Source organism: Pygoscelis adeliae, unplaced genomic scaffold, assembly GCF_000699105.1.
Source record: "Pygoscelis adeliae isolate BGI_AS28 unplaced genomic scaffold, ASM69910v1 Scaffold218, whole genome shotgun sequence".
Classification (NCBI taxonomy): Eukaryota; Metazoa; Chordata; class Aves; order Sphenisciformes; family Spheniscidae; genus Pygoscelis; species Pygoscelis adeliae.
The window spans coordinates 1,835,317-1,907,405 of NW_008825433.1; the positions used below are offsets into that span (position 1 = coordinate 1,835,317).

General features: G+C 42.3%; 2 protein-coding genes across 5 annotated transcripts in view; one reads left to right on the plus strand and one right to left on the minus strand.

The window, feature by feature from the left end:
- Positions 1–3,205: 3,205 nt before the first annotated feature.
- Positions 3,206–40,622, plus strand: VIT (vitrin). The gene is made up of 18 exons (XM_009331034.1): positions 3,206–3,236; positions 5,117–5,182; positions 6,202–6,358; positions 8,336–8,469; positions 12,661–12,738; positions 15,607–15,675; positions 17,483–17,689; positions 18,345–18,395; positions 22,565–22,603; positions 22,703–22,759; positions 23,404–23,466; positions 28,155–28,202; positions 33,771–33,833; positions 36,087–36,234; positions 36,436–36,539; positions 37,044–37,270; positions 39,323–39,836; positions 40,444–40,622. The coding sequence occupies exons 1-18, from the start codon at positions 3,206–3,208 to the stop codon at positions 40,620–40,622; spliced, it is 2,235 nt and encodes a 744-aa protein (XP_009329309.1).
- A 10,600-nt stretch (positions 40,623–51,222) lies between these two features.
- STRN (striatin, calmodulin binding protein) overlaps positions 51,223–72,089 on the minus strand; it is a 55,967-nt gene continuing 35,100 nt past the window's right edge. For all 4 annotated transcript variants that reach the window (XM_009331036.1, XM_009331035.1, XM_009331037.1 and 1 more), the window contains 9 exons: positions 69,282–69,418; positions 64,521–64,696; positions 63,438–63,485; positions 62,646–62,767; positions 61,666–61,833; positions 59,362–59,502; positions 56,908–57,015; positions 55,477–55,563; positions 51,223–55,390 (listed from right to left, as the gene is read on the minus strand). In XM_009331036.1, the coding sequence (XP_009329311.1) occupies positions 55,221–55,390; positions 55,477–55,563; positions 56,908–57,015; positions 59,362–59,502; positions 61,666–61,833; positions 62,646–62,767; positions 63,438–63,485; positions 64,521–64,696; positions 69,282–69,418 (1,157 nt within the window). In that variant the 3' untranslated portion in view covers positions 51,223–55,220. The remainder of the gene's footprint in view (positions 55,391–55,476; positions 55,564–56,907; positions 57,016–59,361; positions 59,503–61,665; positions 61,834–62,645; positions 62,768–63,437; positions 63,486–64,520; positions 64,697–69,281; positions 69,419–72,089) is intronic.

The window sequence follows — 72,089 nt, forward strand, 5'->3', positions numbered from 1 at the left end:
CCCAAACCTCCCAGTGGATCTACACAGACTAAAAAGCCTGTCGTATGCATGGATTGGAGCCCTGCTTTCCTTTTCCTTCCCAGAGAAACAAAACCCCCCCCTGTTTTATTGAGGCTGTTGCTCCCTTTACCAGTTTCAAGTAGCAGGTGCCATGCTAGTGCACAGTATAGGAGATCTCATACGGCTTAAATCAGGTGACTTCCTAGGCCCCACATACAATGAATGCACCCAGACGTCCCACAACAGAAAGCTTGGAGCTTCTAAGCCAGGCATTTAATGGTCGGCAGTGTAAATCCTCCTGTGCTTTCCCCCATGTGACAGCCCAAGATCTGAAGGCCAGGGCCAGGCCCCCCTTGAGAGTGTTGCCACCAGAGCTGTGTCACAGGATGTCTATGCATTTTTCCTGGCATGCCAGTGCCTAATGTAGAAATTAATATAGTGGCAAAAATAAGTTTCTTTACTATTATAATTTATTTCCATCAGGATAGTAGTATAAACTGCACCAGCAAACGTACAGTCCACAATAAAATGCTTTTGTATGTAGCTGTGACAACAAAGCCGTTAAGTAAATCTAACAGCCTTGTCTAAATGCTTCTGTCAACTCTCTTATTGATAAAATACCTGTTATTGCAGGTTAAGGGGTCTGCTGAACTCATTTGCCCCCGACAGGCTTTACGTATGAACTCCTTTTAGATTTCTTGGCCTCTTTCTGCAGGAAAGTCATAACATTTTAGGAAAAAAAGCCCACTTTCTGTTGCCTTGAAAAGCAATGCCACCAGCAGACTAGGTAGAGATTGCAATTGCGGCCAAGCCCTGGGTCGTGCCACCCAAGAGGACTGGCATGGCTCCTGGGGCAGCTGGCCTTGGCTTGGGGACAGCAGGGCTTGGGGATGGCAGGGCCTTCAGAAAGCAACGAGAAGTCTTGCGCAGCACTGGTGGTACAGGTGGTTATACATTTAGTGAGACAGGAAAAGTTAAGTAGTGTTGGACTCTCTCCACAAAGCCACAGCAACCCACCCATGAAGCTAGCTTTTACATGAATCCTTTACCATCTCAGACCTTTTCTACTCTAATTAAACTGGAGATGAAAACACCTCAGCACCGAGCCAAGTACTGTCAGGACAAATTCTCACAGCTCTCTTTGACTTTAAATAAAGATGCCGCTGCTGAATTTATTCGCTGCAGATTCTGGGAATGCTCATATTAAGATGCCCTTTCCAAAGCCTAAGTCAGTGCCAGTATAGTCTTTAATGGTGCATAGTGGTTCTGCAAATGACTTGCAACTCTTATTCTGCCTCTTCATTTTCTGGCATTGACCTGAAGTGAGAACTCATTGCAGGGGGGCAATTTTTTTGATACCTCTGACGTGGTGATGGGTGGAGACATATAAGTGAAGAGAAAAGCATCTGAGCTAAGTTCCTCTGAACTCTCTTCTACGGCTTGTTACTATTTCCTTTAACAGCTTCACAGTGGCAACACACTGCAGTAAATGCTTAAAATGGATTTTTCTTCCAGGAGATGGGCAAGGTTTTTTCACAGAAACTAACAGTGACAGCAGAATACTACCACAACTGCTCTTGCTGCTATTGCTTTTACAGTCTGGGGTCACCCCAGCTGCACTGTCCATCATTTTGCAGAGACACAAGAAAGTCTTGAGACACAGAAAGTGTTGAGCCACTTTCCACACCCCCAGGATTCAGTTCGGCGTCTTCTGAGCAACCTCTGTTGCTTTCAGCTTTAGCAGCCTAGCAGGAGGACTGTTTTAGGAACATCATTAAGGAAAGACATAGTACTATTAGAAAGTGATACTGTTAGTATGTCCTGGCATTTGAAGTTCTCTGACCGTAGCACAGAAGCAAAAATCAGAGGTGCAGCTGGTCCATGTAAAAAGGGGTATAAATTATATAGGCCTAGAACTGGCTGAACTCAGTTTAGTCTAGCATACCATTTTAGTCATCTTCACTCAAGAAGCATGTGGCTTGCTTGAAAAAGAAGAGCAATTAAAATAAAAAATGTGGAAACATCGTATATGAAGACAGATTGCAGATTTTTTTTCTCTCTCTCCTGTATCTGCCTTGTCAATCTAAATTTCTTCCTGGCATGGCCAAAGCCCTGGTTTTGACTACAGGAATTGCTATGTGAAATCTGCCACTGCCATTTTTCCAGGAGGCAGATATCTTGCTTTTCCTGATCATTTGCAGCTTTAACATTCCATGTATTTTCTTCCTTGATAGCAAGCTAATTTTTATTTTAGTGCAAATCTTTCCATTTGTAAGCATGTAATCAGTTTCTTTGAAGACCAAGTTTATTTTGATCCTTGAGTTTTTCCTGTACAACACACAAATATTCTCTCCCTCTCAGACTTTTTACTCTGATATTTATCTTGTAGTATTTTAATGACTGAGATTAATTATAAGCGCCCAACCCAGGATTCCCTCAACAGTCACCAAATAACTGCAAAAGCAGCACAGGAGGTGACACTCAGGAGAAGCTGAGAGGGGTTACCTCTCATAAATTTGTGTTCTTGTAGCCTGGCCAAGAGCTTCAGGGATGGCAGGGGTCAGGAACCACATATGCAGTCCCAGAAAAAAACATTGTCCAGATGTTCTGACAAAGTCCTCTTAATCTCAGGTGTTCGCGCACGCATGCGCACGCACACACACACCCCCCTCAGAAAAGGAAAGAAATCAGTAATTTGGCTCACAAACAATGGCACGATTGGAAGATACTTTACGTGAGGTCCTTCAGGCGTGAACAGACTTATGTTCCCGTATCTTTATGTGGTTTGATGTGCAGACAATATGATTCTGTGATTATGTCTCGGAAGAGTAGTGAATGAACTTGAATAGCTGTCAGAGTATGTCCATACCCATCATGCCCTCTCCTGCCACTGGCTTCAGAAATAACTATGTGGAATGAAATCTTGGTTTCCTGAGGCAAAAGGCAAATCTTGGACAGAAGTAAAAAATTAGTCCATGGGAGTGCCACAGCCCAAACACCATCTCCTCTGGGGACATCAGCTGCTCTACAAAGCATGAGAAAAGGATGCAGCATGTGAGGACTGTGAAAGGTTGAAGAAGAGTGCGCAGTCCCTCTTCCCCCACCATTCCAGTGTCATCTTTGATACCTCCGAATACAGCCTGACATACCCTTCTTTTCCTTTTCAGTGCTCCTTAGTGACACATCCGGATTTTGCTTACTCACCATGAGGACCACAGTCATTGCAACCTTCTTTGGTAAGTACAGTTGATGTGCTGCAATTAGTAGTTTGTGGGTTTGTACTCTCCTGTCCTGGCTGACCAGTGGCTGCTGGCTTCTTCTCTTCCCTTTGGACTCCATGACTGACAAAGCTCTCAATGGAAGGTAGAGTAAGCCTTGGCACAGCTTTTCAGAAACGGGCTACCCAAACTTCTTGACTTTGGCATAGAAACAGTAGTAATTACTTGCAGAGATCTGTAAGTACATGACCAGCTGCATGCAGTCCATATCAGATGGCACAACTGGCCCTGAAAAATGTCTGCAGTGTAAAGATTCCCTGCAAAGAAAAATCAGCTGTTTCTTATGTGGGAGCATCCCTTCCCAGTTTTTCTCTGTGTTCTTGCTCTTTCCATGAAGAATGTGCCAAAGGAACTATAAATGTGTCTTATTTTCTTTCCCCTGGCAGTCAGACAGGATCTTGCTTTTTGGGAACATGTAGAGACTCCAGAATTTGCAATTGATCTTACATGAACACTCCGGTTGATCGAGCATGATTTCTTAGCGTACTTTACTTACATGTCTCCCTTTGATGGAGATCCAACCACCACGTAGCCTAACAGTGCTGTATGACTCTAATGGTGATATTCCCAGGCAATATTCCCTCTAGCTGAGATCCTCAAGTCTGGCAGGATAGCCATTCTTCATTCAAATTCATAGCTATCTATGTAGCTCATCTGTCTTTACTAAGAGACGAAATTACTTTCTCCACATTAAATCATGCTCTAACATTGCATATAGTTGGGACTTTGCACTTTATTTTCTACTGGTTCGCTCCTTTTTTTTCTAACTACAGTTTTGCCTTGGTTACACAACTGCACCAGGGACAAAAGGCCCCAATACTGCCTCTATACACTGTCACTTCAGACACTGTGAGACTGATTTTTCTTTTGAGCAACTTCTAGGAGTGATTAAGTCTGCAAACTCTGCAACCAGTCTAGGGGTTGAAGAGCATAAAAGAAAGAAGGAAGACTGCTGTTGCATATTCTAGTAAGATTAACTTAATAAACAATGAGAGGATCAGCCAGCACATCATAGAGAGTTTCAATTCCCTCTGAAAGCTCAGAGAAGGGAAAGGTGAATAGGAAAGTCAAGATATTTGTAGTGAAGTTATTAATTACCCATAATATAGTGCTTATAAAATAAGCACAGAGAATGAAGAGTTTTTGTTTGTCATGCACTTAGCAAGTAAACCTAACAAGGTAAGCTGCATGCATATATTGTGATGTATGTTTTAACATAACAGTGTATGTCTCTTTTACTATTACACTTTTCAAACCATAATTCTACTTACTGAAGAAAATCAGTGCCCTTGCTGGGACAGGATACTGGGACATGCCACGCTAGAACCTCATACGATCCGTAATGCTGCCCAGTATCCCATACCCGCTACCACCAGTGAGTGAAATGCCACAACGCACAATTAGAGGATAACCTCCCCACTGGGCTATTAAGAAGGATCTTTCTCTAACTTCCCAGTTGCTTTATGCACAGAGCATATTGTTTCACTGACATCTCTATCACACCGATTACAAAGAGTTTCCACCGCTTGTGGAAATACTGGAGCTTTTCGTGGTTTTCTGGACCACATGGACTCAATGGCATCTTTTGATAGTGAGTTCCACAGATGAATGTGTGAGCTGAACTGATCTTTAATCCCGTTCAAAAAACTGCCCCCCAGTAGATGCCACCTTGACTGTGAAGTTAACCAACAAGTAGAAACCTAGCTGTGGCTGAGAACATTCCCATTTCATTTTTTCAACCTGTCGATTCAAATTTGGGAAATCTCATGCACAGAAGCTTGTGGTGACTGATGTTGATTGTCCCCCTTTTTCCTGATACTATGTTTTCTTTGTTTTAGGTGTGTTTCTTATATGTACATATGCAGCTAAGGAAGCCACAAAGAAGACTAAAAAGGCTAAGCTATGTAAGTGGTCCCAGTAGTATTCTTGGCTGCTTTACAGCAGGCATGTCTGATGCATAAAAAAAGTGCAAAGTGAGGTTGTATTTTGGTAACTCTTCACAATTGTCTGTAGAGTCAATGGGAGCGTATGTTAACTAACAGATTCTTTTACTGAAATTAAATCACTAAGTAAAGTGTGTGCTACTGAATGTGTGTAAAGGGGAAATTGTGTACTTCACTACTAAAATGTGTCTTCATAGGTCATTAGGTACCACACAAGGATCTAAGCAAGCACTAAGGTTTTCACAGAGAGAGAGACATAAATATGTGAAATGGACCTGCTGTAACACAAAGCATATGTAGCTGATTAGCATGAGACAAGTGGTGCATGTCCTATGCACTAGGATGTATAATTTTCAGCTCCTGTAAGAGCATTTCTGTCCACAGATTATTTTGCTCATTTAGTTGACAAACAAGCCTGCTGTGAGGTTGTGAACTCACACTTAAACCCCTTGTTCAAAGTAAATTGTACCCAGCAAATAGTTTTAAAAATTAAGGACAAGATAATGGGCTGTGGCTGCAGCCTGGTGTTATAGATGGCACGGAGCTACATGAGCACAGCGGGAGGCTTGGGAAGCATCCTGCCTCGTGTGTGCACAGTCCTTCCCAGTCCTGACTCACAGCCACCTCTTCCCCTACCCCCTCCTTCCCACACGTTAACCACAGCCTGGGTGACTACATTTCTTTCTCTCTCCAGCAAAGTGTCATAACGGGTATTTCCTTCAGAGATGCAAACATTGAAGGTCAGAAATATCCTCAAGCTTCTTTATTCCACCCTTAGTTACAGCCACATCCCTCGGTCTAGGGGTTGTTTTGTGTTATATTGTAGATGCAGAACACATAGACATGTCTTGTATCACAAAACCATTGATACAAAGGCATAAGAGGAGGGCATCCCTGTCACTCAGCTATTCATTGATTCATGACAAGATCACTCAGCTATGAAAACATTGTTTGACTTTACCAAGATTTTGCACTCACAGATGTACCCCAGATCGATTGTGATGTCAAGGCGGGGAAGATAATCAATCCAGAATTCATTGCAAAATGCCCTCCTGGATGTCAAGATGTAAAATACCGTGTTTATGGCACAGACATTTATGCTTCCTTCTCCAGTGTGTGCAATGCTGCAATTCACAGGTGAGTGAGTTTAAATGAGCAAGGCACTCAGACAAAACCATCATTTCAGTGTATCATTTCAGTGTAGGGAGCTCTCGCCTTTTCAAACCCTTTGAAGTTCCCACTGCCTTGTAGGTTTGATTACAGGCTGTTGTTCTAGTAGAAAACCTGTGAGAAAGACCATGTGCAATGCAATGGATCCAATCTTATAAAGTGCTGTCAGTCCTGTATTCCTACTGAAATCAGTCGTGTTTGAAGACATTTCTCAACCCTTGGAGAAGTGCCTTGAGGTTTGCAGATCTCTCATTCATGCATAGCAAATTACTATTATACTATTATTATTCAAGTGGAAGATAGGGATGGAGCTGCTGCCACTAATAAAGCTTCAGTGAAAAATAGGCATATCACCAGTGATGAACACATACAACTCTCATACTTCTGGGATTGGTTTTGCTTCTCCAGATTTGAATTTAACTGTCCTTGACGTCAAAGGCTGAGTAATGTGCTTTCCTGCCACAGAAAAGGACACTGGACAAGAAAATGTGTAATACAAATTTTATAGCACAAATTTTGCTGCATTAGCCATGCAAAAATGTGTATAAAATTTTAATGGAGAAAAACTTCACAACCAAAACACACCATAATTGTAGGCAGGATGCAGAGGCAGGATGCATTCAGCTGAAAATGCAGTAAGAACTTGTGAAGCCTGATTGACAACTGACTTCACTTGGAGTTATTCGAGCTATTGCAGTGCTTCCAGTTCTGTGAAATAGGTGGAAGCTTGAGTAAAGTTGAATAGTTAAGGATTTGGGACTTTATACCTTGCCTCTGCACTGCGCAGAGCACAGGCTGACGTGCCTGTGTGCATAGGGCTGCCACCTCCTGACTGCAGCTCTGTCTGCTCAGCCCCTTGCTGGGTAGATGACTGCCAGGTGACTGGCTTTCAAATGACAAATTCTTCCTTCAGATGCTAGTGCACGATGGAATTTGTCTCTGCACATAGAGCTTGTCCTAAAGGGAAGTTACAAAATACTGATAGAGACTGCAATTTCCCCCGTAGTTCAAATGCTGGCTGCCCGTATTGTGGCAGTGAGGGTTTCAATTTTCCTCGTTTGCCAGCTGGGTTTCTCTTTGTTAGCTTCTATGTTGCATTTCCGCAGACAGTGAATTTCCTTTCCTTACAGTTATTTTACCAGTAGCTTCTTGCGATCATCAGAGAAAGCTACAGCTCTAACATATTCTTCACCATTGTTTGCTGCCCATTACTTACGTTCCTGCAGTGTCATTATTGCCAGTCCTACCACCCCTCTGGAGTCGCAGTCGTTTTCCTGTTTTGCCTGCTTTCCTAATGATGCCACAGCAGGTTGCATACACTGAAGGTTTTCTGTTTGTCTTGAGATACGTTACATCATATGTCAAACACCATTTAATGTGCACTGCACACGGAGCCTGCCAGGTTTTCAACAGTTTCCAGCAATACTGTGTTCAGTTTACTTCAGGCTGAGGTCAGAACCAGGCTTAGTTTTTTGCAGATAACACATACTGGAACTCAAAGAAAACATTAATTTTTTACAAAAGAAAAAGCCAAGCGAGTGGGAGGTTTGCCTCACATTTGTATTTCTGTCACATGGTTGGCCCAAAAACTCCTCTGAGCACCTCTCCCTGTATCTTCAGTCATTCAATCAATCAAGCTTGCAGGAATTTTAATGAACATAGTGGCTTGTTTTTGTGTGCAACTAGGTCAAACTTAAACACAGGACCAGTAGATCAGTGGGAAGAGCAGACAGATCCCGACAGCACTTTGTAACAAGCTGCTCTTCTCTATGTGGAAGAAGCACAAATATTTCTTAGCAGCAGACTTAGTAGTAGCATCGCAGCTCCACTACACCCCCTGGTTTAAAGGTAAAAGTGAATGCTTCATACCTCTTGCATTGTTGAACAGTTTCTAAGGTTTGGGGGGGAATTTCCACCTTCAGACACCATGTTTTCCCCTTGCAGTGGCATAATTGACAACACAGGCGGGAAGATCCTCGTCCAGAAAGTCGCCGGCCACTCCAGTTACCGCGGGAGCTTCTCCAATGGGGTCCGCTCCCTGTCACTGCCACGCTGGAGGGAGTCCTTCCTCGTGTCAGGTACCGTGGTGGAGCGTCAGAGCCGCCTGCCCTCCCCAGCTGCTCCCCGCTGCCCAACCCAGCTGGGCACCAACGGGCAGAGGGGGAAGCAGCCTTCTCATTTCAAAGACCTGTTTAGTCACTGCAAGTCCACCCCACCCGGCTTTAGCATGAATAATGCATTTGAGACAGTTTTTATTCTGGGCTTTCTGTATAGCCTGCAAAGAGACATACACCCTGCCAGCGGTGTGCTCGGTTCAGGCCAGTGTGGGTCTGAGCCACTGTGGGAGGTGACAGGTGGTCTGGATTGACTCTTTGAAGGCACCTTAACTCCTGCTATCGATGCATAAAATCCAAGCCTTGGTACTGACGGGGAGGTCTTCCTGTTGCACTTGCTCTCCACCCTGGTAGTAGTGCTGCTAAGGGAACTAAAGGGCCTTTTGGCCATTTGAAGCATCCTCAGCCTGCACCTGAGTTCACGTCTTCTGAAGCAGCTTCTGACTTCTGTCAACCCATCTCAAGCCACATACAGCCATACTGTATTTATGCAAATCCTATATTAACCAATTCCATTGGTGCATCCCAAGTATGTTATGAATTCTCCCCAACTCTGTTAACCAAACAGTTTTGGTATCTACTCAATGCCGGCAAATCCATCTAAATTTAATGCTCATTCCTTTTTTCTCCCCATAGTATATACAGCAGCTCACTTCCATTCACTGACAAAATTCACAGATTTTTTTTTTAAATTAGATCCCCTATACACCAGCTTCAGATTATCTTGAACCTAACTTGCACTCATTCTACCTGTGTGAAAGGAGGGTCTAATTTACATTGCTTTACATACAATTTCTAAATCTAACTTCTTGCTGCGTCCATACAGTGGGTCAGTTCTTGCTGGTCCATACTTTTGGAGGTTTAGGATAGGTACGACCAATTGATGTTAGTTAACTATACCATTCCTGGAAAAAATTGACAGTTCAAGCAACTGAACAGCCACTAAAAATGTGGAAATTTGTGGACAGCAAAGGAGGTCCCAGAAACTGACCAAAACCCACTGTCACCTGGAGTTTGCATTAATATATTTGGATGCACTTTTTACAGCATTCTGCCATGGGTACACCACATTATGAGAAGGATTTTTTTTGGATGAGTAGGAACTTCCTGGAATAGCTGAATTGCTACTTGTACTTGTTGCTGTTTTTTCCCCAACAAACAGCACATTGTAATTCTGGTACATAAATGGGAAATAAGATTTTTTTACCTCAGCAGCTGCTCAGTTGTTATCCCATAAAACTGTAGGAATTTTTGATTTATAGTAACAAATCTTTATTCTTAATTAATGAGGCACTATAAAAGAAGATACAAGAGAAAGTTACGAGCACATGTAAGAAGGGATGATGAGGAATCTGGGTATGTGTAGGCATGATGAGAATTATCCCTCAGAATTGTCCCTCATGCACTTAATTTTACACACGCTGAGTGCTCTCACTGATGTCAGTGGAACTACTGAGTTTATAAACTAGCTTAAGCGTAAATCTAACATAATATATATCATATCATATTTCATATATAAATATGAAGAAAACTCTCACTATAACTACTGAAAATGTGGGAATTTTAGAATTCTAGAGAGAAATTTAGAAGACTAAAACCCCAGGAAGGCTGTGCTATTCATCTCAGCAGCCTGAGGCTGAATGCAGACAGATCTCACTCTCAAAAAGAGATGAGTTGGGTTTTTTTTACAATTATGAGTCACAAAAAGACAGAGCTGCATAAAGCATTCCCTGATAAAAATACAAAGTCACCTAAGGCATTAATTCCAGGACAGCTTTAGAGCTTGAATTGAATTCCCTATTCTCCAGCCAAATTCCCTTTCAGCAGACCAGACCCGTATGCGCTACGGTACCCTGGAAATGTGCCAACAGTTTCTTCCTAGTTAGGATATTGTCACCAAGAGTTTGCGATGTTTAAATTGTGAATGAGCATCTGCACAAAAGAGCACAGAAGAGGAATCTTCTGGGGACCCAGGCGATGAAGTGGCATGATTTAGGGGCAGAGGGGGACGAGGCCTGTCCTCTGGGATTAAAGCAGCCAGCACACCAGGAGGTATGCAAATGCGCTGGTATTCACTTTCAAGCAGTGAAATGCCTTGGCACTCACTTGAATGACTCCATTCAGTTTAGTGGGAGTTTTGCAGCTAGTGGGTTAAGAAAATAGAGTCCTAAACCTCTGGGTTTCCTAGTCACAAATAAGCGTGAGACGGTGAGCAGCCACTACCCCGTAGCTTGTACTTCAAGGGCCAGAAGTTGAGGTTTTCAGTCCGCATGTAAACCCATTTTTAAGTATGTTAAGCAAACTCCGACCTAGATGCAATGTTTTCCGGACAGTGGAAAAGACATATTACCATTGCTCCAGAGAGCAAGGCCACATTCAGGTCAGGCTTCAGACCTACCTCTTGATCACACATGGGATGTAAGTTGCTGTTGATCAAAAAACCCGGAGTCCAGGAGCAGTCAGCCCCTGTGCCAGCTAGTTTATTTGCACAGCAGCGGGCTTCAGGTTTGTATTAGAAATCAGATTAGCACAGAAATATTCTAAATTAAAATCAGATTACTATGCTATTGCTGCATCTGTGTTAACAACCACTCATACCTGACAACTCTGCCTCTGTTGGCGATAAAGAAATGCATTTAGAAATCATCTGCAATCCTTAACTTTTCCGTCTTTCTACCAAATTGGTAGAAGAGCTCCGTAGTCCTGCTTGGCTCCTGATCCTGGTTTTGGCTTGGAGGGAAGTGAAAGCGAAGACCTGCTGCCCCTCACTTAGGCCAGCTTCTGTAAGAGACCCAAGGGCAAGGAGGAAGCTCTTTCCAGCTTTCCTTGCATGCTAACTTGCCAGCTCTGATCTTTGGCACATCTGTGTTGACTTCAGTGGAGCTGCTCTCAGTTTATACCACTGTAAATGAGAAATGGATTAGATCCTTAAATCATTACTTCATTAGTATCTAAAACTAACTTCATCTAGGGTTTTTTAATGACATCTGAAATTTCAGAAAGGAATAAAACAAAGGAGAAAGAAACATGAAAATGGACAAAGGACAGCACTTCTCCAGCTCCATGGCCATCCCTGCTCATAGAGGACCAGGTCATCTGGCATATACCCTTCTTTGTGTGCCATCACAGGGGAAATAGCCCCCCGTTCCCAGGAGTGGCTCAGTCTGTAGCAGCTAATTCTGTTCAGTGCTGTTGGTTTCTGGATTAATCACCCAGGATGACAACTGGTGTGCTTGCAGTGCCATATACACCTTCTAAAAGAATCCACCGAAGGAATAAAGGAAAGCAAACCTAGCACCACCATCATGACTCAGGTTTTGCAGGAGGTGGACATAGGTCTCACCTGAGGTGGTCCAGACACATGACACACCACAACATCTTGTAGAGACAGTCACCAGGATCCAGAAGTCCTACATCCACCAACTCATAGAGACCAGAGCAGTCTTCCCTACAAAATATATGGGAATATAAAAACTGCCCCAAGAGATGGATTTGCATGGCCACATGTACCAATAGAGATGGCATGTGATGCGGCACTAAAAAGATTTGTGGTTCAAAGCTTAACTGGGAAACATACCTCATTGTTTTAAGACAGGACCCTCATTTTAGATCTAAATATAGGTAGCACGTGTTCCCACACACAAGCACAACCTTCTTGCACTGTTATTACTGCAAAAGACTGTTGCCAGAAATGGCATGTTGCAAAAGTGAGGTCAGAGAAGAATGCTGTGTGCATGACGGAATGAATCCCACATCAAACATGCTTTCTAACTCAAGTGCATAGTCGGGCACTGGAAAAGGCTGCCTAGGGAGGCTGTGGGTTTAAGAACAGGTTATACAGATGTCCTTCAGGAATGGTCCCCTTATGCTTAACACCATTTGAGAGCAAAGGAATGAACTAACTGACCTCTTCAAATCCTTCCCAGGACTGCGTTTTCATGCTTTCTAACTTTTTTTTTATGATGCTGGATTTAGGAGTTGGTATTTTTAGCGGCACGGGTTTGAGATTCTGCCATCAGATGAAAGAAATCTTCAAGAAAATGAGTTGGGCAGTAAAGAAGTGGAGTCTGATTCTGAACGCACATGTTAGATGGGAGTTTGGTTGCAAGAAAATTTAGAAATTTTTTGTGATGCTTTTTAATGATTTTTTTTCAGAGGGCAAGCCAAGAAAAGGTGTGACATATCCATCAACTCTTGAATATTCTTCTTCAAAAAGCACAGCTGTTAAATCAGGCAAGTAATTATGACTGACTCTCCCTTACATCCATTCACAACTATCTGTTGTAGCTTCTCAGTTGTGTAAGACAAAGATATAATTATTCCAAGTCAGAAGTTAATGCATCCCTTAGTATCTCATCCAAATCCCTCATGGTATTTTTTATGTTAAGCATATGGAAATTATCCCAGGCAATTTCTATTTTTTTGGTCATACCATGTTTCACAGACTTCTGTTCCCAAGTAGCTTCCCCCTTGCTTTAAATCCGTTAGTGAGTATGATGTTGTCCTGATTATATGACAGCATTTGAGGTTTTACATGTTGACTTTCTCCTAATGTTATCTTTTGGGATATTCAACGTTGAGAGTATAATAATGAATAATAATATAATACTAATGACACAGATGGCAATGCACTGCGGCTTTAGCTAAGGATGACATTTTAAGGAACTACTCTGTATAACCATTTTAGTCAGCATCCTACTCTGTAAGACTCAACTCAGTTTAAATAATTTAGTCGTTTTCAGAGGTCTTTGATCAAGTCTTACACTAGGTGGTAGTTGATATTCAAGAGTATGTGAAGTGCCTCCATCACTGAAATGGCACTTTTGTTTGTGCCCCCTGTAACAACTGTGTAATGTTCAGACTCTTCCTTGCGGGTGTGAACAAAAACGAAATTAATGTCTCATACTACTACACACTTCCCTAACACAGCTCTTTTGCTGTTTGCTGAGCCTGAGCCTTCCTGAGCTTATCCTCTGTGAGCTGTGGTATAACAAAATGTGCTGCATCTTCTCCGTGAACTCAAATGCCTGTCAGTGGGTGCATCCCTCCAAGGCCACACAGAGGTTACATGGAGTCCTGCTCTTCTCCTGCCCATTATTGTTTGGTCTGTGGAAGCAAAGCACAGAGCTCTTTCCTCATCTTTAGACTTTTACTTGCACAAAGACACATTTTCATCTGAACACTGTAGTTGTTCAGACAGAATATACATCACTCAAAGCCATGCCTTTAGTTTGCAATACCTTTGTGTTTACAATTAAACAGGTACAGATTTTTGTATGTGTCTTGACCAGGTATGCAGAAATTACTGACCCAAATATACACTGCTAGAAAGGAGGCAGTACCTTAGAAATCTTGGCTTTTTCTAGGAAACAATCACTAACACCACATCTCATCATTCCCAAATGTACCCACACATGAAGTATCAGCCTAAATGTCTCACACCAGACCAGGGACAATCGCAGCCAGGGTAGAGCTCAGCAGGCTGCAAGCAAAGATTTCTTCCACCACTGCTAAAACCCACATTACATGAGAATCAGTACAGGAATGGGGAGCGTTATCAAGTCACGTCTCAGACACGCAAACAACCAGGAGACTCTTCCTGCAGCAAACCAAAGACGCAAGTGGTTTCCTTCACTTTGTTCTTGAATCAAACAGTGTGAATGAAAATGTTAGGATCCTAGCAACAAAGACTGTGCATTCATGCAGAGAAAAGCCAGGGCGATCAAAGGAGCAAATAATAACTGTTACATCAAACTCAGTGATTGAGGACACCACTGCCTTGCTTTGCCCTGCCCTGTCCCACAGGTAGCAAAGAGATCTGATGGTCTCAATCCATCTTCCCTGAGCCCCACTTGGCCCCATCAGCCCTCCTTAGCCCTGCCACCTCAGCCCAGCAATCTCAGCTGTACTCAGCTAGAAACAGCTTGTTCTCAAGATAAAAACCTCTGTAATATGATGCTGGGGCCATCTTGTGATAAAGGATTTCCTACTTATTTCTTAATTTTAAAAAAGCTACCTTTTTCTTCTGTTTTAAACTGTAGGGACCACATTGCACGCTTGGATACTTAAACCCATTATCTGTAGGAGGTAAAGGCAGTCCTTTGAGGATTACACTCACTTGCTGCCGGATTAGCAAAAAATCTTGCTTCACACCTGATCAGCTGTCAGAGATGCAGTTTTGGTCCTCATCCCAGGGGCATCTGGGATAGTGCCTGACATTTCTTTAAATGCTGCTGGTGGTTACAGTGCTTCCCAAATGCTGGGCACAGCAAGAAAAACCTTCCCAAAATTGTAACTATTCACAGCTGGTAAAAACAATCAAAAGCTGTTGTTTTTAAAAATAATAAAAATTTTTAGGAAACCATTAACCCGGGAGTAATTTATCAAATAGGTCAATGCTGCCAAAATAGCTAGAGAACAGAAAAATATGGAAGATCAAAATCCTCCAGTACTCAGTCAGACATAAAAGCAGAGGCAGATTCTTTTGCAGGGTCGCAGTAAACGAACTGTAATAAATGTTCCAAGTACTTTGATGGATTTGGGTCTTAGAAGAAAAAAAGGTCCAAAAAAATCTCCCTTCTCCTTCTAAGCCAGTCCGTGGCATTCAGGATTTGGCCCCATTATGATCTGACAATGTCAGGCAACAAAGAACTACATCTGAATGTGAATTAGTGACTGAAATATTGCATGTTAGCTGGTATTCCCTGAAGACTCTACACACACCATGACCCTGATTCTCAGGACACGCTGCTACTCAGAAGAAAAATCAACAACATGATTCATTAATCTGATGAGTATTGGTTTATTAGTGGTAAAAACCCATATTTATTGCTCACTTCAGAAATTCTATTGACATTGGCAGGAGCTTTTGGGCAGTAAAAATGCCTAAATTTGGCACCAAAAATATGGGGTGACTACTCTCTAGAGGAACCCAGCCGTCACTTTTTCTCACTTGGTGAGAAAGCTCTGATTAGACTGACTGACCTACCTAATGCCAGGTGACGGGATGCCTTCCTTTGGGGACTTATAATCTCTAAATAGGAGACTTAAAATTATTTTCTTCCAGAGCTGCATTTCCTAATGTGCTTAATTTTTCTTCAGAGCCTAAAAAGCCAGAGCAAGACCTAAAAGCTACGAAGAGTGCAGATACCGCTAATGCATCAGAACAAGGTAAGGGTTGGGGATCTCGATGCTCTTTTACAGTATGCCTTCCAGTCTAAACTGCCTGCCGATGCTTATAGGAAGCAGTTTGACACTGGTAACACTTACAGCTTTACCTCCCCTGTCCAACCTCCTCTCTACAGCCTCTTTCCCACCGAATCAATCCCATTACATGAGCACCTGCGACGGTGCTTGAAGGGCATGTGTCAACTCAGAGAGGAGAGGACACCCTCTCAGTTTAATTTCTGCCTGAGCTTTGGGCGAGTTCAGGTGCCATGAACTTCACAAGGCTGCGTTACAGCTCTTGGCAATTTCCTGTGCAGGGCACATGCCCTGCAAACCCTTTGAAGATACTGTGAGGTAGATGGACACCCTGCCTGCGAGAGCACTGGGAATGGCTAGCCCTCGAGAGCCCTCCTCTTGTGTTAAAGGCTCTGCCAGAAACACAGCTAACATGCACCAAGGCAACATCTTTTCTCTGCTCTTACTATGCTGTTTCCTTGGGTTTTCTGCTAATACTGTTAGCTCCCAGCTTCATTGCTCCTTGCAGCCTAGGGTATAAATCCGGCTGATGTGCCTCCTCCCAACTCCAGCAGCACCAGATGACAGGGGAAAGACTCACTGTGCCCTCTGTCTTCTTACTTTTAGCACAGCAGCATGGAGCAGGGCACCATTCAGCCCAAAGAGAGCCATTCATACGGATTTTTTCAGCTGAGTTGTTTTGTTTTTCTTCTGAACTCTCTTTCAGCATTATCCCATTAAAACTGTCTTGAGATCTGAGTTTTTCACTGGCTAGCTTTAGGTGGTAATTAATCCACCAGACAGTTTCATGATGATGCTTTCCAAAAGGAGAACATCCAGCAACAAAATACAAGCTTGTGCTGTGCAGCAATGAATAGACTGCACAACATTCCCTTTCAGTGTGCACAGCATGTCAGGCCATCCCCAGGGCTATGGGCAGGGAGGATAGGAACAAGACTGAGGTGAACGTGGAATATATCTTAGGGCAGTTTTTTGTAGATAGATGGTGAAGGTTCTTTTTCAAGACAATGACTTGAAAGAGCTGTAAGCATGTTAACAATTTCGTATAAGGATATTTAGGATGCAAATTTTGCAACTAGAATTGTCTCTGTTCTCACAACAGATGATACATTTTAAAAGTAGTAGTAACTGTGAGATGAGCCGAAGTTAGATGAAATCGGCACCTCCCAGGTTGTGCTCTCCCCAGCTCCCCTCAGCCAAAGCCCTAACACCCCCTGCTCCCTGAATCACTGTTACCTGAAAGTTTTCTTTCTGCCAAAAGCATTTCAGTGCTGTGGTGGACAACACATATTTTATTCTGGTCTGTGACTCAGAATGGCCATCTTTTCTTTCCAGATGTCAGCTGATTTCCATTTATATGGACTTTCTAACTGCTTAATTCCACTGAGAAAAGATGATGACAAAATGGAAACTGCAACTGGCTGGCTGAACCATTTCATAGGTCTGAGACATCTGTCAGGTTGATAGGTGTTCCTGGCCAAAGCGGAGAAAGTATAGGGGAAACACTAAGGCTACAATAGGCTGTTGTCAGCACCCTCTGGAAAGCGGTGTGATACTGTGTCACACAGGCACTTGTGCTACACAGCCACACAGCATTGGAGGCACTAATGGCTCCACAGATGAGGATGTTTGTAGACACCCTGAGGAGAACACCAGTGGCTGGGTTGCCTTAAACAGTGAGCGCTATTAATGGTGCTTTCATGCATGTCACACATTCAGCTGCAGTGATTGTGTCACACATCCACCTGCAGTGACCGTGTCAATGTTCCTACAGGGGATGCAGTCCGCAAAGAGTATCAGACATCTCCAGTACCAACACCAGCTACACAAATGGCCACCACAACCCCAACACCAACGACCATGATGACGGATCCTTCCACCACAACACCAAAGCCAACGACAACACCTGCAACAACCAGAACCACAACAGTTGCAGCTGCAGCCAAGACTCGAGCCGGGCTGCATAGGGTCAGAGATATAGGTCAGTAGCATGGCTCTTTGAATTGCTTTCCTCCTGACCTACAGCTTTCCTAAAATGTAAGGAACAAGACATGCAGCTGACTATACCATGATTTAGTAAATCATTAATTCAGCAATTTAATGTAGAAATACTAGGAGTGGATAAAGAAACTAATTCCAGCAGATGGGCTGGAGTTAGAGTTGTTGTATAGCCTTCAAGATACATACAAAATCAGTGGGTCTCACATAAACGCAAATGTGTGTAGATGCTCCAAGATGAGAGTTCATCTGCAGTAAGCAGTACAGCTGTGGATGGTCTTTCTACTGGCATATAAATTGATTCATGGGGGAAGTAAGCTCTCCATCCCCAAATGCTGTCATGATTTTCAGGTATAGGAGTCAACAAATCATTCTTTGATTCATGTGTCTGGACTGAGAGTTCAACAAATAAGTCAAGACTCATTTTAGAATTAATTTTGTGATAACTTTCAATAAATGAAAGTTGCAATATATTTTTTGTAACAGCTTTTGAATTTTAAAGATTAAAGCACTGTGAAGGAATTCTCTCGTAATTTTTGCACACCTGGTTTTCCTTAACCTTTTCTTCTCTGTTTATTCTTATTCATTAATTGGGGGTTTTGGTTCAATAGCTGAAAATAAAAATCTCTTATTTTTAGGTTCTAGCAGTATCGACCCAGCATATTCATCTGTGGTAGCTGCAGCATCAAGTAAGTATGGTGAAGAAGTATGTGCCACAAGGCACGCAGTACAGTGTATTTTAAGGCAGCAATGATTCAGTAACCTTTCAAGCCTCAGCAAATTCAGTGACTGCATCCAAGTCTGGATTTAAACAGAAAAACAGACGCTTGGCCTGAATGTCAGAGATGCTGGTCACCCACAGCTCTGGGGAAGCCTTTCTAGTGAATATCTGTGCATTTCAACCTTGACAAATGCTGGGTTTTGCAACACTTGAGACAAAGTTTGTGCTGTTTGAATCATGTTTTCCTATTGCTTACTTCTGTCTTACCCTCTCAAAGGGAGACTTGATTTAGTTGTAAGACACATGATGCAGAGGGCTGCACAGCCATCTAAACTTAGGGCTGAGAGACCTGAAATGCCAACTGATGTTAAACCAATGCTCTTTCGAAAACCTCAGGCTGGGGTTCTGAGTCTGGCATAAATGTGATGTTGTTCCTGGCATGCCACTTGCGTTGTAGACAGCAGAGTGGCGGCTGCTCAGAGCTCTGCATCTCGATGCAGAAGCCTGCTCCCATTCCAGCCCACAGCCTGCAATGCAAGTATTTAAAGGTGTCTTCCCGTACAATGTGTAATTGCTCAGCTGTGTGGTCAAGTAAAGGAGAATATTTTCAACTGTTTTTAAGTTTCTGAGCATGGGGATATGATTGCTTTTGAGTGAAAAGGGAGCAGGGCCATCATTAGGTTTTATGCTCTGTCGCTATTTCTGAGTGCCTTGAACTCAGCTTTGCTCTCACATACGTAACTGCAGCCATCCCTGATGCCAAGTAATTCAGAGCCAAGCACATGGCAGGGCAGGTATCTTTTGGGCAATTCAGGTCTTGAGGGAAAGCATCATTAAGTCAAATTTAGCTGCGAGCCCAGAATAAGGGCAGGGGCTGGAGGGGTTAATCTTTCCAAGTCAAATGTGCAGGTGTGTGTATGGCAGGATTTACAGAAGTGCCAACACAATTCAAAGGGGTTTAAATTCAGTGAGTATCTGCATCATTCGGTACCTAATGTGCCTGTAAGCCTGGTCCTGCTTGTTGCTCTCTTTTCTCTTTCCTATTCCCACAGGCTGAGCACGGAAGAGGCTATTACTGTCTTTACTAGCAATCAGGAAACCCTGTTTGAGGTTCCCCAGTCAGCGAGAGATGCATGTTGAGAGTAAAGTTCTGGCAACACTGAAATCAGTGGGAAGGTTGTATTTGTCTTTGATAAGACCAAATCTTTAGTCAAAAAATGGAAAAAAAAAAAAACAACAAAACACTACTCACTTTTTCAAGTCTTTCAAAAGTCACTTCATCACAATTTGGATCCATGTTTCTTCACAATTTTCTTTACTGAAGTTCTAAACACAAATTAACTCCCAAAAGTTTAAAGTAATCAGACTTAGGGACAGGTTATTGTGAGCTGGAAGAGTGGCGGAGACCTACTTCTGATTTCACACACATCATTTCTAGGACTATGTCCAGCATGTCTGTAATCGGTATCTGGCTTCCTGAATTCTCCTGATCTCTTCTTGATTCTAAAAAAGGAGAACTGGCTAAAAAAAAAAAATACAGAAAGTACAAATACAGTTTTGAAGCAATGACCAGTTTATCAGTTTTCTCTGTCTGAGGAGCCTTTAGGACTCACTCCCGTTATTCAGGCCAGAGTTTCTGATGATGCCATTGGCCTTAACCAGAGTTTGGCTTGACCGGACAGAATCAAATGTTCTCCTGTCCATCTTGGCTCACAAGGACTCGCAGATCTACCTCTCACAGGGCATTGGTAGTTTGCCTGCAAAAGGCACCTCAAAAGTAAATAACCTTGAAATGGAGCACAGTCAGAATGAGCATGGCTGTGGCTGCTGTTAGATCCAGCATTTCCATTTCTAGCCACTAGCACTGGTGAAAGTTCACAGGGGCAAAAGAAAAGCAGGACTTGCCGCTTAGAGCATTAGAGCAGGGGCAAAACTCCTCTGTCCTAGCTCTTGCTCTTCTTTCCTCTTTATCTTCTGTTTGTCAAAGGTACAGAAACAGGAAAAATATCTGAGACTCTCCTCCATCGCAGGACCCCCGCTTTAAAGACTTGATGTGGCAAAACTGCTAAATGAAAAACCACTGATGCGACTAGCATGACATTTGACAGCTTATTCCTATCTGCCCTACTGGCGAGTGTAGCACCTCGCCAGTGCAGTATACAGTAAAGGACGATCCTGAGGGGGAAGCAGCAATGGCAGCAGGCTTTCAAAGTGGATGCAAACTCTCTCCTGCTCTGGGCACAACCTTAATTTCAGCCACGCTCTGGTACAATGACGGCTTCTGCCTCTTTCCAACAGCAGTTAGCCAGGCACGCTCCCAAGGGCCACAAACCCACTTGCCCTCTCCCACCCCAGCTCTTCAAGCAATCCTCTTGCACAGCTGCTTGGACCCTGGATGAGGATTGGGAATAAATCCAGTGCTCCTGTGAACACTGCAGTCATAAGCCGTGTTGCGATCCTCAGTGCCATGCTGAGGCACTGAGCTGGCAACCAAGCATCAGGCAGCGAGTGCCTGGGCATCCAACCACCACCACCACCCCTCCACCACCACTGTGTTTGCCCCAGCCAGCAAAGGCATGGCACAAACCGGCTTGCTGGGGGGTGGTGGTAACACGCCTTTGGGGGGTACAGCTAGAGGGAACAGTCCCAAGGCCCAGCACAGTCAAAAGGAGCATAGAGAGAAATCCAGGTTGCTAACATGGGTGTGGAGGGTAGGGTTAATTCATTTAAAAAGTGGCATAAAATACTTCTGATACTGAGCTAATCTCTCTCTTACCCTCTTGTACTCTCTGTCTACGGACCTTGTAAAGAGTGTTATATACACATTTGGGCTCAGTTGTGGCAAACCCGAAACAAGGCAAGCTCTCAGGCTGAGTTAATTTTCTTCCACCTCTTTGGCACGTACCGATCTGCGTGGAAAGCATGCCCTGCACAACCACATACAACACTGCTGCACAGACAGGCTTTACGCTCCACGGCCCGAAAACCCAGCCTGGGCTACCCGTGGTCCATCCGGAGCCAGAGCTACAAGCTTACAGAGTTTAAAAGCCTTGCCAGTTTTGGCAGATGAGCCTGCTATTTCCTTAAACAGGATCTCTTTGGCTTCTGGAGTTTACAATGTCTCTCAGGAGAGCTCCTAGAAATCCCATCAAAGGGCTCCCAGTGGCCTGTGAGTGTTCGAATTTGGGTCAAACGCAAGCTATTTGCTGTCACCTAATTTTGCAATATCAAGTTCCCAAGGAGCAGCAATTCCTGTTTTCTGAGACAACCATTAAAATGGTCTCGTTTATGATATCTTATTGATGAAAATATCCCAGGGGCCCCTGTCCAGTGTTCACAGGAGTCAGCTAGAACATTCCCCCTGATTTCTCCAGGCTTTGGAATTAATCTTTCTGGGAAAACTAATGAATACAGGCTTGTTAAAGAATAGGTTTGTTAACAAGCTTGTTAAGAATAATTAATGAAATGAAAGGCATGATTAAAGACATGGTTTTCGTCTGCAAATGCTTTGAGCCTTTAGTATTTTTGAACAATGTGAATTTAATAACCCAATCACCTTAAAAAAAAAGCCTTTTGTGTAGACGGTGGTAAAGACATTGCAGACACATGAATTCTCCCACATTATTTTTGTCATCGTCTCATTATTTAAGGCCTGCCTGCTTGCTTGTGTCCGCTCACTCTCTGCAGAAAGGGTAGTATCTGGTGTGGGAGGTCATTTGGGGTTTGGGGCTTTTTTTAACCTCCCTTACACAACCAGCACAATTGGATGGTACTGAAATAGAAATAAACATAGCTAACCAGTGTGAGTGAGAGAAGGAAAGTTATAAGGGAAAGCAAATCACAGCAGTAACTACAAGCCTTTTAAATGCAGACCAGAGACCTGTAAAAGTAATATTCATAGCTGTAGGGAATGCTAACTAGATTAATCTATATGACAGACAAAGCAAGGTAACCCTTTTTTTAAGCTGGCTCAAAATATACAGAGTTAACATCTGAGAAAGTATATTAATGAAAATTCTCTATATATGAACCATTAACTCTGATAGCTATAAAATGAGACTCAGTGAAAAACCCAGGCAGCAGTAGTCCTGAACCAAACGGTATAAATCACGCTTTTCCATTTTGATGTCTACTTAGGACAGGTTCAGGCCGCACAAGGAAGAGGACAGAATACAGGTATGTCTTAAGTTAATAATAACTAGTAATTTGTATTGCTAGAATACTGAAAGCCTTGTGTTGAAGTTACGTGTAATAACCAATGCAATATTTTCAAAGCATTCAGGGGCACTTCCACCTCTGCAAGTAACAGGAATATTTTACGACCCAATACAGGTAACGGCATTACTATCCCTTCTCTAATTCCTCCCTGTAACTAGTTCCACCACTCACATCTACTGAGTCATGCAGTAATGTACTGTTTTTCACCCCTACCACGTTCATAGCAGGATGCAGTGAGAGCAGATATCACACTGGTTATTGCATGACAATAGTGTAACTTTTAGGAAAAAAAAAGAAATGGGAATAATTAAAATTAGAATTGTTCTCAAAATAGTATTCTAAAACCATTTATAAAGGTCTTTTACAACATTTGCTGTTGCAAAATGAGAAGGGAACTTTGTGTCTGTGTATGTTTGGGGGATGAAGGCCTGACCCTGAGAGGAGATGCGTGCTGCTTTCAGTTTCCAGGCCCTGAGCATGATCAGCATCTCAGGACCCACTCCCACTTGTTCCAGTGCACAGGTGTATAGTTATACTGCACAGCATCTACTAACATTTAAACTCTTTTCTTCTGCTTCTGCCAACCTCTGTCAGCTTTTAAATTCCTTTTTTTTAAATCCATAGTTTCCATCTTCCTTTTCCATTTGGTTTGAAAACGTGCAGAAAGAGAGTTTGGGGCCACCACATCCCTTGCGATCGTGCTTCTCTCTCCTCGCCCACTGGCGTCTAACCTCTCGCCTCTTTGTCGGATCATGCAGGTATTCAGCGCCAAGAGCCTGTTGCCGCCTTCTGGAGGGCCACCGGCTCTCCAGCCCACCTGGGTGAGCAAGATTGCTAGCAGCAGATTTTCTGCTCTCTTTCATAGTTTTAGCAACCTAAAATTAGCCCTCAAGCAGTACTGCAGATTGTTTTCATGTGTCCTGGAGGAGGACCAGGGCAAGCCTTGCGCACTGAATGCCAACTAGCAGCTTCCTGAATGCGAAAGGCAAAGGACAGCTCGGTCACTGGCGAGCTCTTGTTTCAGGCTGTGGGAATCAACATCTACTGCAGTGTTTGCAATTTTCCTTATTTGTTAGTCAAGATGAGGAACAAAAAACCAGCTCTGTGCCGGCTATCAGGTCTGTGGAGCTAAATCTTCTGTTTCTGTTGTTCGCAGGAGCCTCCAGGCTGATTGCGACTGTAGAGGTTGCCTTTAATACTGAATGTAGAAACATCACCTGTACTTTCTTTCTTCCCTGACTGTGCAATTCACCATCCTTCACCAGCGAGCAGCCTTGTCAGTGGGTGCTCTGCAAGGCCACCGACAACTTCCCAGGGCTCCAGAGCACTCAGTACACATACAAACACTAACACTCCCTTGACGGGACAGCAAAGTTTCTCAGAGACGGATTTTGCCTGGGAGCAGCCAGAGCAGGGTGAGGGATGGGAGCCGGGGTGGCAGCAAGGCAGGCAGGGCTGCCCCTTGCTGACAAGGGCTGCAGCCCCACAGAGCCCCAACAAGAAGAGCAGAGCAGGTCCAGTGGTGGTACCTGGGGCTAGCCGACAGCCCAGGCTACCAGGCAAGTCCCCAGCAATGAGGCAGGTCTGACCGAGGCAGGACACCAGACCAGCAAGGCAGAGTCAGGATCAGGATAGCAAGGTACAAGACTAGGCACAGATGGAAGGAGCAAAGGCAAGGGTATGCGCTTACGTGCTTGTCCCCGAGCAGCCCGGGTGGAGGCCCCAACGGATGCTTCCCACAGCCCTTGCTCACCAGTGCACCCAAGCCTGGGCCAGGGCAACAGAGCTGTGCTGCAGGGGAGCTGACCTTGAGCACAAGCAGCCAAACCCCCTGGGGAGGGAGAAGCTGCAGAGCCTGACAGTGCCCCCAGGGCCCTGAGGGTTTTGGCAAGACCTGGGAAGAACGGGAGGAGTATTGCAACAGGACAGAGCAACGTGGTCGTTGATGTTGAGGTTAGAGGACTTTATTATGCTAGTGTTATGCCAGCAGGACTTTGTGGATAATATGGGCCAAGTAAGTTTACCCAGCAATCTCCCCATCAAAATAACAATTTGTAGTTGATCTAGTTGCAGCATATTTAAAATGGATACACTCCTCCTCCTAAGATTTACTGTTCCCTCACTTTTATACCTCTCCTCCTTGTTTCAGTCTCCTTCTCTTCCCTCTGGTTTCCATCCGTGTTTGTCTTTCTCATACCCTTTTGGCCATACCGATGTCACAGCCATTTCTTTTTTTTCGAATCTCACGGTTTTCGTGCTCCCCGACTCCCTTTGCTCTTATCAAAATCCAGTGCCCACCTTTAGAGGGGAGACAGGGGTGCAATATTTGCCTGTGCAGAACAGCAGAGCAAATATGCTGCCTGTAAACATGCCAGTCATGGCAATGCACTAATTACGTGACACCACATATAGGGCAGGGATAGCCTGTGATGACAGACCTGCCTTCCTGGCAAGGCTGAAATGGGAAGAGCCCTAACATCTGGACCAAAGGATGTGCTGGCTAATCATCAGGCTAGCCAAATCTTTGCCAGAGAAGCAGGGGAACACAGTGCTGAGTCTTGTTTAAATCAAAGTGAGAGTTTGACCCCACCTAATTGCTTAAGGCACCTTAAGGTCCCCCCAGAGATAATTACAAAGCACAAGCTTTCCATCATGAATGATTCTGTTTTCTCCATCGCAGAACAAGAAGGGAAAAACCCACAAACACATACTTGCTATATTCCCAATGAGTCCTGATCTTTTTTTCAGCCCAGGTTTTGGCAGCTCGGATGTGTTGCTTCCAAGCAGCCAATTTTTCTAACGATCAAAGGGAAATTCCTGAACAACTCCTTGCTTTCTTGGAAAGGAGAGTTGTTTTTCTTGATCCTACCAAGCACGCGCACGCTGCTCTGCAAACAACAGTGATCAGTTCTGCGGGTTTGGCCAGGCTGTCGAGGAACTTCCTCTCATCGGCTCAGGTTAGCAAAAGGGTGTGCTGGGAAAACACCCATCCCAACGCACTGGTTGCCTGCGTAGCTTCTTGCTGTACAATCTTCAGAAGGTCTCAACTCTTCCAAGCTCTTAACAATGCACATTAACTCTCTTGAAATCCTATACTCACTTAGCCCAGAATTTTTTTCAAGACAATTATACTGAAGAGTTGTGGTGGTGGTGTCTTTTTTTTTTTTTTTTTTTTTAAAGACCAGTCTTGGAGTATTTTAAATATCAACCCTTGATTTCTATGGGCATCATCAAGTGGAAAAACCAAAAAAAAAGCCCTAGCTACTTATAAGAATAATCATTTCCCTTTCAGATACGTATTCCATTGAAAGCTTGCTTTGTTATGTGTCTAGGACTACATGCAAGAAATACAGCTTTTGCCTGGATTTACAGGTCACTCAGAAAGCTGTATATTCTGCATATTTGCAGCCAGCTACCCAAAACCCTTGGCACTTATCTAGTGCTTTTCTTCATTAAGAAGGAAAAAACAGGGGCTTTCTCACCACAGAAAGTTTTAAAAGGGTGTGAGCCACGAGAAGGCTGCTCGAAGAAGCATCAGACAGCTCTCACCCATAGGGATTTGGACAGACTAGAGCACCTGTGGTCACCTGAGTTGAAGTGGTTCTTGAGAAGAGTGAATCTAGAAAAACTTCAGCATTGCTCCTACTGACAAAAAGCAGTCTTTTCCTGGAGTTACCAAAAAGCATCTGCCTGCTTTTTTTTGAGCTTAAACCATCAGAGAAGTTAGAGGAGCCTGTGCTGCAGTCACTGAGGATAGTCCCTGGCAAGGAGCTGGCAGCAGACGCAGACCTGTAATAAGTGGGAAAGGCACGTCCCCTTGCTCGTGTCATTCAGCTCACATCCCTGCTTACAAAGGCAGATCTTTGCACGGTTCCTTGGCTGGTTGCACCTGCAGTGCAGTTCCTACTGCTTTAAGCACCTTTTCCCCCTGCAACTCAGAGCAACATATTTGTACAGAAGACTCAAGAAGTCTGGGATCTTTTTCATGATTTGCTCCTTGGCTGGCTTTTTCAGCTGGTCAGGCTGAAAAGTAGCTTCATATGAATCTTTCTTTTCACAGTCACTCTGCCCCGGGAGGGTGAAGCACACCTTTTGAGATTATCTACTCACAAGCTGGTTTCACTGAAATCTGTTGTTGTTCTCAGTGACAGCATTCAGGAGACACGTTGGCCACTCTGATAACAAACAAGCACCAGCTCTTCTTTATGGATAGGGTCCTCTTGCTCTGCAACCAGCACCCCTCGCTCCAGTCGCTGCTGTTTCCTTATGACTCCGCTGAGGGATGTACAAAATTCTGCCAAATGACCCTGCCCAGGTGGATGATAAACTAGTAATATTCCTCCTGTCTTTCCTCTTGTTTCCTTCCCTGTTACCCAGGCCTGCCCTTCCTTTACCCTACCTCTCCTCCTAAGCAAAATCACAGCAAGACTTCTGTGTGTATCATGACTGAATTCTCAGCCCTTCACTTCCCTCAGTTTTTAGATTCTTTATAGGGTGTCTAAGCAGCGCTCAGAATAAGGAGGGAAGGGGGTCTGGAAAAATTGCCTTAGCAATGAAACATGATGGGGTTCCTCCTACCCTAAGGGAGACCACACATCTTAATCAGTCATCTGTCTCATGCAACAAGTCTCCCTCCCAAAGAGAAGCTGATAGCTCCTCGCTGGGATGGCAACCTAAGGGCAAGGTCAATGCTCTCATTAGGCTGGAGGACACTGGCAAGTCCATGACTTTTTCCAAGCCTACATTGTGGTTCACCCACCAGCTCTAGTCAAGAGCACACCAGCTGCCAGTCTGGGTAGGAAAACTCGGGCGTGGGAGACAGTATGGATTCAGTGGGCCTGAGATATATGTCTTTGTAAACCACTCTGAACAAACCCGGAGATGGACTGTCAGGGGCCAAGGCTCTCACCAGTGCTCCTTGGTACTCTTCTTGTCCTAGTCGGCTGCAAGGGCTTTCATCTGGCTGTAACCCAGAGTAAAACATCACTTTTGGGGAAAGAACTTCAGCAGGCTCCAAAAACAAAGACACTTTGGGGTTTATTTATGAAAGCAGCAATTTTGATGACATTTTCCATGCCTGATAAGCTGCAAGCAAAATGTAGAAAACTTCCTTGTGTTTGGATGGGTTGAGGGGATAGAAAAATCCATAGATGAGAGGTACTTACAGATTTTCAGCAGAAAACAATCTTAGCCAAGCAAAAGTATACTGAAGTCAGTATACTTGCCTGAGTATCAGTGAAATTTAGAGGAACATGACCAAAACAGATCTAAAGAGGTGTATTTAAAATCATAAAAAAGATTAGTGCTCTGGAGGCAGTGATACGAAGCTCCTAAATATGGCTTGAAATGTGCATATAAAGGTTTCCAGGTTTACTGATTTCCTTAGGTCCTAGTTGTTAATGATAATTCACTGTATGAACTGACCTTTCTAAATTGAGTCAGAGCTTTGTAATCTCCTGTTATTCCATTATTTTTGGTAATAATTTTTCTTCTCTTTCATGTGTGAAAGCAGTGGAAACAGACTCGTGGAAACCTGGATTGAGCCTTTTTGACACAGGTAAATATTTAAAGCATCCAGTAACTAGTCTGGGAATAATTGGTTTCCATCACACATGGGAAAAGCTAACTCTATTAATCAGGCCCATGACACTACTGATAACAATCTCATTTTACGGAGTAATTACAGTATTTAAAATTATAAATGAGGTATGTAGTTTACATCTTAGGAGTTAAAATTATTCTGTGCTTGCATCAGTCTCGAATTCCTGCCTAAAGCAGGAGCAGAACAGATGAGCTCCGGAAAGAGTTGGCAGCTACACTGCAGGAAAGGGGTTCTATCTACTGAAATCCATTTGTAAGTAAGAAGGTATTTTGGGAATGCCACAGCTGGGATAGCAGTCTAGAGTTGCAATCAATGAAGAAGATGACAGATTATTCTGATGTCAATGTACTTAGCAAAGACACTCAAATAAGAAAAGGAGGGTTTAAGCTGAGCATAAAGAATAATGAGCATCGTTGAAATTTTCTGACATTTTAGCCTTAAAAACTGACAATACGGAGATTACAACATTTTTATAATTACTGGCGAGTGAGGGGAAAAAAACCTACATTTGTAGCAGGCTCAATTAGCAACAAGACCAAGACTTGCGCAACCCTTAATCAGGAGCTGTTACCAACTGCAGATTCTACATGTTCAATATTTAAGGGATCCCTTTCCTTGGGAACATTTAAAGCAGACTACACAAACTACAGACCGATTCATTACAGGGTACTCTCTCTCTTACGAGGGGCTGGACCATCCAATATAAGATGTCTTTTCCATCACTGGTTTTGTTGCTGGAGAGGACTGTGCTGGTGGCCCTCGTAAAGACCATTCCTTTGAACACTCTGCTTACTTCAAAGCTGAGGCATGACTAATCCTTGGCACTGGCTGTGACGAGCAGCATAGCCCATATGCATTAGCTTGCAAATCCAGTGTCAGCAGCCACCGTCAAAATTTGCATCATCCCAAACATTGAACAGATCTCCCTTCTCCAGCAGCGGCAGTCTGAGCCAGAGAGAGGAAGCGTTTCCCTCTGCTGTAGCTTAAGCCGTCGGTGTGCTTATTTAGAAAAAAGCTACAACACTAGGGCCAGGGGTGCAGGGGGGTATTTTGAGGCAGAAAATGACAGATTGCATTAAATGCAATGAGAGGTTGGGCATGGGGGAAGGGATGTTGTATTAATAGTTTCTCAGCAACTGAAGTGCCTGCGTAGACTAGTGTGATAAAGTCTGATGAATTTAGATTGTCACTTCAAAGGAAAGGTTTCTAGTGTGGACGTAGGCACTGCTGTCTTACTTAAATGAATGGGAAATTTAATCAGCATGGACAGCTGTGACAATCGGTGAAGGGAACTTTAATTAGCATGGAGTAGACTGCCCATGCAGCAAGTTGAAATTCCCATGGCAATAACAACATTAAATTGGACTGGCGGAACAGGGAGGCCCATAGAGACTGACCACCTCCCCAATTAGTTGGGGAAGATTATTTGGTGGGTAACCTTATTGTTACACTGAGCACAAATCAGCCAGCTGACCCACAACCTTCAAGAACTGGTAATTGCACTGGCAAATAAAAATGAAAAGTGCTGCCATCGCCTACACTTGGGTTTCCCATACCGACAAAGCTAATGTCAGCTGTATGCCTGGGTAAGGAATATGGATTTTATTGGATGCAGATAAATGCATGAGGCAAATAACTATGAATTAGCTTCCCTATACAATTTAATTCCTAAAATGAATGGCACATGTTAATATCTAATGTCGCTATGGTGTTAAAACCACCTACTTTCTGTTCTGCAAATAAGGCAAGCGGGGGGAACTGCACATATGGGATACCAAGTTGGCACATATGAGGTATGTGGTGTGCAGGCTGCAGGATGAAGCGTGGCTTTGGTCTATTACCGAGGAACGGTTATGTGCCTGTGTAATTAAAGCCTGTACTGGAACACACACAGTCAGGAGGGCAAGCTGCCGACCATTTCAGGTTTTAAAGAAAAAAACATGATCATTCTCATCCACATGGTTGACAAAGAGCGGCTACGTATGGGTCCAAGTCATTGCTTCCTTTGTCTGTCTCTCTCTCTCTCATGTCACCCATAGTTTCTGCATCAGATAAACCCACCATAAGCAGCCAGTACTGCCAGCAAAAACAGCCGTCTTGCCTCACAGCCACCCTCTGCCCAGGCACCTGTGTGGCCAGACAGTGAGCTGCATCAGGGAGCTGGCCCAGCCCATCATTAACCTTTTTCTTTCTTTCCAGTTTAACGCCGCTCTTTCCTCCTTCTCCTTGCGTCCCACCAACACCGGGCAGGCACGGGGGCTGGTAGCAGGGCAGGAGCAGGCGAGAGGGTGCCTGGTGAGAGGAGAGCTCTGCCTTTGGGTGGTGGGGCTGCTTTGCACCTCCTGAAAGTGTCCTTGGGACTGTGCCTGCAGGCATTTACACACAGGCAAAGCAAGGGCAAAGAGGGGGCACTGCCAAATCATACTGGCGAGCTTTTCCCCTCCCAGGTTTGGGAGGCTGTGGCTGCTGGTGGAGTGGCAGGGTCACCAGATGCAAGTGCACAGCCTAGCCTCAGCCTGCAAGAAACAGTTGGCCCCGTGGCCACTTCGTTCAAAATGCTCTCCTGCAGCTCCTTCTCCTTTGCTTTACTTTGCCTGGCTGCTGAACTGCCCTCCTTCGCGGTTTAAAGAACAGCCACAGACACACACCAGCCTAAGCCCAAAATTCACTCTCCTCCTCTAACCCTGTCCTGTTTCCCCTCCCTGTGCCGCTGCAGCTTGCACCTCTTGCCACTGGTGGCTCCCCAGGTCACACTCATGCCTCTCCATGCCTGCTGGTGGTGGGTTTGCTCCCATCAAGTATTTTCAATTAAAATACCCCTCAGTCACCCATACCCCACAATGCCTCACATGACAGAGGGTTTATCTGTCGGGACCAGCAGCTGCACCTCTACAAGATTTGCCTTGTGCCCTTCCTCAGGCCAAAGGCAGATTTCGTCCCTGGCAGCAAGACTTTCAGGCCTGGGACAGGTCAGAAATGTTTGCTGCAGCAGATGTCACTGGACAGAGCTGTTTTGCGTCACCCCTGTTCCAAAAACATCACTTTTCCTCAGTCAGGAGTCAGTGCCCAGTCTCAGGCAGCGCTGCCCCAGCACCACCACTCTGCCTCCCCCTGCTGATGTTTCCCCCATCCAAATGGGCCTCCTGTGGGCAAGCGCACACCACCAGGAGCCCCTCTCCCCTGTTCCTTGCCTGGGAGCTCATCCCAGGTATAGAACGAGGGGCGAGACAAGAGGCACAAGCCAGCAACGTGCTGGACAACAGCTCCAGCCGGGAGGGACGAAGCCAGGCGGAGCCTGGCTCATCAGCCTGCCTTCCAACGGGGCCAGCCTGCTCTGGCAGGAGAGGGCTGGCTCCACTAACCGTGGGGGTGAGGCGTTTCTGGCACAAGAGCCAGTGTTGGGATGGATGGAGAGCCCCTGTGCTCTGTCCAGGAAGTATGTGCTCCAAAGCTTGGGTAGGAGCACAGGGAGGCTGCACGTGGGGGCTGCAGGCACTGCAGGGCACCACGTGGGCCATGACAAAAAGCGACACCAGCACTGGGGCTGTCCTAACCCGGCTGGTCATAGCCAGGGAAATTCTCAAACAAAACACACAAAGAAATCAGTAGCTCTTGCCATAAACACAGTAGGGCTAATCTTTGTGCCCTTTACCTATTTCGTTCACACGTGACCACGTGGGCTCCTGTACTGGGCCAAGCCCAGTGCTCCAGCTATCTTAGTGTCCCATCTCTAGCAACAGGCAACAACAGATGCCTGGGGAGGAGCAAAGCAGAGGGAAATCACACAGTGCTGCTGTTAGCAGGTCTGTTTAGTCCCTGCAGCAGAAATTTTCTTCACTGGCAGCTGAATTTAAAAACAAGAAGCCAAAGCAACCTTTCTGTCCCGTTAAGGATGCTGCAGTGTGCTATAGCCTTCCGGCAGGGGAACAAGCATCAGGCCAGCTTTACGTTAGGCACTACATATTCAGACTTAATACAAACTTGGCCCCGACCCAAACCTATGCGCAGCTTTCAGCATGCAGGTGGAAGGACTCATAGTAGTTGTATTTGCCCCTTATGAGTTGTGGATCAGTAGATGTAACTGGAATGGAAATAGGAGTGGTGATGGAAGGAGCTGGAGCGGGTATTTCCTCCCATTTTCTTGGCTGTTTTCTGCATTATTATGGCTTGGTCATTAATATCTTTAGCAACCAGCTTAGGCAGTGCATCCGCTTAGAGCTGTTACACCTCCCATCATATTTAGGTGGTGACCTTTGCTGATGTCCCTTTGCCACCTTCTCTCTTTACATACACTGATGCTTTCATGCTTGGCTTGCTCATGGCTGGCTGCTGTGGAGAGACAAACTCTGTGGCACCTAGTAATTTCTTATCTTTTTTCTATATTAAGCTCACACTTTCTAAACTTACCTTCTTACTGTCTCTCTGAAGTCTGTAGTCGTTCCTCGACTTATTTGGTGATGAAGATTTAAGGAAGTCTTTCTCCTCCTTTTTTTATAAAAATTAATATGCAGTTTACACAAATAATAAGCCATTCTGCTGTTCTTTCAACCAACTGCTTCATTGGTGAGTGTCTGGTTTGGGGCTTGTCTGATCATTGCTGTCTCTTCTGAGGATTATCCCAGCTAAATCCCCTTTATCTTGTCATGCTGTAGCGAAAAGAAACAGCTCTTTGCCCTTGCTCAGGAGGGAGATGCTGTACTGTAGGAGACTCTCACCAGACATTCAAGTCATGAGTGAAGTTCAGCATTTTCAAACATTCTGACGCCAGCCTGATGATGCCCTGTGCATCTCACAAGGACATAAATGTATGTTCCCAAGGCTGCTACCATCCAAATATCTCAGGGCCTCAGCTAAAATCCACTAGTGACCTGTGAGACTGTTTCCCATGACTGGACTGTAGCGCTCTGCCACCATTTACCCTGTTTCTTTTGTGCTCTCCAAAATAACTCAGTCCTCCAGGAGCACGTGAGGAGCTGTGGCTTGCATTGCTTCCCCGGCTGTAACACGGCGGGGTGAGTCGCTGCCCGTGCCTTCCTCTCCAGACAGAAAAGCAACGTGTTAAATCTGTTGCTCATCTGCTTCGGACATTGTGCAGCTCATTGTAAAGCACGGGTGAAGCATGGCAAGCCAGCGGGGTGGCAGCGCCGGTTCTCTCATGGGCAAAGTGCTGGAAGGTCACCACCCCGCACCATGGCCACCAGCCTCTGCACCTGAGGAACCCTCTACTTACGCATGTTGCTCTCAAGCCCTCGCAGTGAGGGAACTGACTCGCAAAGGGGAGTCAAAGTCGGTGCTTGGAGAGATTTTAGTGACACTTCTAGAAATGCCTCCACTCTTCTTTTATCCCAGAAGCGATGTAGGTGGAAAAAGGTAAGCTCCAAGCATCTGCTCCCCATCCTTGTTTCCCTCCCATGTCAGCCCTCAGGCCAGCGGGGCTCTGCAGCCACCCCGTTGCCTGCTTCCTTCCAGAGTGAGGGCAGCCACCGAGCACACACCGATGGAGCCTTTCCTTCCTCTCTCTAGGCTTCAGTTCAAAGGAAGAATTGAATCCAAAGCCGCTGGAGTCCATCTCCCAGGGGAACCCAAGTATGTACTTCAGAATTAATTTCATAATTAAGTGATGCCGTTTTATTAATTACACGTTGCTAGAATGCATTCAAATTAAATAACAAAAGGTACGTTTTCAAGAAAGCCTAAGAAACTCGAGGAACGGAGTTTTCCCTTGCAGAGGAACAGCGAGCGCTCTCCGCCAATCCCTCTCATATATGTAATTGCTTTTTGCTTCTACAGGGAAGGAAATAACAGCCAAGATTTAGCTTACCTGGGCAGGGAGATGGTGGCTGCTCACTGCTACCTCTTCCCGGGCAGTATCGGTTCCACGTTCTTGGGGCACAGAGCTTCACTCAGGGACTTTGATGGCGGAGAACAGCAAACCAATGTGTTGCGGCCAGGGTTAGATGAGCGAGCTCTGCTGACCAGAGCAGCTCCCGTGGCTATGCTGAGCGCAGGCACCCTTCCCACAGCAGCGGGTGGGAGGGAAGGAAACCACCTGAGAAAGGGACCTGACACCTGCTGCAGCAGCAGCAAGGAGAGAGGGGGTGCAGAGGGAGCATCGAGGATCCCTCAGTCCGGGGATGGAGATGTAGGGTCCCCTGCTCTGAAAAGGAAATCTTCTACAGCCCTTTATAATTAAAGGCAGATTTGCCCATTAACTCATCTTTAGATGGGGCCCAGAGTAGAAGGAGAAAGAGAAAGCAAGCTCTGAGTGAAGAGATGGGGGTCTTCCACTGCCTCCTCAAGGGAAGCCACCCTGGAGAGGGGGCTTCACCCTCCCACTGGCGCCTGGGTCCTTTCTTGCTCATCCTCCAGCAGCTGAACGCCGTCTCTCACAGAACTGGTGTTTCAAGGACTCTTCACATTAACTACTGAACCAAACGTTTATATATTCCCAGGCGTTCCTCCTAATGCTTAAAAGTAATTTTTTTCCCTATCAAAGATGTCAAATACACCTAAAACTGATACAGAAATAAGAGAAAGAAGAAGAAAAGGGGAAGGATCTGCCCTACAGACCCAGTTGCACTGCAGGAAAGCAGAGCTCAGTGTAGCAGAGGCGCAGGCAAGCACAGCTATGTTTCCAGCAGTTGAACTGAGATAAGGCACATCAGAATCAAAACTCTCATCCCGCTGATACCTCTAGGACCATAAAAGCTATAGCTCATGTCTTGCCTCCCTGCAAATCAGAAAGCGCTCAGCTCCCTACAGAGCACCTTTAGCCTGTGCTCTTGCAGAGTCCCACTCCGGCTGTCTGAATCCTCCCCAGAAATCAAGTCTGTATATAAGTGTATGTAAATCTTTGCATGCCCAGACCCTGCTGGCTAACAAACTCCCCACTTTCCACATATAGACCACATGGTGCAGCTCCCTTTGAGGGACAGGAAATTCAGGAAAACTTGGCCGTTAATTGAGGTATTATTTATTGTGGGTTCCCGGCCTTGCCTCACGATCTGCTGTGAACGAACACGGTTCTCAGTCACGCTTCTATAATTCAGCATTATTAAAATTAGAAAAACAGACAGCTACGGGAGAAAAAAATTGAAGGTAATGAGATGGGAGGCAGTTGCATAAGCCAGTAAGAACAATTGGCGCTTTGTAGCCTTCGGGCTACCTAATGATTAAAACACACTATTTTGGACAGTCTGATTGGTAGGAGGCATCATCGGAGGGAAATCAAGAGATGGGGATGACCCGGACACCGGAGGGGGAAAATGTTAATTAGCGCTCTAGTTAAGCCAAACTTTGATCCCACTCCTGGTCGCAGCCCAACCGATGAATGTTTTACCACTAACTTGCAGAGACGTAAAAGCAGGCTGGCAGTGAAGACGACAGCATTCGCAGAAGCACAAAGATGAGGTTCATCTGTGTAATTAGAGGGAAGAGTTTGGGTGCAGGTGTAGCTTTTCTAGAATATCGCTTTCAGCCCAGAGAGACAACAAACAGCAGCACACTGCTGCTGCTGCACACACAGGTACAAGCCTACAGCTACATGCAAAAAGAGCCCCCGCTCAGTCTGAACACACCAAGCGAAATCATCATCCCCCATGTTAGCTCCAGCCCAGAATGAAGCTGCCGAACGATTCTCATTCGGAAGCGCAGAGTTGCCAGGATTGCCGTCAGCAGCAACTTGAAGATACCCCACGATGTCCTTTGCCCCTTTTTGGTTGAGCTTGCGCAGCAGGACAAGTCACTGGATGCAGACTTTTTAGGCCTTTGCTCCTCACGAGAAGCACAGTTATCAGAAAGGACCAAAAATATTTCCCATGTTTCTGTGTGTCTCCTCAGATTGTTTTGTTGATTTGTCCTTCTTGATGGATGGGAGCTGGAGCATCGGTAAACGCCGCTTTCAGCTCCAGAAGCAGTTCCTCAGTAACATGGCTCAAGCCCTTGGCATCAGCAGCACTGGTCCTCTGATGGGCATCGTTCAGTATGGGTAAGAGCTTGTCATGCAGCTACTCCCATTGCCACAGGGCACGACTGCACACTCTGGCAGCTGTAGCTCTGCAGCTGATGCGTGCTAAAGGTCTCACTCCAGCTTGTACTCAGGAGCTGAGTAGCACAGAGGGGTCCTACAGCTTTTGTATTGTTGCATGTGAAGTAAAAAACTGACAATTGCTCTCATTTCTTCTTTTAGCAATGACCCTTCCACAGAATTTAACTTAAAAACTTATACCAACTCCAAGGACCTAAGAAATGCCATTGAGAAGATCCCACAGAAAGGTGGACTTTCCAACGTTGGTAGGTGATGGGGCTGCTTGCACATCCCCAGCTCGTGGAAGGGTCCGGAGCCTGGGCTGTAGCGAGCCCACACCTCCTTACTGGGTACGGAGGCTGTGACCGAACAGTGCTCAGCGCTAGGGCAGGGCTGCTGAGGAGGTACCACTCCCACCGTGACCTGCCCGCATTGGTCCAGGGTGCTGCGAATCCATCACAAGTGGACAGGATTTACCTTTCTCCTTGTGGGCAGGTCACACTGACATGTCGGGGATCCTTGCTAACCCAGCTTGTCACTCCCAGCCCCTCTGGGGCACGGGGAGGGGGCAGATGGGGTTCAGCGCAGGAGAGCTCAGGAGGCACTGGCACCAACAGCACCGACCTCCCCTCCTGCTCGCACAGCCACAGAAACCGCTTTCCCCAGCTCGTGGCAGGGCTCCAACACTTGAATCAGCCCTCTGATTCATGAGATATTATCAGGCAGAGTGCTTCCAGAGCTGTAACTCATCCTCATCTCTTTTTTTCCAGGGAAGGCACTTTCATTTGTTAACAAAAACTTCTTTTCGGATGCTAATGGAAACCGAGGTGGAGCACCCAATGTGGTTGTAGTGATGGTGGACGGGTGGCCGACCGACCGAGTAGAGGAGGCCTCCAGGCTGGCCAGAGAATCAGGGATCAACATTTTCTTCGTCACTATTGAAGCAGCTGCTGAAAGTGAGAAGCAGAACATTATGGAACCAAACTTTGTGGACAAGGTACTTACTGGGCTGGGCTCTGGCTGGGAGCTTGGCTCTGACTACATTTTCCAAGCTGTTTCATTCTGGGCATTTCCCTTTCCTTCTTACCACTTATGGTTATTTCTTGTCCTGCTTATACTGTCTCGAGGTCTCCTGCACGAAGAGCCAGTAAGCAACGCTGAAGTCAGAAAGGGGATGAAGTCAGTGAAGTTCTGGTTTGAGGTGCACCATGGAGCAAATGGCTTTTTACTGACTAGACATCGGCACAAACTTGCAGTCGTACTGAGACGAGGTTTTCCAAATATACAGTAGCATGACAAAGCACAATTGCACCCTGAGCTTTCCACAAGGCTCCTGCTGTGCGTCTCCCACCCGGCAACGGCGGAGGAGCCCTGTCAACCTAATGTCAGTGTTGCATTTACAAACAGGTCCCATACATGCAAATATTGGGGCACTCCCAGCACAGGCATATCCCAGTTGTTTAGCTATACCGGGTAACTGAAACATTTTGTTTCCACTGTTGATCTGATGCAGGTTATTTTTCTGTTATTTGTTTCTGCTGCTATGGACTTCACGGTAGCTCTTGGAAAAAGAGTAAATCCCTGCCATGTGCAGCAAAAAGAGGACGCAAGCCTTGAACGATTTGTATTTGGCACTAATGGTAGCTGCCTGCTCAGCAGTGCTTCAGGGCAAGCTGGCACCAAGTTGCAGCAGAAGGTATCTACCAAGTGCCAGACCAGGCTGGGCTCAGGGAGCAGGGCCGAGTTATCTGGTATTTTCAGAACACAGATTCCCATCTGAGCCGTGTCACTCTGCCGTGAAATAATCTCCCATGAGTTTCAGAGCTGCTCCAGAGAGCTGCGCTGGCTCCGGTCAGCGTTTAATTGGATTGTAGTCTCATTTGCATTTAATGTTTTAAAAGGGCAAAGCTACAGCGAGTCTCTGCAAACCTGCCGGGGACACGGCAGAAGTGGGAGTAGGGTGGGCTCAGAATAGGAAGGTAAAGAGGGAACGATGACTTGATACCGCTGCATCGTAACACTAGAACAGCAGCAAGACAGTAAGAGCAAACGAGAGCAGGACACGGTGAGGAGCCCAGGCTGGTGGGAACTGTAACTCCCTTGGAGCTGTTAGGCTTTATGCAAGTCAAGACCAGGCACCAAGAAAACAGTGCCTCAGTTTTCTAAAACACTCAGACACACACACACACAACGTTGATAGATAAAGCCCAGCTTAACAAAATATTCTTACCCGGAGACCTGAGGCATTAGCAGTTAAAAAGCACTAAAGCCAAGGACAATTTGAACCAGCCTGTCCCCACCACTCCCGCTCCCACATTTGACTGCTCCCACCCCCTCTTCTGTGCCATCCCTACTTCCTACCCACACTCACCTGACTCCCACTAACCCTACAGAAGCCTCCCACAGATCTGCTCCCTACACCTATTCCGTTATAAAAATTAACATTTGGGTTTTTCACTATTTGGCAGAGCCAGCACAACAGGGAATCTTTACGGGCTTTTTGCATTTTCACCAAAATTGCCTGGGTCTTTTTTTCTGCTTAGAAGGGTATGAGCCACAGATAAGCCAACTTCCGTCCCAGGTTTCAGTTCAAGGTGGTAAGGTTTGTCAGTAGGCAAAACTTTCCTTGTTGCCCTGAACAATGGGAGCTGAAGTTGCCACCTGGCAAACACACAGGTTACCATAATGCCCACTGGAGCCACACTAACAGCAGCTCTGCGATTTGGATGCTTTCTCTGCAAACCATGTAACTTATCTAAAGAAGCTTGACGGGTGGCAAACTTGCTTATTACATTTCTTTCACTACTATAATATCAGCTCCCTCCCACAGCTTTTTAAAAAAAGGCAGGAAAAACTGGCTCGTTACACAAGTATCTGTGATGTTACATTGACATCATTTCCCAGGGAAGCAGATGGTGACTGGCGGAGAAGCCGCTTCAGGCTCCAGCATTGCTCTTTCCAGGAGCCTGTATTTACAGTTTAGCTACATACCCCAGCTGAAACAGGTGGGCTGAACTTCCATTGCATTCGTCCTTGTCTTGCCTTGCAGGCAGTGTGCAGGACAAACGGTTTCTATGCCATCAACGTGCCCAGCTGGTTCAGCCTACACAAGGTGGTCCAGCCCTTGGTGAAGCGAGTCTGCGACACCGATCGGCTGGTTTGCAGCAAGACGTGCCTCAATTCAGCTGACATTGGTTTTGTAATCGATGGCTCCAGCAGCGTCGGCACCAGCAACTTCCGCACAGTCCTCCAGTTTGTAGCCAACATCAGCAAAGAGTTTGAGATTTCAGACACCGACACGCGCATCGGAGCTGTTCAGTATACCTATGAGCAAAGGCTTGAGTTCAGCTTTGACAAGTACAGCACGAAGCAGGACGTGTTGAGTGCTATTAAAAGGATCAGTTACTGGAGTGGTGGGACCAGCACGGGAGCAGCCATCAGCTATGCCTCAGAGCAGCTGTTCAGCAAATCCAAACCCAACAAAAGAAAGATCATGATTCTCATTACAGATGGCAGGTCTTATGATGATGTCAGAGTGCCGGCCATGGCAGCTCACCAAAACGGTAAGCTCTTCTATTGTCAGCTGCTCTTCCTACATGCCTCAGCATTTATCCAGGTCAGAGAAATGCAGTTTGCTACGATTTGAAGGCACTGGATGGAACTTCAGGAAGGAAGAGTAGCACCTAACCCTGGGGTCTCATCGAGCTCTAAGCAAGACCAGTGTCTATTTAAAATCTGAATGAGGACCTTCCAAAAAAAAAATTCACATAAATCTAGCAAAATGCAGCTACACATAGGAGATCTCAGGGGATTTCTACTGTCGTAGTAACACGTGAAGCCTCCTTTGGCTTTCCAGTCAGGATAATCATACATCTTCCAACACAATTGTAAGACATTTGCATTGGAGCAAGAACCTGTTGTCCAGACCCAGAGCTAGAGCTTTACTATTGTTTAAACTTTTTTGCTGTTGGCAAAAGGTACTTCCAAAGCACAAACCAGGCGTTTCCTCCAATTTGAAAATGCCATTTTTATACAAAGAGAGAGAGAGTGTGCTGCAACTGACTGCCCACATTTTTGTGGCCTGGCAACTATGTTTGCTGTATTGGTCTTAAATCAAATTTAAGCAATGACAACTTTTATGCTTGTTCTAAACTCTGGGTTTCTTTCCAGGAGTTATAGCTTACTCCATCGGAGTTGCTTGGGCAGCCCAAGATGAACTGGAAGCCATCGCAACAGACCCCGATAAGGAGCACTCCTTCTTCGTGGATGAATTTGACAACCTCTACCACTTTGTTAATCAGCTCATCCAAAACATTTGCACAGAATTTAATTCCCAGCCACGGAACTGATGGACTCGAGGAAGGCAGAACCCTCAGGCGCCATGCTGAAGGCACACCAAGTGCCACAGGACTAATGCCAGACCTCAGTTCAAGAAATACTGGAGGTGTTTTAATCTGGCACTTTCCAGTCAGCAAGGTTGATTGCAGCTCTGTCCCTATGCATGATAACGCTCTGTGTAGATTGTTGATTTTTTTTTTCCCCCTTGCAGGCTTCAGAAACTCTGATTTGGATGGATAGTAAAAGAGGCAGTAAACATGGAGGAAATAACTGGACCTGTTTGAAAAGCTGCTTCCAGCAGAGGGGCCCAGCTTGTCTGATTCCCACCTTTGGGCACACACAAGCTCCTTCAAATGTACCACCTGCTTCCTGAAATGGCCAGGTGCCTTCAGGGAGCAGCCACGCTGCTTAGCTGCTGTGGCAGAAGCACCTGCGTGTGGCACTGCCTGTCAGTCGGCACCCAGGTCAGGGCTGAAGAACCAAAAAAAAAAAGGGGGGGGGGGGGGACACGACTCAAATTTGAGTACCATCTTAAAAGCAGGCAGTCTCTCTCGTACAGCTGTCTTGCCAGCAAATTAAGCTTCAGCTAGTGTAAACTCAAGCATTGAGATTTATCCAAACCCAGAGACTTGGAAAGCAAGCGAGAGGAAAGAGTCAAGCTGTGGGACCCTACAACCGTTTGCCAGCCCCAGTAAAGCCCCAAATCCACAAAGCAGCCAACACGCAGGAACTGGAATCTAGTCTCCTACAGCACTGCATTAATATTTGATTTTGAGAAGTGTCTTGTCCCCTTAGCTCACCTGCTCCACTCTTGTGCGGCTCATGGCCTGCAGGACCACAGGAGAGCTGCCGGGACAGAGGAGACTCTTTGAGAAAATTGTGGGTTTAAGTTGCTTGCGATCGGAAAAGCGTTTGAGACCCACCGTCCTATCATTAAACCACAGCTCAGAACAGCTTACAGCAGTCTCTAGTGTGAGGAGAGCTATTCAAGAGCCATTGACAGGATTTAAGAAGGAATTATCTGAAGTTCTGTATTATACTGGGAAAAGCAGTTTTTCGAGCATTTACAGACACCCTCTCCCAAATTTGGGATTGACTTTGTTTTATGGATTGATTTCAAAACGAACCTACCAGAGCCCTGGATTATTCAAAACACACTGTTGTTTCTTAAGTGAAGAACTAGCCATATCACTAGTCAGTAGGGGAGGAGTGACATGTTAAGAAGGTCAAAAGAACTACACTTTCATTAGGAAGCAGCAGTTGCTGGTTATGTTTCCATCCAGTATAATTTAAGAAAACATGTTCATTAAGCAAAGTTATCGAAGGAAAGGGATGGAGTTTCAGAGCCAATAAAAACGTGCGTGTTCATGCACCTTACGGCAATCAAAGCCACACCGCGTCAGGCTTACAGAACTAACAGCAAGAAATTAAAACTCAAATTTCACGTCTTACTCACAAACCAGACTTTTAATAGCCTTCATAGTTTTAATAAATAACCATGACCCAGGATGTTTATTGTTCACATAAAAACATTAATTGAAGTAAATTGCCATAAGGGAGACTCCTTTCTGTCAACAAAAGTAGCACAATCTTTTAAATCATTACATTTGGAAATGTGACTGAAGTAGCTCAAAAATTACCAATGAAGTAAGCACAATGCAAACTAACGAGAACGGCAGATTCTGCATGATGCCCCTGGTGTGGTAACATAAGCCAGGCTAGGGTCTTCTCAAGAGGTTATCAAAAACAATCCTGGATGAAACAGTGGTTTTACACAGGGAAGGTTCAGATTTTCCTCTTAGAAGAAACATTCAGTTCCAGCTTTAACTGAACATCATCAATACAATAATGCTACCCAGACAGAAGACGCAAGGCACTGCCAGCTTCCAAAAAAAAGCAAAACAAAGACATAAAATATATTTGTATGCAGAGGTTTTAACGCTAATCTGTGCTGCTGCACTTCCACAGCAATAGTCTCTTGGCTTGAAAAAAGTAAAGATTAAGGATAGAGAGTTAAGTAGAAGCAGAGCAACCCCTGGTACGCCCCACCTCCTGACCCACCTCCCTTGCTACCGTTCTGCTGAAAGCATCTTTCTCTGTCAACAAGGGACATTACATGGGCTGGACAAATCTCAAACACAAACTGAATTTACTAGGGACTTCAGACACTGGATTTATTGTCTGAAAACCTGTTTGCTTGGGGTTTAAGTTGGGGCTAGCTGAGAAAAAGTCCCAAGTCTTAACTTTTAGCTACTCTTAATATTGTGGCTTAATTTTTAATCCAACATCTTACCACCGCACATTGTTTTCCATACTGGCCATACTCTTGCAGCACAGAAGACTGGTACTCTGCAGAGACTCCCCAGTGTTCAGCTTGTGCTCTGCTGAAAGCACAGCACAGACGGCCGGGACATTAGGAACAGTTAGAGCCACATGTGTTCTTTAGGATATGCATTTTAATTTCTTCCAAAACCTTAAACTTCAAGCAATGACAGTGAGCTTTCAAATGCTCTTTCACAGGGAAGTTGCACAGCTATCTTCTGTGTCAAGCATTTATAAAGGGCACTTCGGGGTTTGTTGTTGTTTAAATGGTTTATCTTACGTTTACAGAACAACTATGGCGCTTGCTTGCCAATGTGCATTTTTATTAACTTCTCGGGATGACCTTGAAATTGTTGGATCTCAAAGTGTGAAAGTGGTTTAATGTTTAATCCGACTCTCATCTAAACTTAGATGTCCTATTCATAAACACTGTAAACTTAAGCGTAAGCCTCAGAACTTGTAAGAATACACCCTTCCATTAACAAAAGCAAGCGAGTGGATCAGCACACCACACACTCCTCTTAACCTTTACCTTTCATAGCAATCAAGATACTTGCCATCTACTAAAGTCTCTAAGTAGTGTTTTATTAAAAAACAAGATAACTTACGTATAAATCTTCATAAACGTTCGAGGGGGTATATTTGTTTGAAGAAAGCAGCAGAACTCCTTCTGTAACATATACAAGCTATTTTGAGCTTATCAATGCAAGTTGCTATATCTTTTGCAATAAAATTGTCCCAAAGGCATATGCACTACATGTCATCTCGTATGTGGTTAAAAAATAAACACCAAATATGGTCCATGCCATTTTAGTTTCTGAAACACAGATGAGGTTCTTACCAGATTACGGAAAACCTAGCAAGGTTGGTAAAGCCCCAGGTGCTTCAATGTCATCTTTTTACATGCTCAGCTGAAAAAAAGCCTGAAAGCGAGCTAGCAGAGGAACAAGCACCAAATTACCTATCAGAGGAATCCGCCATTGAAGCAGAGCCTAATGGCTGAAAGGCATCAAAATCATATGTACTTTCCCAAGACTGCAATATCACATCTTATTTGGAACTAGACTTCTTTTGGAAGCTGAAAAAAAATTAACACAATCTCTATACACTTTCTAGATGCAGGGCTGAATCAAAGAGGATCTAGATGTCCAGAAGCTTGATACTGGGCCGCTTAGTTTCAGATGCCTGACCACTGGATACATAGCCAAAAGGGGGTTGTCCGATCACCCTCTTCCTAGGAAATAAGCATCTTTGCACTCAGGAGTTGGGCTGGTGGCTTATCACTGCTCAGCAATCACAGTGCAGAACACCCACCTGGAAATAAATACTGACATCCATGCTCTGAAAGCCATGGGGGAGCTCTATGACAGCACCTCTTGCCTCTAACTCCAGCATTAGCTACTCACATTCTGGGTGAACAACCAAAGTTCAAGTCAAAGTTCAGCCATCTCTTCAGAGAGAGGTACCTCAAACCCCTGTTTCCCAGCACTATCTTACCTTGCTGGTCCAGAGGTGGGACACTCAGCACCTCTGCCTGTCACTGCCACCCTGCACAGAAGGCATTGCCTGCTGTGTGCGCCTTCTTGCTCCTCAGCTGCTGCCACTTTGCTGGTTCAGCAAGAGGAGGGTTTCCTCCAGCAGCTGCTGAATTTTGCTTTCCTGACAGGTGGGCAGGCAAGTTTCCCCTTCCTCCTCACGTTCCTCCCGCCATGGCTCTCCAGCACATGAGGGGAACCGTTCCAGTAACCAGGAATAAGTCTGGGGTTAAGCATCCAGACAAGACCAACCCAATCTAAATGTCCTTAGTGGATTTAACACCCTACCTGTAAACTCCACAGAAAATTATCCACGTTATCTACTTTACAAGTCAAAGCAAGCAGCAAATACCAGAAATACTACCTAGACAGCAAACACTGTCAGTCTTCGGTGGTATACATACCTTAAATTACTTCATGGTTGAACAAAGTCACTCTGTCATTCTTCTAGTTATTTTTCTCTGCTCATCAGCAACATTATGGAAACAACTTGGTCCCTTTCTTTCCATTCCCATCTCAGTTTGAGAAGTCTTAGACAGGCCATCTACACTTGCTAAATCACCTACATATTGAAAACATTGCAAGTGTACATCTATATAGCTGAGTGCCTCAAATTCCTCAAAGTAGTCCTTTTTTTTCCTTGTTAAAAACTTCAACTGGGGGGATATCGCAGGTTTTAGCACTGCCATCAGCTACATCACTCACAATCAGCTGTCAGTCATACTGAACGGCAAGAGAAACGTGTTATTTTCCTTAACACCAGTTTAACTCTTCCTCTGATTTCTAATAAAAACTCTGATAACGCAGCTCAAGAACTCCAATACTCACTCATAGAAATGACTTCTTTTTAAGCACAAAGAGAAACGGTAGTTAAAAGTTTCACCACATGGCCAAAGAGAATATGCTTACTTTGCTCACACCCAAATCATTACAGGGACACGTCTTGTTCATAGGCAAACCCATAAGGATGTTAGGAAGGCCTCCCATGTGGGAAGGTCACTCCTATATTGTTTGTGAAATCCTTCTCCCTACTTCAGGAGTCTTCTACTGACCCTCCCTGGAGGAAGAACACTGGGGTGAATGCAACTGTATTGTCATTTCATAAAGCAATTCCTGGGAGGAGGGAAGATGAGTAGGACTAAATCAGAAGGCTTATTTTACCTACCATGGAGAGGAGATGAGAACTTCGCTTATCCCACCTACAAGCTTAGGAAAAAAAAAAAACAAACGGTGGACTCGCTAACAAGTTGTTCTGCTCAGTTCTGTGTAGGTTCCCATACCACCCCCTCAACAGTGCCGTTCTGAGCATCTTCCCGTAGCAACGCGACTACCATCTGTGATGTGTGGTTTGCTCTCCCTCATCCTCTCCTCTCCCCAGGGGCAGAACCGTGCGCTTATTTTTATGTTAGATGAATGTTCTCCCCAGGAAGCGCACCATGCCTCGCTGCGATCAATGCACCGCTGATAAGACCAGCTCCTGCACAACGGCACCATACCCACTCCGCATGTGCGTTCACCCCATGAAGGTGCTGGGGACTGTGTGCCCGAGTGCACGGAAAGATGTAGGGTGCCAACAGTGCCAAGATGGCAAAGCAGTACAAAACCAAGACATATGGAGAACAGAAAAACTGAGACACTACTGTGAACGGTAACGCTTTGCACAGTTCAAAAGGAAGTTCGCATGAAGTTACCTCATGGCCCTCCAGACGCATGTCTGCTTGTCCTAGTTTGAGTGCACTTCCCCCTCCTGGTACACACATCTTGTGATAAAACGCAGAATTATGAACACAATACAAAATGTTGAAAAATAGTATTTATTAGCACCCAATTTACATAATTATATGGTACAAATGACACTTACTTGCCGCTGTAACATTAAATAAAGCTGCTCTTAAAAACCATTGCTTATTTCTGGAAGTCCATGTGATTTTGCTCAGCACAGAATGCGGGTACAGTATACAGCTACCCCACGTCACTACTGTCATACCAATACAAATACCTGCATGGTTACCTCAATGTGGTCTCGTTTTAAACGGCACACTAACATAAGCAGATCTATATAATTTTAATGACAAAATATTTACTTGACTTATTCAGGCAAGTGAATATAGCTTCTTTAAATATAACCTATGCAAGAAGTTTCACAAAATAGGAATTGCAGTGAAAAAGAGAAAATTCAGGGCTGCAGTTGAGAAGCTCAAAAATATACTGGCATATTTCAAAATAATCTCCCTCTGAATTTTCTATCTTTGCCATTTTAGATATTTATCCAGGATTTTAAAATATTGAATTTTAGTAGGAAGTTTAATATTAAAGTGTTTGAAGAAGCATTTTCATTTAAAGCAAAATTTTATACTTTTTATAATAAATGCTTATCAAATCTTTGGAGAACGAATCACTTTTTCACTTTTCTCATGTCCCATGATTAAGAAGCCTTTCTGCAATCACGAAATACATGAGATTTATGGATCCTTACTCCCAAGAAAACTATTTCCTTCACAAGTTAGAAAACAGAATTTCTCACTTAAATTAACATTCACTTTTGTACAACAGTAGCATTTAAACAAGGTAATTTGGTGGTACCGAAATTCTGACACAGCCTTGTACTGAGCCATACACAAACTGACAAGCAGACTATTACTCAACAAGTATGTATTTCCCATTTGGACCCACCACTTTGCAAGACGCTTGAAGCCCAACATTTTTTCAAAGTAGTCATTCAAAACTGGCGTGCAAAATCATAACCTCAGCATAATTCTGAAGGGGAGTCTTAATTTCCTTTAGCTGTTTATATATCAGTCACAGTAGCCTTTTCATATCAACTATCTGTCATGGAAGTGACCCAAAACAGAAGAGGAGAAACTGTAATCGCTAACATTTAAGTGGTTATCACCTGTGGTATCTTCGCCAAAAGAGAACTGTCAGGTAACTCTAAGTTCAATAGTTATTCTTGTAGAGAGAAAAAAAAGTATATTAATATAAACAACAACAAAAAAATCCAAACTACGGTCCATAAGGCAAAGAAATTTGTCTGGATTTTTTTTTTTTAACCTGACAGTTTTCTTTTAAAAGAAACCAGTTGAAGATGCTTATACGAAATACAATGCAGGTAGTTGATATGCTGACAAACGTCAACAGAAAATCTTACAGCAACAATAGTCTTCTCATCACGGATTTTCTTCTATGACTTTTTTCAGCTGCGTGATTCAAGGAAAACATAGCACAAGACCACTTTTCAGTCTGCTTGGGCTATAAAGGTACAAGAAATTATTAGCTAACATGCTCGGTTTGCATTTCCAGAAAAAGTGCTAACACCTATGAGACAGTTTTCAAAACCTATGCATGTTTGTAAATGTCTGGCTGCAAGGAAACAATTCTAGGAGCCATACGTCTGAAAACAAGCTACATTCAAAAAGCACTACCTTGATGACAGGAAGAATAAAAAAATAAATTCTTAATGGAAAAATATTAGCTTGAAGTCCATCGTTTATCCCTTATACAATGTTTTTGGCTGCTTTTAGTAAGTAATCAAAAAAAAAAAAGAAAATATTTGGCTTGGCAACAAGTTATTCGTTCCCTTTCAGAATAGTACAAATCCAGCTGCATAAATCTTTCCTCAACGTCTCAGTCTAATACTCTGGTGAGAGGACCAAGGATTCCTTGAAATGGCAAGGAAGTACTTTTGGGAGCCTGCAATGCAAACTGAGGGAATGCAAGTAGACTGGGCTTGAGGACTGCGTCAATACAAGGCTTTGAGCAGCTTAAAACACACACGTGCAGGCACGGTTTAAATGTGGGTGTGATCTCCCAGGATCACAACATGGCTTGGCAGCATGAGCAGGGCGAAACTAGTTTAACACACAATACCACAACCCAGACTCAGTCAGGAAGAAAGTTGGGCTAAAAAGCATATATTATTATTAAATGCCTTTTTAGTTCAGCCATAGCGTGGATTTTGTTATCCAGCAACAAATCTCTCCTGACAATGAACCAGTTGAGACCCACAACTTCTACTATTCAACTGGATTTACACCTTCTGTAGTGGAATTCAGATTCTCCAAAACATCTTAAACGATACAGCACTTCGTAAATTTTCACGACTGACTATAGAGCAGCAAAATTAAGTCAGCAGGTGGGGTAAGAGATAATTCAGTAGGATTAAATTAACTGGGAATAAGGAGGTACAAATCAGCCTTTTGGTGGTGGGAGGGGCAGGGCTGAAGCTGACACTGCCCCCCCCCCCCTTCAAAAAACACTCTAAGAGAAAAATCAATAGTTCTTTATGAAATTTACCCTGCAATGAGAGTCCACTGCAGATGGGATTTTAAGATTCTAAGAAAATATAACCTAAAGGAGGATTTAAGTGGGAAGGTAAAAATCAGATATCAAAAGGATAGATAACCTGCACAACAGGTATGTTCATTAGCACAGGCAGAGACCATTTTAAAGGTCTTACTTCCCACCATCCTCCCTCCTGGGATTAGTCCCACCAGCTGAACAAGAGCACTTGTCTGAGCAAGGACTATTTACACAAACGTCATCCTAGTCCCCCCCACACACACACTTCCCAGGTGTTTGTTCATTTGCTTTGCTGTATGTAATACTATCTTTTACAATATGGGTTATTTCTTGTAAAACACCCCCTGTGTAACTGGATGGGTTAACACTGTGGTTTCCATCAGTTTCTCTGCCGCTGAGCAGAAACACTGTGGGGGTTCTGACTAGCAGTTTACAGGCCATTCGTTTCAGTAATGGTGTTCGTCTCTAAGCTTAAAGACGCTGATGAAAGAGTCAAGACTGTTCACCTATTGTAACCCTCTTCAGCTGAATGCATTATCAGATTTAGACAAAATATTCTCAATGTCTTCACGTCCCTATGGAAAAAGAGAGCTTCCTGAAACATCTGAGTAGTTTTTTCAGGGAAGTCTTTGCCTTCTCTCTGTCACTGAATACTAACAGCTACGCTCAGCATCCCTACAATGCTCACCAACAGCAGATGCCCAAGAAAACTCAAACTACTGTGTCAAAGATTGCAACATCTTATACAAACCAATTTACCATATGTAAATGGTTTACTATCATATTCTGATTTCTTCATTCTTAACAGCGTAGTACAGAACAATTTCCACTAAACAGCCACAAACTTCAGAGTGTTTTTAAATACTATATTACAAGCAGCATCATGTTTTCACAGTTATTTCCATGAATCTTATCAGCTCACCCATCAGAAAGCTGAAAGACATATCTGCTAAGTGAGTCACAATTACCTGGAACCACCGGTCCCATTCACATCTCATTTGTATGAGAAAGTACTGAAGGAGTTGGTTTTTTTTTTTTACAGAATGGGATATTTAATGTGAAGTGAGTCATACAGATGACACTGTATGTAATATACCTTAAATATGTAGATTATGTCTGAAGAAAAAAAAAAGGAAAGAAAAATGAGAAACAAGCCTAAAATTCTATTCTGCTTCCCAAATTTTGTGGCTTTGGTTCAATACTAACGGATATCATGAGACAAAGTCTTAGTCCTGCAATTTTGTTTTTAAATAATTGTTTACCTGGAAGCAAAAGAGTAGTCCCACTACAGTGTCTGAGGAACTTCTCTTCACATAACTGGGTCCCCAACATGAAGACTATGTTAACAGAAGAGTAAGTTCTGTTCTTGGAATTTAAATAATAAGCTATTACAAATCTCCTGCCATCTCCTCATCTAAAGTGACATAGTTTTGAAATTTGAGCAATCTCCACCTTTTACTTTGACAGAAGAGTTCATAATTTGGAATCTGGATATATACTAGATTTTATCCTTCATATAACCTGCAGCCAATGGACAAATGAATAAATCTGAAGAATCATTATGGGAAAGCCTCGCTAAACTTGCTACTCTAACCTTTTAATGTTTTCCTTTGTGATGCCATCAGGCTAAACTCCGCACTGCGCCCCAGCCCAATTCTCCCAAGATGACACCAGTCACACCGAAGACACGTTGGTTCTGGCCATTTAACCTACCATCTGTCCCCTACAGAGTTCAGCAAATGGTCTCCCTGCTTCCCTTGCTGTTCAGCACACAATCCAAATGACCACTACCTACAGATCTTCAAAGTAAAAATACAAATAATCGCATCTGAAGATACTCCCATGCTGCAGAAATTACTCGTGTTAGACTGCAAGCCTGATGCTTCAGCAAAGAAGGCTCCAGGGAGAACACTGCTATAGCCTCTTGCTGTACAGGCACAGGGACAACCACAATGGCTGCATTTTCTTCCTTACCTCAACCCACGTTACTAGGTTTTACTAGGTTTACTAGGTGTTTCACACAGGTGTCAAGTAGGCTCCCTAGGACAGTCTGCAAAGACACTGCCAAACCACAGCCTGCAAATGCTTCCAAATACACGTCCCGAGAGGCATTAAAAAACCCCAAAACTTGCTTATCTGATGGTTATGCCCGCTTTTTAGTTTTTTGTTTCCTTTGGGATGGACTAACACTTCTGCCAATCAAACACTGCTCAAATGACACACCAGTTTATGGAAATTGCTGCTCCCCAGAATTACATTGTTGAAACATGGGGAAAGGGGACATATCTGTGCTCAAACAGGTGTACTGAAAAAGGTGGTGTAAGTCCTTTATCTCTTACACATTCATTCAAAAGGACAAGTTTCTGGTTATTTTAAATTCACAACTGCAAAATGGTGTTGTATGACCTAACCACAAAACTGTATGGTGAACATCACACACTTACCCAAACACATTACATACGGGACTGCTTTAATGTAACATTATTTGAAAACATACGGCCTAAAAAATAACCTACAGTATGTTGCATATAGTTGTACAGACTTCTTGCTAAAGAACTTATTTTATCAAAATAAAGATCCCAAAATATTCATCGTGTGATTTTCTTACAAGTAATAAAATCTTTTACTTGGCATGTCAAAAGTTTTCTCTGCGAGGCACAAAAATAAATGCAGACATTAGGATTTTGTATGAGTGAAGAAAATGTTTTCCACAACATAATTATATCTAGAGCTTCTTCCAGGCTACTCGAAATCATTTTGTGCAAGCGTTTTGGTAACTGAATCAAATATGTGAAAGCAAACAGCACAGTGAAGCAAATTAGAAATAAAAATGAGAGTATTTAAAACTAGTGGACCAATTTTCAACATACGGAAGGACTGAAAATTCTCCCATTAAATTAGTTAGTAAACTCAAAATCAGTAGCACAGGCTAACATACACAAAAGATTATATGAGTTAACCATTAAAAAATGTACCATGCAAATTAGATATGGGGAAAATAGTAATGGTAAAATGCCATGTACTGATGTTGCACAAAAATGCTTTTTTTGCAAGAATAAGCCTTAGGTCCGGTTTTGTTTACATTTTCAATAGATGTATGTAACACATTAATGAAAGTTACCAATTACATTGAACCAGGTAGAACTGCACATAAAAGGGAAAAAATAAAAATAATTTAGTGCCCACAGAGATCAGAAGTTCAAAGCTTACAAAACCCAGGATAATAATGAAACAGGAATTAAGTATCTAACTGCAAAATAATCATAACATACTGAAAGCGAAGAAGAAACTTCAGAAGCAGCAACGCTCAAAGTTATTTAAAACAGTTGTCAGAAATAAAGAAATACGATTTGGGTTTCTGAGACACTAACCAGAAGACCAGAAGTTCGGTCTTCCTACACAAAAGCATGATGTTACAGAGGAAAATACCAAACAAACAAAACCCACACTTAACAGGTGACCTTCAGACTAAGTCCAACAAATCATGCATGTGGAATGGTGTTGTGGGCACCAAGATATGGAGAACTGAGCTAAAAAGCTGAAAACAAGAAAAAGTTGTGTAAAAAGAGCAGACTAAAAAACAGCTTGAAGAAAGTGTAAAGGAATGGAAATATACAGCTAGAACCAGTGCGCGCATGCAGGTTCCAAGTTACAAAGACGAGGAATATGTAAAATGGCACAAAACATGGCTTGGAATACTGGCATGAAGTTACAAAAAAGAACTGCTAACCATCATGTAAATCCTCCTGTCAGTGAGACGCAATCATTGAAATAATCTTCTAAAGGAAGCCTAATTGTTTAGAACATATATGAAACCTCACTGGCCAAGACAATATTAAAACGCACAATTCTACAACCCTGCTTTAGCAAGCAGATGGACTAGATAACCGAAATAATTTTTCATCCCTAACTCCTATGATGATGTTCAGAAGATCTGACAGGCTCATGCACAATACCCTGCAGTCCTACAAGTATGTGAGCAAGTACAGTAAAAGACATTGACATCAATTATGAAGACCAGCACAAAAATATATATACTCCACAACCTCTTTGTAAGGCTACATTTGTTTTGTTTTTTAAAGGCACCTCATCCTCTAGCTATTGCCAGCTTTAAAAAAAAAAGAAAAAAAAAATCACTTTTCAGTTAGAGCAAGAGCTCAATAGTGAGAAGGAAACATCTTTCAATTCACATTTGAACAGCCACTTCTTACATTCCAATTGTAATCAGAATGACAGTCTTTAAAAACAAGCATGCCAGCCTATTAGTTCTATGTACAGCAATTTAAACAACTGTGACTACATATTGTATTGTGTAAGCAAAAGCACAACATTCATTTCATACTCACACCATTATCCTTTGTATACACAAACTCAAGAGAACTCTTAATACTAAAACATTAAAATGCACCCATGGAGTCTTCCCTTACTAGACACATTTAATACATGTTTACAATATATATACACATATATAATATACATAACTTCTAGAATTTTTCAAATAAATCTTTGTCATTTCCTCTTCAAAAAGAAATAAAATAATGACACTGAAAGACCATGAGTCAAGTACACAGAACTCACAAAGTTGAATGCTCAGTTTTGCAGCCAAGTTTCCCCCTTTCCATCATAACCAAAACACTTTATAAAAACTAAATAATCTGAATTACTATTGTAGTCATCTGTTTCACGGTAAAAGTTCTAATCTTATCTATGGAAATATATTGCATATCAATATCATGAAGTGACATATCTGAATATTCTGAGCAATAAAAGGTATTCCAGGATATTTTAGCTGTAAATATAATGTGTTGCAGGCTCAAACAGCACAGGTCAGCCTTTTATTCTAAATAATATAGTTGATGTAAAGTCTGAGATCAGCTTCAAATGTGGTCCCATCCCCAAATGCCACTCTAAAACCAACACAGTCAAACCCTATGTTGATATCGTTCCACGATTCCTTTTTAAAAAGTGTCAGTTTAAAGGTAAAGATTTATTTATCAGTTTCCAGTCTTAACCTCAGGCTGGTATGTGGAAGAGTTGCGCTGGGTTCTTTCCTACTTGCATGAGCACCAGAAATCATCTCCAGCAGAAATTCTGCCTTCCATTCCCATTAGAGGAAAACACCAACTTCGGGCTTATGAGCAGTAATAACTCTGATGATGACATATAATAGAAAAGAATCCACTCACCTTCCTTTAAGAAGGGGTAAAAAGACTAAAAGATAGGATTAAGAGTTACTTGTCATTCAAATCAACAGAGAAGTTCTGAATAGATAAACAAAGCACATCTGTTGAGTAATTACAAGAAGCACTCGTTCTTCGGGTAACCTAAGCAATGGCACGATACGCCCAGTGAAGCGGATAAGTTTAAAAGTTCCACAAATGGTGAAGTTGGGAAATACCTCTAGAAGTAGCAGAATCTCTGAAACTGATGGAACTTTGTATAGTTCCCACCTATTGCACTAGTAGGACTCATACAAAGCATCAGGTATAGGTTTAATCTTCAAAATAAGTATTTCACTGTTATCCTTAATGCCCAGAATGATACCCTTTTTAGCAGGAACAGAAAGAGGAGATGAATGTTTGATAGTTAAATTGTAGGACAGCTTCTTTGGAAAGCTTTGTGATAATTTCTTGTGCCAGATCTCCAAGAATAAACAGCATTATAGATCTGAATAAGTTAATCTGTTACTACAGTATATACAGACTGCTTCAGCCTGTTGTTAATTGGGACTAGACTAAAGGCTCAGCTTCTAGCCACACGCTAATACAGTATTTAAAAAATTATATAAATCTTTTTTGCAAACTAAATATTTACTGTATAACACAGAAGATGTAACGAAAAATTTTACTGCGTTTTAATTTATGTTAGTAATTTGCTTTCCTTTAACTGCATTTATCTTAGGCTAGCAGCCAGGTGGCTGAGATTAACTATCTGCTACTGCTCTCTGAACAAGCTCTACTTTATTAATACCAAAGGGATGACTAAGTGCCTCTCACATGACACAGTAATGAGCATGCGAACTGACACTTTCTTCCAGGTGATTTATAAGTACATTACAATTCCTCAAAGAGAAGCATCCTAGGAAGTTTCCCTCTTTTCCTACTCCCTGATGCAATTAGACCCCTTCTTTCCAGTACTCCATTTTACTAATAGAGACTACATAGACCTAGTTTCACCCAAGGCCTGCCTGGACGAAAATTCACACCCTCTGAAATAAAAGCATTTCTTTTGTTTTTTAGCTATTTGAAACTGAGAGTTTCCAAGCTCTCAGCACCAGCTGAGCTCACAGAAACCAGAACAAACGTCAATTTAGAAAACAGCACCCTGCAAAACTAAACACTTACAAACATTCTCTGAATTACAGGGCAGGATAAGACGACTCATGCCCTCCTCTTCTCTTTTGTGCAGCTGGTTGAATATATACAGAGCTAGAGTTGAAAGGGAAGCACTCTGTCATACAAACACTTTAGCCAGGGCATCTGCTCCTGCACTGGCAATATAACATTTGGAGGGGTGGAATGCCACATCATGAATGGACTCATCAAATTTTTTGCGATGAGCAGTAAATTCCTGGATGCAGGTCTTGCTTTCAAGATTCCACAAGCGAATCGAACAGTCATGACCTAAAGAAAGGGGAAACAGTTTTCTTTATAATTCTCATGTTTGCCACCATTATGAGAAAAAGAAAACGAAATCTGAATGTACTTACTGCCAGACATCAAATACAAGCCATTAGGATCAACAGCTAAACTTGTAACTGCATCTAAGTGAGCTACCATGGAGTGAATCAGTTTTCCTTTGAAAGAAAAGATTTATTTAGGTTATTTTCTGCAATTCACTTTGTTTTCTATATTCACTGCTTAAACCCTACCACAGCTTATACTATAAATACAAGATCTCGTCCCATGACTGAATCATTAAAATTACGCAAGAAGTCATTCTTTTACCGTTTACAGTCTCAGGAGAGCCACAGTACCAATATCACCAACTTTGTTAGACCTTTGTTTTATGTGTGCAAAACCACCGTGAAGCTGCAATCACCATGCATTTTAAATATCTGCCCCTTAAGTGAATTAAGCAAGTTCAGGAATAAGATCTTGACTGGGAAGGAGGACAGGGGCTGAGTATACTAAAAAGCAATTAATATAAATTACATAAGAATATGGGATACATTTAGTCAACTCAGAGAATTAATGTTCTATTTCAGCTTATTATAATTACAATAATGATTTCATGTTTAAAAAAAATCATGAGTCAAATGTGGGTTTTTTTCTTGCAGAAGAGAATAAAACAAAAAAAAAATTAGCAGCTGTTTCCTCTACTGTTTATTACAGAACTACATCATCAAACAAATCAGCTATTTTCAGCTTTTTCCTCAGCTTCCATTGGGTCCTTTCACCTCTTCTTATTTAACATACATCTGGGGAATAACAAACTTAAAATTAACGAGAATATTGAGAGATCTCAATTTAACTTTTAAAACAGTGTGACCTGGAAGCAGACAAGTCACAAACTGAAGATTATCAAGATTCACAGTCAGAATACCAGATTAATACTACCATTCCTATCAAAAAGTCCTTTAAAACCAAAGAGATTTATAATTACACATCTCAGTGCCACTCTCACTACAAATTAGAAAAAGTATTATAAGCTGTCCAGCTGTTTCTGCAGAAGCAAGAGATTTGGAGAAATACAGTGGATCAAATTGAGAACGATGCCTACAAGGGAACTTCTACCTCCAAGCCATCAGGCAGAGGTCTTGGAGGCACTAAAGGAGTGCCAGAGCTTCCTGCCCTCAGATCAAAATAATGCGACAACACAATAGAAGAAACATGAACATACGCACGTGAACATTTTTTAAAAAGCTTCCTTTGATGTTAAATATTTATAACCCCCATACATAAGGCATTTTAAAAGAACGGACAGAGAATGATGCAGAGGTTCCTTATCACTGTGCCATTAAAGTTTTAACCGGGCTGGCAATCTTTGGGCTCTACTGGTGAGAGATTTCTGTTTCAGAGGATATACAATTCTTAACATCCCTCAGCATTTATGTGAATGGTATTAATCATAATGAAATTCTGTTTATGTTTTATGTTATACAACCACTATGACTAGGACCTGCTGAAAAGATGCATACCTGTATTGTTGTCGTAGAATTTGATGTGTCTGTCTTCATGAGCAGTGATACTAATTGGAAGAGTTGGATGGCTGATGACTCTGTTTATCTGACAGGAGGAACTGACTGCTGAGAAAAAACCCACACATATCAATACATGTAAATTGCTAAGTTCTTTGAAAGATTGCTACTAAGAAATAGACATGTAATCAATCTCATCTGCAAAATAATTCTTACCTTTCTATAATGGAAACTCTCAACTAGCACCTTATGTAATGTGGTTTACTCTAAAATACTTTCCAAATTACACACACACAGAGGCATACATAAACTACATGTATGTAAATACTACATGTAAGTACAAACAAATAAAGTCCAACTTTTGGCCACAGTTTTAGATGGGCACATCAGGCAAGAATGTGAAGCCAAAAACTGAGTGAAAATATCTTTTTTGCACTTCCCCACCTCCACATTCCTCCTCTGGTCAAGCCAAACTTTCTTCATAACATACAGACAGTACAGGAAAATTAACATTGCAGGCAGTATGTTTCCAAGCAAACAGGATCCTGTGCCCTCAACCTTACAGAGCAAAACCCACCTACTATTATCTGATATACATAGATTAAAATTCTTATTGAAGAAAAGGATGCTAGACTATTCATAGGAGACCTATTTTCCTAGCCCTCAAGAATCTTGAAATATCGTATTTATACACACACACAAAAATGTGTATAGGATTTTTTTTGATTAGAAATCTAAGCATTGCTTTGATGCACAGACTAGTGCAAGAATGGTCTTAAGAGGCATAGATTACCACAAAAACACAAATAGCCACTCCACAGAACATCAAAATACAGTTATCTTCTTTCATGTGGGAGTTGACTGTTTTCAGTTAAACTGCTGCCAAAGAACACACACATCATCTAATCAAAATTATTACTAAAATAAACAAAATAGAATACTACTATAGGATCACTTGCTACCAAGGTAGTAAAGACTTCAATTTACATCTTTCTATAAAAATCTGAACCTTCAAGTAGTGTCAGCATCCACAGCAAACTTAAAAATTATGAAAGTGTAAATTAAGGAAAAAACGCATCCATACTAATAAACCCCCCCTAAAAGTACTAAAAGCACATGAGACTGCATCCCTGCCAGCTATCCTCACAGTTTTAAAACGCCAAGCAGAGTGAGGCTTATACTGAACAGCGGAGTCCCTAAGTGGTGGTAGGGCATTTCAGGTGACTCATTTTCTTCTTGCCTAGTTCTTGTAGAAATAATTGTGTTGTTTTTTGGTTTTTTTTTTAAATATAGGTAAGCTTTAAGTACTGCTACATAACCAAAGATACTAAACAGGGACTGCTGGTTGCCATACCGCAGTCTCATTTTCTTAAAGGAATATTACTGAATTACAGTAAGGAGGAGGAGGTGAAAAAAATAGAAGGAAAAAAAAAAAAGAAGAAAGGTAACATCCACTGAATCAGGTAACTGATTTAGGACTATTTTTTCAGATAGAAACAAAGATGTGGGTTAAAAAAAGAAATCCTGCACAGCAAAGAATAATATAAAGAGAGATGGCACTTTCCATTCCCTCTTATAAAATTACAGTCATTCAACTATTTTAAAACAGCAAAGCCAACAAGAAGGGCTTATTCCTTTTTAAAAATATAATTAAACAGTAGAATTCACTGACGTAAAACTTTTTGGGGAAAAAATTATCAAATTTTTAAAAAAGACTGAACGTTTATATTGTTATCAGGTTACCATTTTGGTCTGAACATGAAACCTCATGCTTCAGCTCATTCTGGTCTCTTTCCTAACGCTGGGGTAAAATAATTTACTGATAGCAGGCTCCTTACAGTTTCCTCTAAAACTTCTGATATTGGCCACTGCCATGACCCAAGGCATTATATAGGACCTTGTGAATACTCTGCCACTGGAGCTTTGCTTTTCTCCTACAGTGAAAACTTCAACTAAAGCCCAACTGCAAATGAGCCAAAAGTGCATATAAAACTTAGAAAAGGGACACCTCTGAGGAAAAATGAAAAAAGAATACACTACACAAACTCCCAAATTTTTAATAAATTCAACTTTAGATTTTCCTGATATTACCATTATCTTGCAATTTTGGATGGAAGAAAGAATGGAAATCTTGAAGCTGCAAAGATCACTGGACTCTATTAAAGAAACCTGTGCTTCTCCTTGCGCTACTGTTCCTTGAAGAGGAATTCAGATAGTGTGGGCTTGTTTCTTCTACCTTCTTTCAAAAGTATGTGCACTCTTCTGCTACTGAAATACCCACGAGGTCTGTTGTAGTAGTGATAATTCACTGTTACATCTCAAAACACAGCTTGTAACATAATTCATGTTATAATTTATCATGACACTGCTTAATTGTTTGGAAACACTGAAAAGACTATCAACAGTATTGATCTTAAACGAGCAATTTTTTTTGTTTTGTTTTTTGATACATACAGGTATCTGCACTGGACTCCAGGGTAAGAATTCGTTGCCGGGTCTCCATGTTAAAAATGCTAGTGTGTCCACTGCTAAATGATGCTACCATGAGGCTTGGGTCACTGCTCACAAGATCTACTGATGAAGGGATTCCCATTTCTAGAAAACAATGTAAAGAACATTTTCGTAAGGTTTAGTTGATGTAAAGAAAACCAAAAAACCAACTAAAAATCCCAAACAGTAAGTACTTTAGTATCAAAAGGGTCATGATTATGAAAAGAAATGTTACATTTTAAAATCTACATTATACCACTCCAAATAGATTGCCCTGCATGATCACTATTTTAATCCTATTTATCTGATATGCCTATCAACAACGTTCTTTACTAAGATGCTGTATCCAGAACAGCAGCTAGACAGAGATTTACCTGGAATTAAGAAACTAAGAACGCCCTGCCCCCTTTTCCTTCCTTTAACTGTAAGAGCAATTCTCAACCAAACCTCCATTGCATCAAGTAAAAGGACATGCAATTGAAGTTGTAAAATCATTTACATGACAGATGATTAACGTTATTATTAACCTGGGCAAATTCAGAGCTTAAAAAACCCCCAGAGCTTTCCAGGTGCAAATTTTATATGCTGACAGCATGGAAAGTTACATAAATACATTATAAATTCATATTACAAAGCGTCTTCCATCCTGCCTATTACAGTATACATCCGATCTCCTTACACTGTAGCTATCTGAACACTGCAGGACAGAAGGCCAAATCAGCAGAGCTTGGGTACAGAAAATAGCCCTTAGAATTTTTCTCCTTGAATGCCCTGTTCACCACCCGCTATGTGAAAGAACAACACCGGTTGCAACAGATGCTAGGAGGAGGAGGAGGAGGTAGAGAGTGAGACACTGAATGTTAAGCGACCTAATGTCCATGGATCCAAATAATGCAGAAATATCATCACCTCTCTCTAAACTTAAGATTCACGGGAGAAACATCTTTCTTGGACACACCACCTCAGGAATGCTGGTACTTATCTACAGATACTCAAAAAAAGCCAAAACGGATTGTGAGAAGAAAACATGTATTGTTTCTGAAGTGACCCTTTCTACCACTGCCATGCCTGCTTATCTGCAGCTTCCTGGTAAGCCTACAATAGTTAACCTAAAGGACTTAAATGATGACTGCTAGATATTTTAGAGAGTTTGTTCAAGGTTCTCAATAAGTCATAAGAAAACTCAGTTTCAAAGGAGGATCTTTGAATTTCACAACCGAGTTTCAGTTTGAAACATAAAACCCCAAAGATTAGGTCTGTGAGGCAAGACTACTCCCTCTTTCCCCTTAATTTAATAATTAAAAACAAAACAACAAAAAAACCCAACCCAAACTAAAAAAACACTACCAGGAAGTTTTCAAAGCAGACAGGTAGGCAAGTTGGCAGCAAACCAGTTACATTTTTCACAGAACCCTGCAGACCTTTGGAAACACAGTTCTGCCAGAACTAAAATACATGAAACATTTCTATTTTGCTCAGCCTATTTTAACTAACAAGTAATGGCAGATCTGACCAGCTTCACACCATAATTCGATAAGTCTGTTCAGTTATGCCAGAGTTTATTTTGCCTCAAAGTTGTTCTGAAGAGCCAAGGAACTGTCGCGGTTCATGGGTTGCTTTTAGGACAATCAGCTCTAAGAGAGTTTGGCAATGTCAACGGGCTCATTCTAGAGCACTTACTCAAACAGCAACTTCAAGAAATTAGGCTCTAAGCAATAGGACTTTGATTTGTGCATGGCATTTCAGTAACCAAATCCAAAGGACTAAATTTTTTCAACTAGCAGTGTTTAGGATGACTAGGTTATTGCTATTTAGTTAATGTGCCAACTCAGAAATTCAACTGAAATCTCTGTGTTAGAGACATAAGGAACATAATCTGAGAAGGTATGACGACACTGGCCTGAGCCGAAGCACTGGCTACTCGAAACCTCTGTTGGGGGAAGAAACGACAAACAAAAAGCAAGGGCCTAATGGAAACTCAGCTTGAATCTGAACTATGGAGTTGATACATTATACTCCACAGTTCTAGTAACATCAGCAGGTCATCTGCAGCAGTTGGCTTTTAGATGTATGTGACTGTCCCACTGCATGTAGGTATCTATTCAGCTGGTGTCAAAGGAGAAGGGACCCAAAATTTACTCTTCCCAAAAACATTCATCAAGATAAAATCCAGCAAAACAAACAAGAAGGATTTCTATTCAGTAGCCAAAATTATGGCCATCTGAACAGCGATGCTCATGAACCTTAAGGTAGGGCAATTTTCTGTACCTTGATTATCATTAAATATATTGAGAGCTGGAGCAATTTCCATAGCTTTCCATAGACGTATAGTGCCGTCTGCTGAACAGGACAGCAAACGCTGGTGTGCTCCACTGTAAACCAGACCCCACACCGCATCTGTATGGCCTACAAAAGCACCTCTTAGAACAGAAGGATCTGTGAACAAAACACAACAAACCACATTTCAAAAAATTTGAATTAAGTCAATAGTTGTATCTTGGTCTGTGTTTATGGACCAACCTTAAGAAGCAAGTCCTTAAAAAAACCAAACAATCAGGTCATATCAATATAGAAGTCTCAATTATTCTTGCATGAAGATACTTGAATTTCATCAGCATACGTGGCATTCAGTTACCCAGTTTACAACTAATGGAACAAAACAAAGTTTCAGCAGAACGGACAGTATCAAAGTCAGCAAAACATGCTTTGATTTTAAAATTCACGCTCAAACAGCCATTAATGGCACATCAGTCCCTTTTTTCCAAAAGCCAGCTTTGAGGCCAACTGCATCTGAAGCTACAAGAAGTGAAAAATGTTTTAAAACACATACACAAGGCTGACATCCATTCAGATCTGGTAAATCTTACCAAACTGGGCCTTTTTAGCTGTTTGGAGACAATATTAACAGCTTTGGTCTGAGACTATACAAAGAGATTCGTTGAAGAACTTTAAAATACACATTTGCTGTACTTGCCAAGTATCAGGTTTAGTCCTGCACTTTTTCAACCTAGCTGTTTCTCAAAATTGTGATGAGATCAAGGCCTTTTCTAAGAAAATGACAAATGTTATCTTCTCATCAACCAGCATCAGTATTAAAACAAAAATTTACTTAAAGTAATTGAAGCCAACATTCAATTTTCTCTTTTAAATTTTCAAAGAAGCATTACCTACCAATTATACTATTTTAGCCACATAACATTAATGTCACTAAATGTATCATTTCACTGGTGTGTGTGACAGCAACGTACCGTAAGAGTCATAGGGGTCAATGTTCGGGTTGGTTGTATTCCAGCCATGGATGAGGCCATCCGTTCCCCCACTGTAACACTGTTCACCATTACTGCTCATCACCACACAGAGCACTGGTCCACTGGAAGACAAACCCCCAGAGAAACGTTGACTATTAACATTTCCGTTATGCGAAAAACAGTGTCAATGGAATCTTCAAATTTCCCTGTTAGATACAATTCACTTCCCGCACAGACCGCAACAAAAATTCTGCATAGTCAGATCATATGCTACAACATTTCTCACAAAAACCCCTCCGCAATATTTGGTAATGTAACTACAACCAGGACAATTTAATCATTATGCACATGAAATATGAAAAGTGTCACACTTTTAAACTATTGGCTTTGTTATTTTGCATAAACAGCTTTTTTCCCTTTTTTAAAGGTCTAAGGCTCTTTCATGAAACTGATTCAGTAGGTTTTAATTCACTGCGAACAGCTTCACTCTACAGATGCACTTATCTGACAAAAAGGCAAGAGCTGCAATGATGAACAAAACACCTAATTGAATTTGAACTGTATAATTTGTAGATTTTTCTTTTTAAAACTGTGGTGTACCTAGCTCCAGACATAAATAATTATGCAGAAAGGAGATGAACATATGCAGATATTTTAAAGAACATGGGAACTAAAAGCATCACATGAAATCACTAGTTGACAAGGGGGAAATTACTTTTTAAAAAAATTCTGTGAGTGCTTAAAAATCATATATTTCTCAAAATATGACTATGTTTCTCAGGAAATACTCACTTATGTGCTCTGAAGGTATATATTGGCTCTACATCAAGAGAAGCACTCCTAAATGAAGTACAAGAAAATGTTAACATGTATATGATCTTACACAATGCTTTACAAAAATGTGCCAGAATTGCTAAATTTTTTAAATCACTGCTACATCTGTTGAAGTGTTTCTCCCACAACTTCCTCTCCCAACATGATTTTTCATATGTCTAGGAATTCTTTGCATTCTTTCAAAGTATGATAGGATTTGTTTGGTTGGTTTGGTTTTGTTTTTTTGTTTAAAGACCTTCAAGGCAGAGAGTCCACAAACTCTCACACACCAGTCAAATCAGTAGGAAGGTACATCAATGGTGGGGAGTGAGTGGAGGGCCATCAGTATCACACGGAATATACAATTAAGTGTTCCCAATCCCTACCAGAGGAAAGGAGGTTATGACACCTTGGTTTTATACCAATGCTGTAGCACAGTTACAAACCACTTCAAAAACTGCTGCTGTGGACTTTACCAAGTCAGGTGCTTGTTACAGACTGCAGGAAGACCACATGCTTTGCCCAGTCCTCCTAAAAGGTATGATGTCCTCCCTTAATATATTAGCCCTGCTAAGAATTGGCTCTCATTTCTGCAAATCCCCAGCAACACGCAAGAGACAGTGTACAAAGGAACCTAGCAACATCTCTGTCAAAGTTTAAAGCTGTAGACATGTATATGCATATATGTGTATATATACATATGCATATATATAAAAATGCATTTTTATACATTTATATATACATGCAAGCACACTAACAGGTCACATCCAAATATTTTCACTAGTAAATTAATTTGCCGTGTTATCTACAAGGAAAATATAAAAAAGTGAATGGTTTTCATCTTCACAAACAAAACACATTGACAAACAGGCATGGATTTCTTCCAGCACTCTTTAAAAGTCTCCATCCTTCTATAAGAGGTTGTTTTCCTAGTCTTAAATTCAAGGAACAATTTCCATTAACTCCAAGGACCATCCAGTGAAGCAGCATCTACAAGCATTTTTTTTCCTTCGTAAATGAAAGTGGTTTTTGAAACAAAGCAAAAAAAAAAAAAAATCTTACTTTTTTGCTGGGGCTGTTTTTTGTAAATTCCACATTTTTAATGTATGGTCCTCTGAAGCTGTTATTAAGACTGGTTCAACCGGATGAAAAGCGAGACCTCTTATTCCATCAAAGTGACTTCTTAATGTGAATTTGGGGTTCCAAGTCTTTCTCAATGCATCCTTATTGTTTGCTATCTAATAAAAAATAAAAAAAAATGCCAAACTTGTAATTAATCCGGAAGGCACAAGGAAAGGAAGAAATCAGAAATTCAGTTTGGCATTTTCAGAAGTGTCAAATTACCTCACCCGCTTTTCATAAGAACCTGCTTTTAAGCAATAGTCCATTTAACACTGATCAGACAATTCAAAATGAGAACAAACGTAGATATATTCCACAAAGGCAACAAGTAATGTCGCATCCACAGTAATACATTCTGTGCAAATCTGAAATACTCCATGTCTGTTAAGTTACACAATTTAAAAGCTGAAAAGTACCTTTCTGACTGATACTGCTGTGAACTCAGTTTGGTATTTAAAAGTTGATCTATACCTACTGGCTCATGCATTAACACTGGGCCTGACTCAACCAAGCTGTCATCCCTGAATATCCAAAGTACTACTGACATGGCATCTCTGAAGTAAAGATCTAAGAGAAACAGAGAAGTTTCTAGTAGCACAGAAAGGAACACAATCTAACTTACTCACCTAAGGCAACACAAGCTCTGTAATAATACAAGACAAGTAAAGCTTGCCAGAAAAAAAAAAAAGGGGTAAAAAGGACTTGGCTACACACTAAGAATGTAACTGGCAAGCAATAAACTATCATATATACAGACACAATTATTTGGCAATAAATGCATTTTTAGTGGATCCAAAAAGAAAGCCTTTGAAAAAATAACAGTTACTTCAACATTGCTCCTCTGAACAAATGTTGATGTAAAATGTTGAACAGACTTTTATCACTCTGTCGGTCAACACTGCCGTAGTTAAATTTACCTTCCCATAACCACTGCTGATGGTGGTTACGGAAAACCAGGAAAACAAACAATTGTAACTCAAATATTGATGACTTCTTTATGTTGAAAGCTACAAATAATCCCAAATAATTTAGTCTCATTAACTGCAAAGAAGAGACACCTGTTTTGAGCCACTTCAAGAATCCACATTTTATTCTGGAACGGTGTGGGGGGGAAGGTTTAAGAACAAAAGTGCTTTTTCTCAAGTTTTGTTACTTCTGAATTTAGTAATAGAAATATGCTTCAATTAAGAGGTTCTATAGATTTTAAACAATGAGAAAGGAGTCGTAACAAACAGCAGGTTTTGCCTCATCATATTTCTTAGTAATTATGTACTGTCTGCTCAGGGAGACAGCTCAGCTTCTTTGCCAGTTTACTGAGCTGAGTTGGCTCAACAAGGGAACAGACAAATGCTGGAGCTAGTGCAAGGATGGGGCAGGACTGCAAAATTAGCAGCTCTGGCAGATTTTCTGGAGATTGGCCAAGAAAGTCTCAGCAAAAAGGGTACAAGACTTACAGAGTATTCACAGAGATCTGGAGAGGAATTTGGCTGCCTCAACACAGGCATCTAATGCCGATTAGGTGACGGAGGGAACCCTGCCTGCCCTCCAGCTGCCATACCAGCAGCACAGGTCCTGTGTCACATCTGCAAAAGCCACACAGACACCTCAGACGGCCTAACAGTGCATGCCAGTTTAGCAGGATAATATTCTCCATTTGCTTCTCATTCATTCAAAGATGTTCTTCCAAAGGAGTCCAAGATGCTTAGCTTATAAATTGGGAAGTAGATAGAGGGCAGGCCCAGTCAGTAGACCAGCGGCAGAGGTGGAAACAGATCCTAGCCCTGACACACCGCCTGCCCGCCTGCACCACCGTCACACCTCTTCACCCACCAGCCTCACAAGCTGCGAGAGGCTGGGTTACTAACATGGCAGCCAGCCTCCTTTTCCCTCTCCCCACTAAAATACAACAGTGAGGTAATCTGAGACTTGAAAAGCAGTTGGGGGGGTGAGTGGGGGTGGGGAGAAGGATGTTCAACCCCAAAATTAGCACCCGATCTGGATTTGCCAGTAATAGTAATATCTGTGTCTATACAGACAACCTGAAAACTCCAGAAACAGCAATGATACGCAAGTAGGATTATGGACACTTCCCTTGTGCAAAGTTGCAGTAAGTCAAGCAAGAGCCTACTGCAAAGTCGAAAACCTCCAAGTCAGTGCACAATATTAAATGTAACGATTTTGTAGTTCAGATACTCTTATGTACAGTACTCAGTCTGTTACAACTTTATGAAGCTTCTTAATCTACCCAGATTAGGGGGAAAAACCAGAACCAAAGTGAACATTTGTTAAGATAACTGCGTAAAGGAAGCAAAAAGAAAAGATAAACTTAAGAGGGTATTGACTAGCAATCTAGGACATTTCATCTTGTTAGATATTCTAAAAACTTAAAAAAGACAATTTTCCTTTTGTGGGTAATAAATTCATCATGTCCATTACCAAGTGAAAACCATTCTTTAATTTACAGACAGCCAAAGCAACATGTAAAAAACTTAAACCATGAAATGAGGTAGGCTAACGCTACCATGTTTTAGAAGAAAAGAATCTAGTAAAAGTGTCAGCCGGAAAAAAGGGACTGAAAATAGGAAAGTGTCTGCAACTCTTGAGAGCAAATACATTTAAAGACCAATTCACATGAAATCTTTCAACTTCATTCTCCATATGATTCAAAATTGACACTGAAAAAAACATACTAAGTTTCCACTAATCCTACCTGACTGACTATTTGGCAGCTGGAAGATGGTATGAAGTAGTCCAAAATAAAAACAGATTATATTATTTGTAAGCTAAACTTCCAGTGAAATTTGAAATGGAAAAACTAGCCTTTCATTTTGCTTCAATAAAGAGCACAGTGACAAGAGCAAGGAGCTTTGTAAACAATTATTTTTTTTTAAATTGTCAACACTAGAAAAGATAAGAGGTGAGGTAAGCATGACTATGAATTTCTGATCACAGGACTTCATAAAGGCATTTAACAAGTGAACAAACAGAAGTTAATATTTTCAACCACATAGAAAAGGATAGGGGTGGATAAAGAAACGCTAGATTCCATACATGAAAGCTGTTACTTCAGGATATGGAGACATGGGCAAACACTATAGTTTATATGGACACTTGAACAATGAAGTCAAGCAGTGAAAACATGAAGCTCTTGTACAGATGGTTTAGGTTTGTCATGTCCTCTGAATTTAAAAATTCAGCATTGAAGTTTTACGTGTAACTGTAAAAGAAATGAAATTTGTACACCATCTTACCCCTTTTTGGAGACAAAGTTAGGGAAGATTAGCAAAAAAATTAAGAGCTGAACCCAAATTAGGAGATAATGCTAAAATACTGAATTTTAGCAGAGATGTTCTATATCGTTGCAATCCTGATGATTCACAACACATCACATGCTCAGAAACTTGCTATAGTAGTAGAGCACATCTCTGCAGTGTCACTCAAAATGTGTGTAAACTTTTATTAACTATGTAATTTATTGCTTTACAAATACATACAAGGGTAGAACTTCAAAGTAAGGACCTGCAGGTTATTTCTGAAGTCTCAGATTTGATTTGTGATAGTAAAATCCCTGATAGTGATTACTTAAGAGTCAGATTTACCGAGGATATGATTCCTTCCCAACACACGATACTAAAAAAATCACCTCTGAAATCCCTTAGCCTTGACAGAGCTGGACACTGCAATAGCAAGATTAATCTGAAGCTGACAGATTACAAAGGAGCAGATGATTAAAGTAATACCTGAAGTATCTTTCTCCAAGAAATCAGAAATACAGACAAAAATTGCATCTGACTGCAAAGAAGCAATTTTAAGAAAGATTTTTCATAAAAAGTGAAAGAAAAAGAAGCCCACAGGCTACACACATAGCCACAGAAGTGCTGGCCACAAGAGTCTCCTAAGAAGTCCAAAAAATTAAATCCCATTTGAAATGAGGCTATTGCCCACTCCAGGTAAACTAAGACACAGCTCTCCCCCAGCCAAGTCTTTAACATCTCCCAGGAGAGGGATTCCACAGTTTCTCTGGGTAACTTCCTTCAGTATCACCTCCTATGTAACACTTTTTCCCCTAAGGTGCAAGGGGGACCTCCCAAGCCATAATTTGCTACTGTTTCCTCTTGTTTTAACACCTGGCACTATGGAGAAGCTTGGCTCTGTCATCCTTGTAAGCATCCTTCCAATACCCGTAGCCTGTTATTCAAGCACCCCTTAGCCTCCTAACAACTGAACAAGACTAGTTCCCTCAACATCTCCTCATCAGTCACATGCTACTGGACACTCTCCAATTTCTCCACAACCCTCCTGAAGTGGAGGAGCCCAAAACCGCATACAAGTATGGCCTCACCAGCCCTATGTAGAGGGGACATTAACTTCCCTCAATCTGCTGACCATGCTAGTCCTAATTTTGCTCAGCATTACTGGGGTTACAAGTATCCAGCTGTATCACTATCACTAATTACATTTACTTTCAACTTTCAACTATTTGAATGACACCGCAGGCAAATGAGAGGAGAGGGACTTGGAGAGAGCTTCAAGGCTGCTGTGTATGGGAAGAACAGATATGTCAAGTAAAAATTTGTGACATCCTTTGGCAGCATAATTTTAGCAGGAAAATGTTTTCTGCTGAGTCTAAACACATGTAACTTGCACCTGCCTTCAGCAAGTAGACAGTAGGACCTTGAGTTACCATTAATAACCACTTACATCGTAAGTCAGTGAATCTGCCTCATTGGCTACTGTAAGGCCTGCCAGTTCTCCAAGACCCAGCTCATTTTCAAGGGCTTCATCCGTTCCCATAATGAAAGATTTCCCTGAAGAAGGAGGGAATGTTAAAGCTTCCACTGCAAGAAAACAAAAACAAAAAAAATCCTGAAACATGGCTTTATACAAAATTGATTAATAACAGCATGTTTTTTACTTCCAAAATACTAAACATCTCTCAAGTAGCTGAGGGCAAAAAGATACAAAAGGATGCATAAGAAAATAGCCATTCTAAAGACAATCACCGTACTTAACAATAAATGGTATCCTCTGAACATAATACTTACACTTGAGGTGTGCATGACTCAAGACAGCAAGTGTAATTAGTCACAGGTGGAAAGAGTACACTATCATTCACCCGTATATAATGCAAAAGTAACACAGAAAAGCTCAGGCCCTTCCCCAACTCCACTGTAAAATATGCAGATAGGCTCTGGAGAAGTAGCAAAAATATAGACAAGAGTAGCTGGTGGGAGCAGCTGGAGTCTTCCTTCCTGACACTATCCACACACACCCAAAAGCATGTCTACAATGAAGCTGTTTACATGCACTCCAATCTAGCAATACGACTGGAAGCTGAGAATTTATCACTACTCATAAAATCAGTTTAACTACCAAACAGGCTAGTCAGCACTGAATTCCAGGTTTTTACTAGCAGTATCCAAACTTACTAGTTTACAGCTGCTATAGCATGCCCATAGGAGCTCCAGTCACTGCAACATAAACACATCCATAGGCAGATTGACTAGAAATGAGAGGATCAAAGGCTAAGAGGAATACAGTTTACACACACCACATAAGGCTTTGCAGCAAGTGGTATGACTCAAAAGAAGTTTCTTCCTGTACAATAGCTCTCCAAGTCCATACATCACAAAATATCTATACATCTATGCATCACTGAATAGATGAAAATGTGTTATCTTCTGGACACAAGAGACTTCACTCAATTTTATACACCTTTTGTCTCAAATTACAAGGGTTTTTCAATAAATTACAATTTTTTCCCCTTTTAGCTCCATTGTAAATACAAGCCTTGGCAAATACTGTTGCTACCAGGGTGAGAGAAAATGAAACGCCATCTCATTCTCAGCATCTTATTTAGTCTAACAGCACCAACACTAAGTTAAAACCAAGCAAACTATGGTTTACAACGAATAGCCTGATCTGTTCATCAGGCTGCTTCCCTCTTGTCCCAAAGGCATCAGGTTCAGATGCTGTTTAATTCCCCTCCAGTCCATTCAGCATAAAGTAAGCTAATCTTTCCGTGGTCTTTCCCTTCCACACTCATACCTCTATTGAGTGTCCTGTTTGCTTTCCATTAACTTTTTACAACCAAATAAAAGCCCTTCAAGCTCTGCCATTTGATTAGGTCTCTTAGTTATTACCTTTTAATCACAAATGTCTCTTACCTTCTTCACCCTGAAGTCTAAACTACCATTCTCTTTTTCTCTCTTTTGAACTTAGGATGTAATATTCCACTCAACATGCAATACATACAGGACATCAAATTTGAAAAGTTACTAGAATAAAAAAATTGTATGCCAAAAATATCATAGAGTCTCAGATTTATAAAGGAATACACAGCTAATAGTTTGTAATACTGAACTCAAGACTGATAACAATTAGCTGTCCTCTTCTGTTTTTGTGAGAGTTCACCCGAGTCTCTCAATTAAAAAACACATTCTGGAAAGGACATGAAGATAGAGCTCTGCTAATATGGGTCTCAGTACATGTGAGAAAAGTTGGAAAGGAAACACTCAGCAAAAAATTCCTCCACTTCTCAAAGTGTTGCTAAGTTACTCCCTTCTTCATAAAGAGAAATCACTGAACATGTAGGAAATAGAACTACTGAGATCTTTGGTAACTATGCCACACGCCAGGGCTTTTTATGCATCTTAATTACAACTTGGCCGACCTACTTTTTCACACTCACTGGAAGACTGCTAAGTGAAACCTGTGTTTTGATCATTTTTCAAAAGACATATTACCATTTCAATAAAGAGCACATGATATGATCTTCTACAGATTAATATAGCCTCACATATTTATTTCATTATGCTGCATATTACAGCAATTCAAATATTGAATCAAATAGGTAGTTTAGCAGCTTTCAGACATAACACTAACGAAGGCAAGCACATGCCTCATTGCAAAGATACGTGGCTTTCCATACTTGGACTAGATGCTGTAAGAATTTTTTTTAATTTTTGGAACACATTATGGAAATTAATACACTGGCAAGCTGTAAGTTGTTCTGTATGATTCACTACATGCATTTAAAAGCTATGCCTAGCCACCTGCGTTTACCTGCAGAGCCTCTATCTTTGCACTTAAAAAAAAGAACACATACACATGTGTGTATATATGTGTATATATATATACATACATTTAAAATTATGTTCACGGGGAGAAAAACAGATGCTCTTATGTCCTGCGAGTTTATGTTCCACACTTGACTGCCAGGCCTGAGCACAAACAAAAGCAAGTGACTTAAGATCCTCATATTACAAAGCCAACAAGTGCCACATGAGCTTTTTCCATCATGTTCAAAGGTATTCAGCCAAGACTTTACCTAGGTAGGTGCCTTGACCTTACTAATAGTGACCGGAGGGGAGGAATGGGAATGCCATTTATCACACTTAGACAGAACTCATAATGTTGAATCAGTATATGTAAAGCGCTTGGAAAGTCTTAAAGGATAATCTTTAAGCAGAAGTAACTATAAACATGTACCCTATACAAAGGTGTATG

What these genes read in the sequence shown, in the direction of transcription:
- VIT (XM_009331034.1), top strand. Translation starts at nt 3,206, where the DNA reads ATGAGGACCACAGTCATTGCAACCTTCTTTG. An exon ending in GACTAAAAAGGCTAAGCTAT is followed by an intron (nt 5,183 to 6,201) that starts GTAAGTGGTCCC and finishes TTGCACTCACAG; the next exon opens with ATGTACCCCAGATCGATTGT. An exon ending in AACCAAACTTTGTGGACAAG is followed by an intron (nt 37,271 to 39,322) that starts GTACTTACTGGG and finishes CTTGCCTTGCAG; the next exon opens with GCAGTGTGCAGGACAAACGG.